Below are 72,089 nucleotides of genomic sequence, written 5' to 3' on the forward strand. Positions count from 1 at the left end.
ATAAAAAATGTATATATCGATCTTTAAAGTTTCAAACCATGAAAATCTCGATTACAAAGTCTTTAGATCCACATCATACTTATTGATATAATTACATATATTCATATACCTATCTAAATTCATGCACCTCATACATATACACATACAAAATATACATATACATACATACATGCAAGAGCTACCTACGTACTACCATATATACATACATACTTACTTACTTACTTAAATATAAAAAACAATCCTTTAAAGATAAAAAATGTATATATCGATCTTTAAAGTTTCAAACCATGAAAATCTTGATTACAAAGTCTTTTGATCCACATCATACTTATTGATATAATTACATATATTCATATACCTATCTAAATTCATGCATACATACATACTTTCTTACTTACTTAAATATAAAAAACAATCCTTTAAAGATAAAAAATGTATATATCGATCTTTAAAGTTCCAAATCATGAAAATCTCGATTACAAAGTCTTTAGATCCACATCATACTTATTGATATAATTACATATATTCATATACCTATCTAAATTCATGCACCTCATACATATACACATACAAAATATACATATACATACATACATGCAAGAGCTACCTACATACTAACATATATACATACATACATACATACTTTCTTACCTACTTAAATATAAAAAACAATCCTTTAAAGATAAAAAATGTATATATCGATCTTTAAAGTTTCAAACCATGAAAATGTATATATCGATCTTTAAAGTTCCAAACCATGAAAATCTCGATTACAAAGTCTTTTGATCCACATCATACTTATTGATATAATTACATATATTCATATACCTATCTAAATTCATTCACCTCGTACATATACACATACAAAATACACATATACATACATACATGCAAGAGCTACCTACATACTAACATATATACATATATACATACATACATACTTTCATATACCTATCTAAATTCATGCACCTCGTACATATACACATACAAGATATACATATACATACATACATACATGCAAGAGCTATCTACATACTAATATATATACATACATACATACATACATACTTTCTTACTTACTTAAATATAAAAAACAATCCTTTAAAGATAAAAAATGTATATATCGATCTTTAAAGTTCCAAACCATGAAAATCTCGATTACAAAGTCTTTAGATCCACATCATACTTATTGATATAATTACATATATTCATATACCTATCTAAATTCATGCACCTCATACATATACACATACAAAATATACATATACATACATACATGCAAGAGTTACCTACATACTAACATATATACATACATACTTACTTACTTACTTAAATATAAAAAACAATCCTTTAAAGATAAAAAATGTATATATCGATCTTTAAAGTTTCAAACCATGAAAATCTTGATTACAAAGTCTTTTGATCCACATCATACTTATTGATATAATTACATATATTCATATACCTATCTAAATTCATGCATACATACATACTTTCTTACTTACTTAAATATAAAAAACAATCCTTTAAAGATAAAAAATGTATATATCGATCTTTAAAGTTCCAAATCATGAAAATCTCGATTACAAAGTCTTTAGATCCACATCATACTTATTGATATAATTATATATATTCATATACCTATCTAAATTCATGCACCTCATACATATACACATACAAAATATACATATACATACATACATGCAAGAGCTACCTACATACTAATATATATACATACATACATACATACATACATACATACATACTTTCTTACTTACTTAAATATAAAAAATAATCCTTTAAAGATCAAAATTGTATATATCGATCTTTAAACTTCTAAACCATGAAAATCTCGATTACAAAGTCTTTTGATCCACAAATTATAGCATTCTTCTACGTGTCATCCTGACCTAATGAGAAATCTCCCAGACATGCTTTGGCTACCTCCATGTCATTCTCTATCCCCATATAGTGCCTTTTTAACTCTTGGCATGCACGTCCCAAGCCTTCACATCCCGCAAAAACGTCGAAGACACCATCTCCTTCACTTGAGAAGGTCTCCACTAGCCACCTACAATGAAATACAATCATAAACGCGCATCTAAGTATTTTGAAAAAGTAGCTATGAAAATGAACAGAATGAAAATTGTCTCACCTAAAGAACATAGAAGATCTTTCTGCACCACCTCGAATGTAGCGCTCCAAGACCATCGTGCGTTGGAATGGATGCTTTTATTCTTCTCAAAAATGAAATTTCGTTGAGCGTTGAATAACTTCTTTGAAACATTTTGCCCAGCCTCACAATCAATAATAGGGACATGGCAATTTACTCGATAGAACATACTAAGCGCCAATGTATCCACCTACCATAACGAGAAAACATTATGTTTGGATATCCATACCACATAACATGTATACATAAAGGGAAATATTTGAGAGATTATGACTTACCCGTTCTCCATTCTCATACAAATAACTTGATTCCACATGAACAGACATTGTTCGATGCATGACCAATCCAACTTTCTTTCCCATGGAATATATTTTAGGAAGTTGATCCATTAGACTCAAACACACAAACCAACCCTCATCAGCCCACAAACAAACCAACAAAACTGAGTGTGGCACGTATCAATGATGAAGAAACTTGATTCCATGAGGGACACCCATCTGTATCTACATCAACAACCTGTAAACGTGTAGGAAAGTCAGCCCATACGAGGCGAGCCACTGTATCTGAGGGAGCACCTCTATGAGATAGAGCCTTGGGAATCTTCATCAAGAATTCTTACACACTACATAAAAGATTTTTGATGTTTGGTTTTGGTAAGTATAACTTGGAAAACTAATTATATGGTGAAATTATTCTTTTTACCTATCTGAGCCCTCCGAAAGAGTGTGGACGTCTACCAGCAATATGTGTAAAGAACATCTCTCACCTGCAAGTAAACAAGACAAAAAATGAGATGCATTTCGAAAGCACACACTTCTCAAAATAAATTTGCGATGGAAAGTACTCTTACTAGTCATGTCCATGATGTCACGTTTTCCTGACACCTCCCCCTCTTGAAGATGCTCTGGAGGGTCTCTCTCTTGATCTTCATTTGTGGGGTCTCCCTCTTGAACATCATGCATAATGTCAAGACGTCTCTTTGTTCACCTCTCACATTGCACTTGAGACGATGTAGATGTATGCTCTTGGTGTGATTGTGGCACTCGTGACAGTGGTGTGGATGGTTTTGGGGCCACGCACGAGGATCCAACTACTAGAGACTGAGTCAAGTTTGTTGGCTGCGGGGAAGGTATTCTAGAGTCTTCTTGAGTTGGGGGCTCTCTTTCAAGCTCAGGTTGGCAATTCTTAAATTCTTCAAGAAATAGATCAAGATAATTTAGTAAAAAAGTAGAAATCCCCAGACCTTTTTGTATATGTATATGTATGTAGATGTATATGTATCTATGCATATGTATATGTACATGTATATGTATGTGTATATGCATATGTATATGTATATGTATGTAGGTATGTATCTATGTATATGTATGTGTATGTAGGCATATGTATCTATGTATATGTATATGTATGTAGGTATGTATATATCAAAACTTAACAACGTTTCTTTAAAATCTGATATGCCAAACCTTAAATGTAACATGAACTATGCATGTACGTATGTATGTATGTATGTACAAATTTGTAAAAAAATTGGAGAGCATCTCCTTTGCATTTTCTAAAAAATCCCAAAATAAACTTCAAAACTTAACAATGTTTCTTTAAAATCTAACATGCCAAATCTTAAATGTAACATGAACTTTGTATGTATGTAGGAATTTAGTATATAATTTAGTGTACGTATGTAGGTATATATTTATGTATGCATATGTATATGTACATATATGTTTACATATGTATTTGTATATGTATATATCTGTATGTATATGTATCTAATATGTATATGTATATGGATAGTTTATATATATTTATATATATGTATAGGTATGTATTTGTATAGGTAGGAAGGTTTACATATATACATATACATATACATTTATATGCATATAATTCAGTAGAAAGCAAAAAAGCACCTTTTTCTAGGAGCTCAGCACATGATTTAGAGGATAGTCCAAACACCAAGGACATCTCTTATATTCCCAATCAGAAACCCCTCTGTCAACCCATTCCTTCGGGTACATTGTTTTTGAGGAATTTGGATCTACCCATTCTTTGATTGCTTATGTCTCTTCGTCCATTAGACCTTGGCCAATGAGTAGCTGCATCCACCTACATATCCAAAATAAAATAAATAGCACTAAAATATTTTTTTTAATGCGTATATGTATTTTTTGCAAAAATAGAATGACATTAGAAGATATATACCTGTAGACAACCCTCTTTGCGGCATTCTCCACCTCAGGTTGCTTTTGGCCTTCCTTCACTTTTCCAATCTTTGCCCACACCTCATGGAAGGCCCATGGTATGTGTTTCGATCGCTCCTCTTGCACCCATTGTATAAATGGTGGGATGTAGATAACATCATTATATACCAAAATAGAGTCCACCTCCCCTATTAGCTCTTCCCAATACAACTCTTTCTTTATATGCAGCAACATCTTTTTGTTATCCCCAAACATCTCCGAAATTACCTTGTCCTTTGCCCTCCCGGTCATAAGCATTTGAAGCAATTCCGTCTTCCTATTTCAGCATCATACCAAAGCCATAAGAGATTAGATGTTAAGGTTAGTTTATGTTAAGGGAGGTTTATTGACATGTGACATACCTTTGAGTGTTGAAATCCGAGATATGGTGACTGTGTAGAGCTTTTCTTTGGTCAGAGCAACCAATCCCTTCTTAGACCAATCATAGTTATATACAAGTTGAAAGAATGCATCACCATTGGTGGATGGGTTTGCAATTATGAGCATCTTGTATGCTCTATCTCAAAATGTTTGCTCTACACTACGTCTGGCTTTCTTACATTTTGTCTCATATTCTTACAACCCCATGGCATGTCTATCAATGCATGATATAGCTTGCTTCACCGCATTTTCAAACGATGTCTACGTATAACGAAAAGGACTCATTATCACTCACACGATTAAAAAACATTGATAATCCATTTATTAATAAAAGATGAGAAATGCAAACACTACCTTCCACACAAGCTGTGCCAAGATTGTAGCTGGAGCATTGTACCATTGCTCTCCACTTCGTCGCTCCAAACTAAGCTCCATTAAAGCCCACCTCCTTACGTCTTCACCAAGGTAGTCCAATATGGATGATTTGTCTGCCATTCCAAATCGTTGAAACATGAAGATCTCGTGACAATGTGGGTGTAACACTAGTGCGCACCAATCTGTGTTGTAAAGAGTCACAATGAGCCAAGAACTTAATAATGACTTCACAATGTGGGTGTAACACTAGTGCGCACCAATTTGTGTTGTAAAGAGTCACAATGAGCCAAGAACTTAACAATGACTTCACAATGTCCGTAATTAAGTAGAGAGAGATCACTTACTCATTTTGAGATCGCAAAGCCAATAGCAATTCTCCTTCTTGCTTCTTGTCCATAATAAAAAATTGACATTTGACCCGAACATGGCGTGAGGGACTATGAGACCAAGCTAGAGAAAACAAAATAAAGATATTACAATATATTACTTTTAATGTTGCATAAAATCACTCTATGGCATTCAAAAGAACATACCTTCGCGCACTCGAGATATCCATGCCTTCACACGATGATTGCCATCCCAAACAAGAAACTTCTTACCACTGAGATCCTCCCACTTAGTTCCTCTGATTTCATTCTCAAATCTATCATGTTGTACCACCCAGTTTGGTCCCCATTCTTGCAAGTCTATTTGTGTGACCGCAAAATACATAGAGCTTCTAGGACGTGTAAGTGAAACTAAAAAAGGAGGAGATGCTTCGACATAACCATGGCAGTTCAAAAGAATCACGAAACACCTCAAGTTGGCTAGAAACTGTACGGATGGCTTCATTTGGAATCAGCCTGCATAAAGGGACCAATGGGGTAGAGGAATTGCGTTGCACAAAAAACTTAGTGAATACATCACCAAGCAATCCCAATTCAATAGATTTTCCAAGAAGCCTTCTATGGGTCTTCCCTTGACCAGTACTAGATTCAGGAATCTCCGTGTGAGTTGGAGGAGGTGAGCTCATTTCGTTCTCTAACACAAGCGCTTCTTCCTCACATGACCAAGAGAATTATGCGCTTCTGTTTCCTCTCTAACATGAGATACATGTGAGGACACAGGTGTCCGTGATTGAGCTTCCTTGCTAAGAGTCAAACAAACACGCCCAGATCTAAGTGAGTATCCCCTATTGTCTGTAAGACACACACACCAAGCCCAAGTAAACATATCTAAAACATTAAAATACAATCTCAGTAGAATCTTGGCTATTCACATCATATAACTTTCTTAGTCTTTGCCTGTTGTTTTCCTGCTTTTCTTGGAGCCATCTCCCTATCTTTTGCCCTGAATATGAGTAGCAAAAAGTTTGAGCTGAATGACAGATAGAGATGATCAACCTCACACATAAACCCTACTTCATGTCTATAGGAAAACATCAACCTCACACACAAACCTTACTACATGTTTAAGAAAACATTCAGGATGGTGAAAACTCTAGAGGCTAGCACACAACTTCACCCTTCGTCAACTAATGGGCCCCACTGTGCTGGATCCACCATGCCCAAACCAGCCCCAATGGAGCTTAGATTTAAGAGGGTGCTCAACGCAAGTTGAAAAAGGCACGACACTTATAATGCATGGTTATGATTATTGGATATATCAGACACTAATGCTGAATAAAAAAACAATACCTATCTCTGTACATGTGCCACAGCAACAAACTTAAAATCATAATAGAACTAAGCATTGTGCAATATACCCCTTTCAATATTTTGTTTGCAGTGCAAGACTATGCCCGAATAAGGTCGAAACATGTTTTACATACATTGACAGGAGGTAAAGCTTCAATGTTAAAACAAAAGCCACACACAAATAAAGCTTCTTGAAATGGGAGAGCCGTCGGAAAAGTGAAAAGATTTAATGGTTCTTCATAAAATCCTCTAGGCACCGCCTTCCGCCTCCAACTCCGCCGCCACGAGCAGTCTCTCAAAGTGCCACCTCAATGCCTTTCTGCCCCCGTTGCTCCAGCCTCTCCAGGCCTGGAGAGGCTGGAGCAATGGGGGCAAGGCATGCTCTACACGAGGCCATCTTTAGTGCAAACCACTGATTGCAAGGCCATCTTCTCCAACGCAGCCATCTTCTCCACCGCAGCCACCTCCTGCTGTGGATATAAACTTGTGTATGCCAGGGATCAGGGGTGCAGCATGTCGTCTTTCCGATTGGGGTGGGTGGCCGTGGTGATGGTGGTGATGAGCCTCCTTTTGCCATCTCCAACTGCTCCACCATTGACTGGAGAGCTTATGAAGAATTGCACCCAATTCACATCCCCAAGATGCAAGGGCCAATGTGAGGTGGAATGTCTCTGATGGTGTGCCCCTCAATCTCACCTTCCGAGTGGTGGACGGGGATCTGAGCGCCCGCCATCTTCTCCACCGCCGAAGCCTCCAGCGCCACCACCGCCTTTCATTGTTGTAGCTCTAGCCTATCCACTCCCCCGGCAGAGCCGCCACCGCCTTTCATGGCCAAAACCACGCCTTCATTGCCGTAGCTCCAGCCTATCCACTCCCTTGGCTCTACCGCCGTTGGGGGACTGGAGAGGCTGGAGCTAGGGCGCAAGGCATGCTTCTTCTCCACATTGACCATCTTCTTCTCCACCGGCTCCGCCTCTACCGCATCCACCGGCTCCGCCTCCACTGGCTCCGCCTCCATTGGCACCGCCTATCAAATTGTCAAAAAGAGAAATCATCTGAGCGCCGAAGCCTCCAGCGCCGCCACCGCCTTTCAAATGGCCAACACCACGCCTCCATTGCCACACCTCCATTGCCGTAGCTCCAGCCTCTCCAGTCCCCTGGCTCTGCCGGGGGACTGGAGAGGTTGGAGCTACGGCAATGGAGGCGTCTTCTCCAGCGGGGCCATCTTCTCCACCGGCTCCGCCTCTACCTCGTCCACCTCCTCCACTGGCTCCGCATCCACCTCCTCAAACGGCTCCTCCTCCACCTCCTCCACCGACTCCGCCTCCACCTCCTCAAATGGCTCCTCCTCCACCTCCTCCACCTCCTCAAACGGCTCCTCCTCCACCTCCTCCACTGGCTCTGCCTCCACCTCCTCCACGGGGCGCACATGCTTCTTCTCCTTCGACTCCGTGTCTATCGACACCCGGGACACCTCCAACACAGCCGCCGCCACCCGTGACACCTCCAACGTAGCCGCCGTCGGCTCTAACAAAAAAGAAGAGCAGAGAGAAAAGAAATGAAAAAGAACTTACCTCCTTTCCTGCATGCGTTCGCCTGCTTGTTTGCTGAGTTGAGAGTAACCACATCCTAAATACCTCTTTTCCTTCATGTACCCTTAAATATGTACCATATATGTGTGTGTGGCCTAAAATATACATAGCCTAAAGATAGATACATATATACACACACGTATATATGTCTAAAAATATATTAAGCTGTATTTTATTGCACACACACACACACACATAATTTCAATAACATAAATAATAAAAAAGTTTTAAAAAAGTATGCCACACATATTGAACCATTGAAAATCAATTTCAATAACTTAAATAATAGAAACATTTTTAAAAAATATGCCACATATTGAACCATTGAAAAATGTGTGGTTGTGTGTGTGTGTGTGAGAGAGAGAGAGAGAGAGAGAGAATATGTGATTTACAAAAAAGAGAAAACTCATGCTCTTTTAAAACTTTTTTAAACATTTAGGCTCAAAAGAGAGAGAGAATATAGTTTAGCCTATGTATATATGTACATATATATATATTGATGTTAATAAATGTGTGTGGTGTGTGTGTGAGAGGCCTAATAGATATATAGTCTAATATATCTATATATCCTAAAATAGATAAAAGGCTAGTCTCTTTGTAAATACACACACACACACACACTAAAATACATATATCCTAATAGATTCTTAGCCTAAAATATATACAATATAATATATAAATATAGACATGTGTGTGTGTGTATTTACAAAGAGACAAGCCTTTTATAAAAATAATACTTAGAACCAATAAATGCATATATTTGTGTATTTTTTTATATATTTGTAGATACATATATATTTGTTTATTTTTTATAATAAAAAATTTATCGTGACCATTCTCAATCGTGATTGCTCCACCTTGTTTTATCATTTCAACCGCCTACATTCTCAATCGTGATTACTCCACCTTGTTTTATCATTTTAACCGCCTTCATTCTCAATCGTGATTGCTCCACCTTGTTTTATCATTTCAACCGCCTTCATTCTCAATCGTGATGCTCCACCTGCTCCTTCGTTTTTATATTTTCATTTCACATTTTCGTCTCTCCTGTCCTTTCTGCATCTTCGTATTGCCTTCCCTATGGAGCACACTATCACCTTTGAGTGGGAGCTTGATGGCTGTAGCAAAAAATCTCAAACTTTAATACTTCTCCACCAAACCACGCTTGTCACAGATATCTACAAGGGTTTTTGCCTTCTTCACACGCCCTTTCTGGAGTGAAAGCTACTAGGACCGATGGAAGCCTACAGGAAATCATCGCTCATTATGATATGGAGGGCAATAAAAACTACCTCGTAGTAGATATTACTCGAAGTAAAACATATATGCTACAATGTAGTCCTCTTTGTGCTGCTAATAGTCTTGATTCTAGTGCTAATGACATTACCCTAGATGTCTGACATTTGGAGACTTCAGTGGATAAAGAATTAGGGACACAAAACACCCATGTTCATATCCCGAGAGCTCCTCCTCTGAGAGTGACTTGAATGGCTCAGCAACTGTTTTGCAACCAGGTGAAGGCATAAGCAATCCAAAAGGTTCAAAGCACAAGATCTCTGAAGATGAATGTATTGCTTCAGAGAGTATACTTTCAGTTCGTAAGAAGGAGCAACCTTCTCTTCTACGTTCATTGTTGGAAAAAGTTACTTGAGTCATCCAAGTCTAGGAGGTGCCAAGACATTATGATGGTGATTCCATCCTAGAGTTTCCACCAACATATGGCAAAATAGGAAATATGGATGGAATGGAGCAAAAATATGATGGTCACCTATGGACACGTCCAGTAACATCAAACATGTCTGTAAGTTGTACCGTGCGTATTAGCTATTGTGTTGGTACTTTGGAGTGCCATAGGCTCAGCTGTCCTTTTTACTTGAACAATAAAAGGTATAGCAACACCTTCTTTCATGGACATCTAACAAAAAAGATTACAGTTGGACTTCTGACAGAGGATGAGAAAACTAAAATAGTTTGTCACTTTTGTCGCAAAACTGCACACTGTGTGTGTGTAGATGTATTGTGTATTACGTAATGCCTCGTGACACAACTATTACAAGAATGATGCTCCACACTAGGCTGCATGAACATCCAGTTCAGCCAGGAACTTCAAGGTCAATGTTGGAGCACGTGAAAATGTTTGTTTCTCAAGTGTTGATGAAAGCCCAGAGAAGTGCAGGTCCTCGAAAAATACAGATGGGTTTGTGAAGGATATGCTGTTTTCCTCCATGATGAATCAAAATGATGAGCTACCTATACAAGTATTGGGGATCATGAGCTCTGTAATTTTTTGGAGGAGTCGAGTCCTCTTGTGGAAAACCAGAGGTGAGTATTCATTCTGTAACTTAATTATATTTGGAAGTATTTTTCTACATTCAGTCCTCTCTTTATTGAAATTATGTTTTTTAGGTTTAGACGCATTGTATCCCAGGAGAAAAGAAAATTGATGCCAGCAGGAGAGGGCTTTGATAGCATCCTGCATCTCACTATTCATTTATACAAGGTAGCCGTTTCCCAGACAAAGGTGGCCCTGACGATGACAAATGTTATGTCTTTAAGATGTCTTTGCGAGGACCAGTTGCGAGGACCAGCAGGTGTGGACTTGGTGAATCGCATGCGGTGTGATAGTGGAGGTGACTTGTCGAAGTCCTGGGTTTTGTTTGATCACACTCATCGAGTTTTTGGTTGGTCAACAATGGCTTGTCATGTTTACGACCCAAGGTGAGACTACGTACTTCAATTTTTTCCTTTCTTTCATTTACCTTGAATGATAGCTGATTGAAAAAAATTCTCTCCAAAATCTTATAGTATTCAAGAGCTGTTGACAATTGCCACATGCGAAATGAAGGAGGAGGATACAAAAAGCCAAGTACTATTTTGGGAAATGCTGAATAGCACAATGGAGCAATGCGGTTATGCACCCGCACACACTTCTATGGGTTTATGGGTGGCTGATGAAGCAAGGTCCAATTGGTGTGCAGTTAGGACCGTTTTCAATGGGGGTCCGCACAACATTATGGAGGACAGGGAGCGAACGTGCTTATTCCATTGGAAACAAAGTTTGATGAAGCATGCTAAACAATGCGTGAAGGCAGAAAGTCGACAACACCATATTGACTTGTGTGAAGAATGGAGATTGGCAACCAATAAGGAGTCAGCTTTCTTAAAAAGTAAAGAGATTCGTGAGTGGTGGAGAAATGGACATGTTCATGAGGGAAAACTATCAGTGTGATGGATACGTGGATGAGTTGGTGGGAAGTACGAATAGCACATTGGGGCAACCTCATGTCAAGGGTGAGAAATTTTATGGAGAAATGATATGTTGTATGGATGTATTTGCATTGGAGTCAATTTTGTGAATTCATGTATGAAACCTCTTATGTGCAGGTGGTCTTAAGCTCGGTGGATTTAGCACAAACCCCTTGAACAAACTTATCTGAAAGTGTACATGGGAGTTGGCTTGCTGGTGAAGGATACAAGGAAAAGGTTAGCTTGTATGATGCGTGCATTTCAGATATGGCAAACGCTTTACTACAAAGTGCAAAGCAATATGCATATCAGATGGGGAAGCACAAAGGTGAGGGACCAAGCTTGAGCAAGTGGCTGGACAGGGTGGCAGCAAGGTCAAGACTGACACCACCACAAGTGGCTCACATGGTCCATGAAACAGTAGCTAATACTCCTATGTATGAGGAATCAAGGCCTCTACATGGAGATAAGGAGACTATTCAACGGAAGAGGGTGAGGACAATGGAAGTAGACCAATGCTCACATCATCCAGGTTATGTCATGCAGAGTAGACATCATCAAAACCGGGGAACAACAAGAAGAGTAAGTTTTGGAGATAGATCTAGAACAAACAATGCAGCAAGTCACGCTTCAAGAGGAGGACCAAAAAGTCCAATGACTGGAGGAAACAAAGATGTCGGACACGAAGAGCCTAAACAACATTATGGCACAATGAGCAGAGGACAAATGCATGTAAAGGAAGAGACCGTTGGACGCACAATGTGGGCCATTAGATGAACCCCATTGAACTCAAAAGTCAAATGTTTGGGAGGTATTGATGGAAGACTTAAGTGCAACTCATACATACAGCCTGGAAGCTCTATTGGAGTTGTTGCCCCTAGCTTCTACTCAGAGTGACGACATCCTGGTCCGGGAGGGCCAAAAGCTCAAATGATGTGGTTCTGTCCTTCAGATGTTTTACACACATGGCATGTAGATCCAAACATAATATACAAGCCATCATACCTAGATATGTGGAAAGTGGATGTTGGGACCAACATAACCAGCCAAGAGGTAGAGAAATTAGTAAAGGCAGGGTTCAAGTTAGATGTTACTCATGAAGAACCTTTTGTGTTGGGGGTGGGAGAAACGTCCACACAAGCAGCGGGCAACAAAGAAAGTGACAAGAGGCCACATGATGCTACACAGAATACAAAGAGATCAACCAAGTGGAGGCATTGGATTTCCAAAGAAGTAGAAAAGAGGATTGGTAGTGCCGAGGCCATGACAACGACAGTCCTTAATGAGAGTGCAATGCAGCCGTCCCCCTACTCTATTTTTCATTTGGCATGTGAGAGTGGAGAGGACTATTTTATACACATCAAGGTACAACCTTGGTGTACATGTCCTGATTTCATGCAAAGAGAATCTAGAGGAAAGTCTTACGTTGCATGTAAGCATATCTATTTTGTCTTCTTGCGAGTTTTGGGATTGCATAAGAACGAGGATATGGTAATGCATCAACCGACACTATCACCAGAGGAAGTGGACAATATACTATCACGTCCTTGAAGCAAGGATGTTTGTGCCTATACTTAAGCTTTAATCAAGCCTATTTGTGCCTATACTTAAGCTTTAATCAAGCCTCTCATGTTTGTGCCTACTTAAGCTTGTAAGGAAATGTGAAGTCAATCTTTTTGTAAGAATATTTGAACCAATATTATTTTTGTCTTGCTTTGGGATGGAGTATACTGTCACGTACTCTAAAGTCTTATTGTAGGTAGCTTGCGACGCTATGGTAAAGGAGTTGTACCAACTATATATCTTCTTGTAAGGAAATGTGAACTCAATCTTTTTGTAAAAGAAAATATGAGCCGGGTATACTTGTTTTTACTTATGTTGAAATAAACATTGGAAGAAAGGTATATAAGATAGGTATGTTTGTGCCTATATTTAAGTTTCTTGGACATAAAATGTGTGTTTATATGTAGGAAGGTAGGTATGTAGGTATGTATGTAGGTATGTATGTATGCATGCATGTATATGTTTGGGAGTATGCATGCATGCATGTATGTATTGTACAAATGTATATATATATATATGTATGTATGTATTCTACAAATGTATATATATATGTAGGAAGGTAGGTAAGGTGTGTTTGAGAATATACATGTATATATGTATGTATGTATGTGAAGGTAGGTAGGTAGGTAGATAGGTAGGTAGGTGTGTTTGAGAATATACATGTATATATGTATGTATGTATGTGAATGTATTTATTTCTCTTTCATAAATACTTACTATATAAAAGCTCACCAAAATGTATCATTTTTCTAACAAGCTCGCATAAAACTATCTTATCTCCAAAAAGCTCGCCAAATAAAGCTCGCAAAAAAATCAAACCCCATAATGCATAATGCATACGCATTAGGCACACACTTAATGCCAAAACCATAACACATTAGTCACAATGCATAATGCATATGCATTAGGCATAGTGTATACCGCCATAATCATCTCATACACATCGGCATAGCGCACAACACCTAAACCATAATGCACATGCATTAGGAATAACGCAACAAACATAGCCCATAACGCATATGCATTATGCATTAGGCCATAATGCGTACGCATAATGCATAACATATTACACATATGCACAACACATTAGGTGTAGTTTGTGCCATTGAATTAACTAAGAAGGTGAAGGTTTAAGGCTCAATAGCTTCCATTACTTGCTTGCCTTGCCATTCTTTCCTTCCAAATGTATGTTTTAGCATTCTTTACTTTTATGTGTGCTGCCTCATAGCTTGCAAATGTGTTTCTACATTGTGTGTGTGTGTGTGTGTAGCATGCATGCTTGCCTTGATTCTTGAGTATATGGACACTTTAGTTTTGCTTGTGTATATTAAGGAGAACGTTGTGTGTGTGTGTGTGTGTGTGTAGCATGCATGCTTGCCTTGATTCTTGAGTATATGGACACTTTAGTTTTGCTTGTGTATATTAAGGAGAACGTGTGTGGCTTAAAGAGGACCATTAAGCTCTTTTTGCTAAACAATAACATTGTGGCTTATGCACTTTCTTGTTGTCGTAGCTAAGTTAGCTTCTCTCTTGCTCTCCCTTTCTTTCTTTAAGTATTATACAATTAGGAGATAGCCCTTGGGCCTTTGGTTGTCGTCTATTGTTGCGGGAATCCTTCCCTTAATACTCGTTTGTCATATACTGCTAGAGCAGGGTGTGGCGTACTACCCCTATCTCTACACGACTCTCCATTTTACACTCTCTAACAAGTAGAAATTTGAAGCAACAAAGTTTTGTGATATGCAACGAAAGTCCAACATTTTCCAAAAAGTTGTTGGGCTAAAACAATCTGTTTGATAAACAAGTCTATCTTAATAATTGAGAATGCTCTTACATTTGATAATACATTCCTGTTTAGGTTTTTCAATAAGCAAAATGTGTTCATCTTATCATTCAATTACGCTAAATATAATGTGTTAATTAATCAAGAATTGACAAGAAAGTACTACACCATCCTAACACCAAGGATAACGCTATAAATAATTTTATAAAAGCTTTAAGAAAAGACCCTTTCTTTTAACACAATGGAATTATTGGCTTCCCTCTACGAAACTAGGGAAGGATTAACAAATGCTCCAGATTGAAAGCAAGTAAAGGCTTCACAATCCTCCATAATAAAACATCATTTACATCTTTTTCTTAATTTGTAGGTCAATTTGGAGATATTATTGACCATGTGTTTAAAGATACAAATTCACACCTCCTCTTCTCCAAATTAAGTAGTCCCTTTCAAAAGGCCATTTTGACTAAGGTCAAAAATTGGATTATTATTATTATGGTGAGTCATGGTATTCTAGGGCATGCCAATGATCATGTACACACATTTGGAGGGCACATGAAATGTGTGGGTGAAAAATAGCTTCTAAAATTACAGTCTTATTTTTCAATGAAAATAATTTAATTACGTTGTTATCATAACACTGTTATTTTGTTGAGTTGACTCTTATCAATCTAATCATTGTAATCCTATACATAAATATAATTAGTTCATCTTAACATGGTCTTAAAAACCTTGAATTGGTTCTTATATTTGATAGATAGGTGAAGCTATTTAGCCCAAAACATGGTTAGTTGAGGAACTCTTGACGGTACCTAAATACACAGAGGTGTAGCAAAAGAGATGCATACAATGGAGTGTGAACAAGAATATTCCTCATATCACGTAGCATCTTCCCACCAAAGGAATTTAAGCAATTTAAGCAAGATACCCTAAATGTCACACTAGAAAGACAAAGCCAACACAAAGCTAATTCTGAGAACATAACCCTCTAGTGTAATTTGTTAAATTAAATATGATTTACCTCATTATCTCTATAATCAAGGATTAAGCTATTCTTTAATGTCAAACTAGGATTTTCTTCCTACCCAATGTATTAGCCATTGCTACTTTATTTATTCAAAAGGGTTGCCAATCCTTGGTGAGTGAAATACATGAAAATACTCGGAGGTGGATGAATAGCAAGCAGCAAGACTGAGAGCCTGAAGCCAACGGATGCATCCACACTTAATAAAGGTAGGTCATTCCATACCTTCAGTTTAATTGCTTGAGGCAGTCAACAAAGTTTGTGCTGTTAAAGGGAACGCCTCCTATCCCTACACAGATTGATTGGCCCAAACCCACCGCCGTTGTTTGGAAAACCTACAACACCAGAACTTAGTAGCATGTACACATTTCCCCACAGTGATTCATCAAGACTAAATTTGCAAAGAAGCCTGAAAAATACTTACAGCTTCAGAAGTTAAAGTTCCCGATCGAGACACGATTCTAATTCTTCCAGGTTTGTAATCCACCAGGTTTGATAATGCTAGGGTAGTTTGAACCTATCAAACGAGGCTTCGACTGCTTGTTTATAGCAACTTTAGCAATGACACTCGCAAAAAAGCAAACAAAAATTCTGAATGTGCTGCCTACTGTGCATGCACAACTAATTTCTACTTGTCAACACACAAAATACACACCATATCTTGTTGAGGAATCCCTTTCGTGATACAAACAACCAAATACAACCATGAGAATACAAATCATTATCACCATGAGAATGCATTTGACATAACTTTCATGAAGGCTAAGGTAGATCCATGGACTCACCGGCACATACAACCAAGCATGTGCTAATACTAATACCAGCAAGCCATAAGTTGAGGTTAAATTTTTCACCGAAGCAAATATAACCATGAGAATACAAATCATTATCACTATGAGAATGCATTTGACACAACTCTCATGAGGCTAAAATAGATCCATGGAGGCACCAGCACATACAACCAAGCATGTGCTAATACTAATACCAGCAAGCCATAAGTTGAGGTTAAATTTTTCGCCGCCAAGCACTGCACCGGTTCACTTAGCCTTAACGGCAGCCAGGCTCTGCACTGCACCGGTTCACTTAGCCTTAATGGCAGCCAGGCTCTGCACTGCACCGGTTCACTTAGCCTTAACGGCAGCCACACTCTGCACTGCACTTGTGATGAAGCACTACTCATGTCATGTGCATCACAGATGCCATGGACATTCTCCTCTCTAGATCCAGAAGAGGCAGCCAGATAAAGAGTAGAACCAGGATGATAAAGCACAGAGCGCTGATGGCAGTGTAAACTAGAGCAGGACTTGGAGCAAGGATTTGAGAAGGACCAAAAGGATGCTCACAGAACCAGGCGACTGAAACGCATCATAAGATGGTAAAAGCATCAGTCGGCTCTGCAGGCGCTAGAGTGTGTGGACTGGAGTCCAGTCGGGCAGCAGCATGCGCATCATGAGCCAGGAGTAGATCTGGTCGGATTTGCTAAAAGGAGCATTAAAAGAATTCTGAACTGGCCGACCAGCAATCGGCTAGCTCCTACATTGTCCAAGACCCATATAAAAAGGCTCAAGTGCTCATCATTTATCTCATTCAATCCTCTAGGGATTGGGTCAGTAGGAGTCCTAGTTTGGGACTGACTTTTGGTGTGTTATCACCTTTTTAGGAAGGCACCCAAGGGCTGCAGACATGTACCCTTTTTGTACCATAGAATATATTGAATTTTCCAGCACCTCTCTCTCTCTCTCTCTCTCTCTACTCTCTCTCTACCTATGTTTTTGCATCAGATGATTCTCAAGAGTGTTTAGGGCTGAAAGAAGACTACCCAGAGCTTCCGCGTGTTACATTGGTATCAGAGCTTCAGGCTCAGCAAAGCTAAACACTGATTCAGTCCCAGATGATGGTGTACAGGTCCAAGGTACACGAAAGTACATGGATTCGAAGCCCAAGGCGGGAACACAGATTGGGAAGAACTCCCAGGAGGTTTGTTGGTGGTGTTCCATAGTGCCAGATGGGGATGGCAGTTCCATGAGCCAGATAGGTTCTCAGGTAACGGTCCCAAGGGAGGTTGATCCTCCAAGGGTGATGTGAGAGTGCCAGACTCAGTTCCAGGAATGAAGACCAAGACGGTGTTCAGAGTCAGGGCAGGAATGGATTGTGGACTAGAGGAAGACCAGATGCATAGATCTTCATCAGAGACCGAGTGGTTTGGAGAACAAGCTGGGTTTTTCAGAGAAAACGGTTGCCAAGGATGGATGATGACAGAGGGACTTCGGGACAGGATTGGGATGACGACAGTCATCCATGAGTAGGTTGGATTCCCGTCATCAAGTTTAGCAGAGGGGGATGTCATGTGCATCACAGATGCCATGGACATTCTCCTCTCTAGATCCAGAAGAGGCAGCCAGATAAAGAGTAGAACCAGGATGATAAAGCACAGAGCACTGATGGCAGTGTAAACTAGAGCAGGACTTGGAGCAAGGATTTGAGAAGGACCAAAAGGATGCTCACAGAACCAGGCGGCTGAAACGCATCATAAGATGGTAAAAGCATCAGTCGGCTGTTGTGCAGGCGCTAGAGTGTGTGGACTGGAGTCCAGTCGGGCAGCAGCATGCGCATCATGAGCCAGGAGTAGATCTGGTCGGATTTGCTAAAAGGAGCATTAAAAGAATTCTAAACTGGCTGACCAGCAGTCGGCCAGCTCCTACATTGTCCAAGACCCATATAAAAAGGCTCAAGTGCTCATCATTTATCTCATTCAATCCTCTGGGGATTGGGTCAGTAGGAGTCCTAGTTTGGGACTGATTTTTGGTGTGTTATCACCTTTTTAAGAAGGCAGCCAAGGGATGCAGACATGTACCCTTTTTGTACCATAGAATATACTAAATTTTCCAGCACCTCTCTCTCTCTCTCTCTACTCTCTCTCTACCTGCATTTTTGCATCAGATGATTCTCAAGAGTGTTTAGGGCTGAAAGAAGACTACCCAGAGCTTCCGCGTGTTACATTGGTATCAGAGCTTCAGGCTCAGCAAAGCTAAACACTGATTCAGTCCCAGATGATGGTGTACAGGTCCAAGGTACACGAAAGTACACGGATTCGAAGCCCAAGGCGGGAACACAGATCGAGAAGAACTCCCAGGAGGTTTGTTGGTGGTGTTCCACAGTGCCAGATGGGGATGGCAGTTCCATGAGCCAGATAGGTTCTCAGGTAACGGTTCCAAGGGAGGTTGATCCTCCAAGAGTGATGTGAGAGTGCCAGACTCAGTTCCAGGAATGAAGACCAAGACGGTGTTCAGAGTCAGGGCAGGAATGGATTGTGGACTAGAGGAAGACCAGATGCATAGATCTTCATCAGAGACCGAGTGGTTTGGAGAACAAGCTGGGTTTTTCAGAGAAAACGGTTGCCAAGGATGGATGATGACAGAGGGACTTCGGGACAGGATTGGGATGACGACAGTCATCCATGAGCAGGTTGGATTCCTGTCATCAAGTTTAGCAGAGGGGGATGTCATGTGCATCACAGATGCCATGGACATTCTCCTCTCTAGATCCAGAAGAGGCAGCCAGATAAAGAGTAGAACCAGGATGATAAAGCACAGAGCACTGATGGCAGTGTAAACTAGAGCAGGACTTGGAGCAAGGATTTGAGAAGGACCAAAAGGATGCTCACAGAACCAGGCGGCTGAAACGCATCATAAGATGGTAAAAGCATCAGTCGGCTGCTGCAGGCGCTAGAGTGTGTGGACTGGAGTCCAGTCGGGCAGCAGCATGCGCATCATGAGCCAGGAGTAGATCTGGTCGGATTTGCTAAAAGGAGCATTAAAAGAATTCTGAACTGGCCGACTAGCAGTCGGCCAGCTCCTACGTTGTCCAAGACCCATATAAAAAGGCTCAAGTGCTCATCATTTATCTCATTCAATCCTCTAGGGATTGGGTCAGCAGGAGTCCTAGTTTGGGACTGATTTTTGGTGTGTTATCACCTTTTTAAGAAGGCAGCCAAGGGCTGCAGACATGTACCCTTTTTGTACCATAGAATATATTGAATTTTCCAGCACCTCTCTCTCTCTCTCTACTCTCTCTCTACTTGCGTTTTTGCATCAGATGATTCTCAAGAGTGTTTAGGGCTGAAAGAAGACTACCCAGAGCTTCCGCGTGTTACAACTCACTAGCAATGAATGCTGAGGGCATAGCACAGAAGCGTAACTCTGGTAGCGTGTCTTTCTAATGTGACCCGAAAGCTTTTGTGAGAAGGAATATTCCATAGAAACTGCAGCTTTGGAGTCCTATGGTATGGAAAAACAGCTCTCTTTATTGCTATAATTTCTGGTCGTTTTGCCGAGAACCCTAATTTCAGCCCTCCTTTCTCATTTACTTTTTCTTTGACAATAATTGAGCTTACAGTTCTGCTTTGAATTTTACCCTGTAATTCCTTCATTGTTCAATGCACTCACCAATAAGTTGTGAATATGTTCATTTAAATTCATTAGCACTTATGAGAATACAAAGTTTACAGGAGTTGAAGTGACGAGCTCACTCGTTGCGGGCCGCACGACAACCCCCTTCTATTGCACCCATCTCCTCGCCACCCCTTAGCCCCCCTTGTCGCGTCGCCTCCTGCTCGCCACCCCTCTGCACCTGGCCATCGCGGTGCGCCTGGCTGCATGCTGATTCTCAGCTGCACGCTTTTCCTCTCCTCGCGTCTGCCTCCCCCCTTCGTGTCGGATTGCCCCAGTTGCCGGGAGTGTGTTAGTGTGTGTGTGTGTTTGGTGAGTGTGTGTAGGGTTTCTGTGTTTTTGTGTGAGTAGGTTTTAGGAGTTGAGCTTTAGTGTGTTTGTTTGTCTCCGTGGGTTTAGGAGTGGAGGGTTAGTGTGGAGGGTTAGTGTGGAGGGTTTAGGAGTGGAGTGACTGAGTGGGTTCTCTTGGGTCTAGGCCTTCGGGCGTGTGTAGGTGTTTGTGTGTGTGTGTGTGTCTCCGGCAAGTTTCCTCCTGCCTTCTTCCACCCCCGCCAGCAAGCACGGATGGCAGACCCACCTCCTTCACAGAGAGACTCCACAGAAGCCCCCTCGACCGTCCCCGCCGAGGACGCCCTCCAACTGTCTCTCTCCCCAGAGGAGAAAGTGAGCCTCATAGCAGAGATTGACATGTTGCAGGACACATCTGTGGTCTGCAAGGTCATTGGTAGCCGCCCTGGCAGAGAGGAGATTCGAGACGTTCTCCAGTTCGCTTGCTCGCAGATTCAGGCAAGATAGTAGATGTCTAGACATTGGGACGGGGTTACTACAAGATAGAGCTTGAAACCCCCCAGATGGTGACCAGAGTACTATATCAAAGTCCCCTCACGCTTTGCGCAGCTTGGGTGCACTTTAGGCCCTGGCGCCATGGATTCGACCCAGTCACACCGATACTCTCGAAGAGGAGACCGGCTTTCCAGTGAGAGTCAGTTTCCTCGGCCGTCGACGACGAGAGTATCTTCACCTTCCTCTGCAACTTGGCCGGGCATTCAACGCCATCCTCAAGTCTCCCCGCACGGCAGCCTCGGTGGTAGCGAAGGCTGCAGGCCTTCCTTCGGTACGGGTCATCATTCCAGATCACAGTATAAATTTGGTAACCACCTTGGAACCAAACGACTAAAAAGTTACAAATTATAATCTAATTTAGATTGATGATTACCATTTGGTAACTTTGCACTAGTAAAAAATTACCAAATGATAACTCACCTTTTAAAAAAAATTACCATTAGGGTTTTTCTATAAGCCTATATGATGCATGCTTAACAAGGCTCAAATTGATAACTTGAGGTTCACCAAGTAGAAATCACTATAATATCTTGCTATTTTTTCCAAGTTCTCTCAGTTCTCTCAATAACTGCTGATAGAAATAGCTTTAATTTTTTGAAACTCATACAACATCTAGCATGTATGAAAGAAATGAAGAGATCTTTGGAAACTTTAAGATCTAGAAAATTACCAAATTGTAACTCAAAATTTGGTATATGTTACCAATGGTAATTTTATGAAAATCTCAAATTTATACTATGTTCCAGATCCACACGACCTACCGAAGGAGATCATGCTCCCCACCCTCAGTGGGAGTTCGCTCTTGCAGCGGGTGGACCGTGGAGTCCAACCATTGCTTCATCTATCACGGGATGGGACATCTTGCTTGCTTGAGGGCCGGCGTCGTACTACCCATCCGCCGCAGTCACAGGGGGATCACAGGGGGTTGACACGACAGCTCCGCCTGGGCCCTCAGTGGGGATGAGTCACTCAGTGGGAGTTCGCAGGGAGTTGACACGACTGGCCATCGCCTCATCCCTGGAGTCACAGGGGGCCCTCAGTGGGGATCACAGGGGGTTGACACGACAGCTCCGCCTGGGCCCTCACCGCCTGGGACCTCATCAGCAACAGGTACTACTTCGACGGCAGGTACTTTGGCGCAGGCTACCGAGCAAGGTTGGCAACCTGCGCCGGAGCATGGCGGACAAGTACAGGTACGACAGGCAGCAGCTCTGAGGCCTGCCGCTCCAGCTCAGCAGTAGGTTCCCACTAGAAACAGATTTGATGTCCTTCACGAGGGCCCGTGACCTAGCCGTGAGGCTATGTCCAAGCACCCGCCGGCTTCCCAGCCCTCTATGGTTGGGGGACAGGAGGGCCAGCCAGCCCCTTAGCCTCCCCCCACCTCACAGCCACCCCCCGCTCCCGCCTCGCCCACCCCATCTTCTCATCTCCCCCCCCTTCCTCCCTCCCCCAGCCGCATGTCCCCAGCCCCCCAGGCTAATTCTCCCCCGCCCCCGCCCCCACCCCCCCATTCCCGCTGGCGCTTCTTCTCCGATGTGAGGCAGTTGCTTTTTCCTTGAGTCACTCCTCCAGGGATGAGGCGATGGCCAGTCGCCCCTCACTGGTTGTCAGCACCTCCCCGTTGTCGGCAGCTCCCCCAACGACACCGAGCTTTGATTTCTTTTTTGCGAGGGGAGCATTTTGATTATGGATTCACGCGGTATTTTGGCGACTTTAAGTCTGAGCTTCCAGCGGTCCACGTCCTCTTTCTTGCACAGCGAGGGGGGGCGATGCTATGGACTCAGCAGTCGCTTTCTCCTTCCGGCTCTGTGGCTCTACTTCTCAGGATTGGACCTCTGAGGCGGCTTTTGCCTTGGTGCGAGAGCAATCGCTAGAGTTTTCCCAACACTTGGGCCACAGGGATGTCTCAGAGGTGCTTGATGCTTTTTGGGCTCTCGCCAAATTCTCGATTGTGAGCGATGCTCAAGGATCGAGAGAGTGCCATATTGTTGTACACTTATTTACGGCGGCTCATCGGCCCCCTTGCTATGTACATCTCCATGAGGATTATCTTGACTAGACGGCTGCATTGACGAGTGCGTGCAGTGCCTGGTTTATGCTCAGGCGGGCTATGTATGATCGGCTTGCTTCGATATGAGGTCGCCCAGATGCAAATTATTCCCCGTCAAAGCCCTCGTCTAAGCTTGCCAGGATAGTTGCTGTTGTAGTATCAGTCTTCTCTCCATAGAGTCATGAGGATTGCCTCATGGAATGTGCAAAGGATGGGAGGCCCCAATTTCATGCGCTTTTGGGGCCGCTTGAGGCGGGAGCTTCAGAGATGTTTAGTTGGTGGGGATATTGACATTTTGATGCTTCAGGAGCTCACTTATGCAAGAGTCGTATCCAACATTGTGGACAGATTATGTGCAGTCACCACACTCCTGACGAAATGCCATTGTGGATAGAGGAGTTAGAATCCCAGGGAGGGCTCAATGGATCATTGTGCACGTAGGAGATGTCAGGCTTGGCGTCCTAAATCTGTATGTACCTAATCAAGCGAGTGGTCGTGCTGAGTTCTGGACGCGGCTCACTAAGGAGTTGCCAGCTGTCGAGCATTGGTGCATTGGGGGTGATTTTAACATGATAGACGACCCAGAAGACAGAGTTGGTGGCAGCCACGTCACAGTTCATGGGACAGAGCTTGCTGCTTGGGAGAGGCTATGTATGACACTGAGGATTGTGGATGAATGGTAGTAGGAGGCATTTGGCCGTGGGCGTGGCAATCTAGCCTTCTCGCGATCTGATAGACTGGTTGGAGGCACCAACATTTCTAGGATTCGCAAGTTCTATGTTGGAGATTGGCTAGGGCCCGTGGCGGCTCGATTAGCATTTTGGCAGGCACTATGCTTTCTGATCATGCGCCTATCATACTTCATGTGGAGAAGGGCAAACGGAGATCATCCCAGCCTATTCGGATTCTAGAGTCTCGTAGTGGACCCTGACATGGCAGGAAGAATGGAGGTCTGAGCAAGCCTTCAGTGGATAGAGGGAGAGTATGCTGGCACGGCTGCTGAGCGGTTGAGTACCCTGAGTACGACCTTCAGTGATGAGGCACGGGAGCGACTTGCCCGGCTCCATGAGGCAAAGCGAGGTTTGCGACAGAGCATTGCCTCGTTGCAGCGAAGAGCGCCACTCGGAGCGCCCTTGGATAGAGACATGGTAATGCCAGGCCCCCCAGGAGCTCAGTTCTATAGAGGAGAGTCGGCATGACTCCCACTTTCACAAACAGGCATCCCACTGGCGGGGGCAAAGTTATTGGCGACTTCTTTTCCATTACTAGCCTGAGAAAATCCAAGTTGTGTGCACACTTTTTTGCTCTCTGGATTATGCAAAAGTTTTAATCAATATGCAGGTTTCACATCTGGTTTTTTTTTTTAAAGTCACTTTTATAAAAAAAATGCGCCAAAACTTTGGCCATGCCCAAACTTCACACATTTTTTTAAATTTTTTTTAAAAATGTATCATGATTTCTTTTCAACAGCAACATGAGTTTTCTAGATTTCTCTCTCTCTCTCTCCACGCGGCTACATGAAAAATTCAGATCCTCTTTCTCTCCACGCAGCCAGTAGAGTACGTCAGGTCATATGTCTACTTGGAAAATACTTTCACAGGACCGCGTTTCTCCCTGAAGGAGGCAGCAGCACCAGCTAGATTAGCTCGAGGGCATGCAGCCTTGGGGGCACTTGAGAGGCAATGTGCACACATATAGTTTCAGGAGCCACGCACCAAATTGTGGCTATTTGATACGCTTGTCACAGCGACCCTCTTGTATGGAGCTCCAATTTGAGGACCCAGTATACATCACAGATCTCAGAGAGGGACAGATGAGGGATGGGGAGGCAAATGGAAAGACCACTGATTATGATGATTGCCCGCATGATTCGGAGCAAATCATCAGTACCACATAAGATTGTTCGGGCTGAGCTAGGTGCCCCACTAGTAGTAACCGAGGCCTATTCTAGACAGTTACCTTTTTACAGCGCCTATGGGAGCTCCCTCAGCAGCAGAGGTACTCCCGATTGGCATTGACCTCATCCATACAGTTGGCAGTTGGCAGAGGATGGAGATACTCATTGTTGGTACGCTCATATGAGATCATGGTTTGACCTACATGGTTTGTGGATAGAGACACTACCACCCTTTCAGTACAGTCTGGATTGTCCATTTTTGGATCTCTCTTGCTCAAAGCGAAACCGCGTGATCAGGATAGATATAATCAGAGTGGACATAGAGAGGACATGGACTAGCCCCCTTGAGCCCTTGGGCACGAAAATGGCTCATTATTACAAGAGCCATTTTCTACACCTCTCACCGAATGATTTTATCACCTGCCCGGCATACATGGATGTACACCTATCACATGGGATACGTTGTGCCATTGGACAGATCCGGACCTCATCACACTAGCTACGGATTGAGACAAGGCGATATTTGCATCAGATTGTGGACGACCGCATTTGTCAGCTATGCTACCAGGAGGTAGAGATAGAGGAACACTACATTTGCCGATGTACAGTCTATTATGAGATCCGAGGGAGATATCACTGCCTCTTCCAAGAGGGTTTTGGGCCGTTATGCAGGGTCATGGAGTTTGAGGATGAGAGATGCCTGGGATTGTTTCTACTTGAGCTCAGGAGACATAGAGAGACCCTCTTGGCGGACAGGAGGCCGAGCCATGATGTACCTAGATAGAGGACACTGACAGATTTCTTCGGCACCAGCACCAACAACCCAGTCCCCCACACACCTCCTGATACCTCCTCCACTAGGCCATTAGGGCATTGACCACGCTCCTAGGGAGTCACCCCACTGATAGAGTAGTTATCTTATGTCGTGCTCATCGGCCACGCCCACCAGGATCCCGACCACGGCATCCTCACCATCGCCAGATCAGAGCCATTATTGCTCGGCATCGGAGGCACCTACCTCGCTTCCTTCTACGACCTCTCCATTCTAGACAACCCCATGGCATAGATAATTGATCTAAGGAGAGGGCAACACTTCAATTGATCAGCATACATGGATCTACCTGATATACATTTTTCAGTATTTTCCAGTATTTTCTACTCAGTATCATCTCGGAGTCTTACAGTTCTGTTCTTATAACTATAGGACAATCAATTTATTGTACTTTTTAGTCTCATTTAGTTGTTCTCTTTGATGAGACACCAACTTCAGATGTACTCTCAGTTTTGGTCTCGTAGGCCACTATGGCCTCTAAGAGACATTAATATATCATTTCATTTCATTTTTCACTATGGCCTCTCGTAGACGTTAATATATCTTTCTTTCTTTCTTTCTTTCTCTCTCTCTCTCTCTCTCTCTCTCTCTCTCTCTCTCTCTTTACACAGGCAAGGCCATTCTGCCCATGTGCATTCTATAGGTGCTACTCTCTCTCTCTTTACTCACGCAAGGCCATTCTGCCCATGTGCATGCGCATTCTATAGGTGCTACTCTCTCTCTCTAGAAAGTAGCGCATAGTCTTTCTTTCTCTTCTTCTACACACAGACACTCTCTACGTGAAGGCTACAACCCACTCTGTCTCTAGAGAGTGCAAGCCACACATGGAGTATATCTCTCTCTACTGCCCAACCTGCACTCTCTCTAGAAAGTGCAGTAATTTTTTCTGAGCAAGTTGTTATTTTTCTCTCTCTACAATTGAGCACTTTTATATGGTTAAAATTACACACCATCCAGTGACACCCCCAAGCGTCCATAGGCAAGCGCCCGCAACATTAAAACCAAGGTGTCCCATACCAGGCTACGCACTAGCTCTCAAGCTAGTGGGTCTCATGTGTCGAATGAGGCCTCCGGCCTCTTATAAAGTCATTGGCTGCACTGGTCGCTTTCACACAAGCGCCCGCCCCCGGACATCCGGACACCCAATCCGACCCAGCCCTAACGCTAGACCTACCGGACGTAACATACCGCCTCTACTTCAGCAGCCCTCGACAGCCACAACCTCAGCAAATCCCGCTCCTACTCCATCCGCCCCAGCAACAACCAGTGCAGTTTTCCATCCTGTCGCCAGTTTGCATGCCCCCAGAGTGCACTTTGTGGATAAGCAGGAGGACACATCAGCACCATCCAGTTTGCTTCGCGCCTACGGCCTAGCCCAAGCCATCAGTTTATGGTGTTATTTGACACCGGCAGTTCGGAGGACTTGATTTCTCCATAGTTAGCCAACGAGTTGCACTGTTCTTTGACTCTAGTGCACGTAGATGTTCATCGATTCACACCCAGCATCTGCACACAAATCACGCAGAAAGCTGAAAAAATCCAATTCCAGATTCAACAAGTCTCATTTAAGAAAGATTTTCTAGTTGCCCCCCTTGATTGGATGCTACATTGGGCAATCCGTGGATGGAGTTTCACACACCGGTCCTAGATACCAAGATGGCGACTTTCTTCCTTACCGAAGGAGTCCTCACCCCCACATCCATCACCTGTGATTGGCGACTCCCAGGTATTCCCCTTATCTCACACCTTCAGGCTCGTAGAGCACTGAATAAAGGCGCTCAGTGTGCCTTGTTATACGTTCGCGTCAACCCGCAGTCAACCGCATCTATTCACAGCATTTCATCGGTTGGAGCAGCTCTGGAGACGCTAGCAGCAGAGCAAGATATGGAACCCAAGATGAAGGCCTTAGTGGACAAGTACTGGCATCTCATGTTGAAGGATGACCTTCCTCTGAAGCTTCCACCTTCAAGACTGGAGGATCATCACATCCACTTGATTCTTGGCGCAGAACCTCCTGTCAGTTCCCCTATCGCTTAACCAAAGCTTTGGAGGGCGAACTGGAGTCTCAAATAGCAGACTTACTTCGGGCTAGATTTATCCGTCCGTCGTCATCTCCTTTTGCAGCACCCGTTCTCTTCATCATGAAGAAGGACAAGTCCACTAGCTTATGTGTGGACTATCTGGCATTAAATAAGCTTACCATTAAGAACCGGTTTCCCATGCCCCGCATAGAGTATATCTGGGAGAGACTAGATGGTGCCAAGTATTTTACAAAGATTGATTTGAGGAGCAGCTACCATCAGGTCCGGATTTTTGAAGCAAATATTCCAAAGAAGGGTTTCCAGACTTAGTGTGGCCATTTCGAGTTCGTGGTCAGGACTCACAGGCACACCAGGGACTTTTAATAAGACGATGCATCAAGCTTTTGCTGTCCTCATTGGCAAATGTGTTTTTATCTTCCTCGATGACATCCAAGTGTTTGTTGGATGTAGAGAGGGTCTTCCAAATCTTGGAAGAGAACCAATTCTATGCCGACGCCAAGAAGAGCGTGTTTGGAGTCCAAGAGATATCATATCTCAGTTTTATCATCAGCAGCAGCGATGGCATTCGGTTGGATCCCGACGACAAGATCCAGGCCATCCAAGCTTGGGAAGTTCCTCAAAACGCTCAGCAAATCAGATCTTTTGTGGGTCAAACCCTACAACCGACATACGGCAATTTTTTCAAATACAGCAGCTTCCCTTACAGATATACTTAAAGGCTATAAGACTAAGAAGCAGAAAGTCTCAGTCCCAGGAGAAGCATTGGAGGCGTTTCATGCTCTCAAGCGGTTGGCGTCCGAGGCACCAGTTCTCAAAATTGCTTTGTGGGGAATGCGCCCTTCGAGGTCATCTCACGGATGCCAGCAATATTGCCATTGGAGCCGTACTTCAGCAAGATGGTAGACCAGTGGCGTATTACAGCAAGAAATTGAATAGTGCTCAGTGCAACTATTCAGTTTATGACAAGGAACTTTTTGCAGTTATCTCCACCCTGAAACATTGGAAACATTTCTCATATGGGCAAGAATTTGTGGTCAAGACTGACCACCAAGCTTTGAAGTGGTTGCAAACGATGCCCAGCACCAATTGGAGCGATCGACAAGCTCGATGGAGCCAAATCTTCCAGCAGTTTGGCGGCATGATCGAGTACCTTCCCGAGAAGCACAATCCCATGGCGGATGCTCTTAGTCGCAAGTCCGGCCAAGTCGAGCTGGTTCAGTATGTGTTGGAGATTCAAGGACCATAGTTGGAGGGCATGCAGGATGAGTACCATGACTCTTCCGAGTTTGGGACTCAGTACAGATTAGCATGGGCTCGTGAGCCCGGCCATTACAACATCCAGGATGCTTGGCTACTCAAAGGGTCACCTTTGCATCACTGCAACACGTAGAGCAACACTTCTCCATGCACATGACTCTCATTAGGGGACACCATGGCATCAATGGTACATCGGAGAAGCGTGAACAGTCCTCCTTTTGGCCCCACATGATGAGGAATGTCTACGAGTATGTGCAGCAATGTCAGACATGTCAGAAAGTAAAAAGTTCTCATCAGAAAGCACCAGGGCTTCTTCAACCATTGCCCATCCGTTTCAGGACATCTTGATGGACTTTGTTGGACTCCTTTCGGCATCCCATCCTACCCAGAACACAATGTGCTTCACTATAGTGGACCGCTTCAACAAGTTCGTGATGTTAATTCCATGAAAGCATACTTGTACAGTGGAGGATGTTGCTCGCTTATTCATCCAGTTTTGCTTTCCCGTTTTGCCGGCTTACCAAAGACCATCACTTCAGATCGGGACGCCAAGTTCACTCGCAATTCTAGAAGGCACTTTTTGCGAACTTTGGCACCCAATTACAGTTTTCGAGCGCCTTCCATCCGCAAACCGATGGGCAGATAGATTTATAATCAATTAGTTTTCGATGTCTTGAAGGCTTGCTGTAATTATCAGTAGAATCGGTGGGAGCACCATTTGCCCTTAGTTCAAGCTATCCTCAATGATACTTATTCCTCAAGCTTCCTCCTTCATGGACGATGCACGTCGTCTCCCATGTCTCTTGGTTAAAGGCGTACATTGGACAACCTCTTCAAGATATTCCCGATGAGCAGCAACCTGAAATTGTAGATGAAGCAGAGGTCATTGAACCAGAGTAGATCTTACTCCACAAATGGAAAGCATGGTTCGGGGAAGCGGGAGAGGCAGTTCCCCACCAAATTCCGGAACTGTGATACGCATGAGGCGGTTTGGTTGGACTGGGATCTCTTCCTGAAGTACCCACAGTTATTGGCGGACTACTTGGACACCATGCGGTTACCGCCAATTTAAGCAAGAGGGAATGTCATGTGCACCACCTCTCGGTGCACGATGACACGCTCACACAGGCGCCCAAGCGCACCCGTAGTCACCGACAGTGCCTACATAAGCATTTTTTAAAAGATGTCGTATGCCGTTCTGGAGTCTCCGAGCGAGCTACGCTACATGAGCAATTAGACACAAGTTTTGGATCTCAATTCTGAGTCCGGACAAGCATAGTAGAGCATGATTAAAAGTTAGCTTTTATCCCTAGGGTTAAGCGGGCAAAATAATAATTAAAAAAAAACACCACTCTGTACAACTTGAGGGAATCGGTCAAATTTAATGACAAAATATAAAAGGAAAGCCTTAGCCCACGTTTTAATCATGCGCATCAAATCAAGCAGAAGAAAGAAGAAATGCGCACGTGTATTCTCAGCCACATGTGTGGATTTCTTCACGCAGAAGAGCCCCCCGTGCTCGCGCGTTCCTCATCAGCCCTTCGTGCGCACTCGCACGCGAACCTGCGAGCCACACGCTTGCGTGCGTTTTCAGCCCCCCCTCTTCGTGTACTCTCGTGTGTGTTTTCAGCAGTTTTCAAGGTGCGTGTTCAGCACCAACAGGGTAACACAAGCAAGTAATTCGGCTTGTCAGAGTAGAGCCCTACTGGGCAAGCTCATTGTGCGAGGATTACTCCCAGGCGTTGGGCCCTGGAAGGAGCTCTTGCTACAGAGGATTCGATCCAGGACTCCTGTTGCAATCTATTGAGAGCTTGGAAGTAGCTTAGTCCAGCCCTGGTTCAGATTTCCCCCTCATGTACAAAGGAGCGTCTTCGCTAGCCCTTGGTTTGGAATTCGCAGACTCAGACTCATCGAGGGCATATGGTGGGCTTATGGCCCCACGTCTCTTGGGGGGGGGGGGCGCCAGCAGCAGCTGGCCCAGGGAGGAGCTTTGGAGACTGACTTGAGTTTCCGAGTCTCCCACAAGAGGTTCAGACAGAGAGCACTGCGCGATTGAGAGGCAGCCAGAGCTGATTATCGGTGGTGACATTGAGGAGGCCATTCTTGAGGATTGGAGACAGTCGATAGAGGTCGGGGCTCCACCCTGGATGGGAGCCTTTACACGACATGAGCTCCTCATCCACAGGTGCGAGGAGGACCGGACTTGCCACTTCTTTGATGCTGGTCGTGAGGGCACGTTGGAGCAGGCCCAGACAAAGTCCCCCATTGTGGCTGAGTGCACCTTCTAGAGGCTCAGAGTGGTGGGAGTGCGCGACAGAGTATGGCAGATTGACCCGGCCCCGAGTGAGGTTGCAGGAGAGCCATCATGGAACCTATGGACTTGGGAGCGGTGCCCCCTTGCTCAACTGCAGTGGGACCCTGGTGAGTGGCAGTGGAGGGACCCCTTTGCCGCCCCTGACAGCCCACTGGCCCAGGGATTCCGTTCTTCCAGTATTCAGCTAGACTCGGGCGCCACATGCAGACGGCGTGGTTTGAACTTTGGGGGCACTCTGGCGACTGCAAAGCATTGACGGCATCAGGGGCTTACCCCAGAGAGTTCTTGACTGATTTCTAGTGATGGCTATGGAGCAGCTCACAGCCCCACCGGATTTCTCTGGCTTGTGGCACACAAGAGGGACAGCACTAGGAACATGGCTGGCATTCAATAGACAGCCAGCAGAGTGTATGGGAGGGGTGTGGACATCATAGTGAGACCCAAAGTTATTATCTCTGGGATTGCCCGAGGACTCACCAGATTTCGTTGAGGATTCTCCGCTTGACGGCAACCTCAGATGAGTGTCAGATCTACACTTGGGGATCAGTAGCTTGGTTGTTGACACAGTCAGGCCCTACCATGGGATACGAGACTGAGGCGACCAGTCATGCCATTATTGCACAGAGGGGTACAACCAACCAGGGCCCAGTGCCAGACTACGCCGCGGCTCAGCCCTGGAGCGAAGAGCGACGCTTCCGTTGGAAGATGATTCGGAGTATGGTTGTTTGGTTTGTCTAGCAAGCCAGATTCTTCCGGATCTTTGAGGAGGACAGGCTCATACCACCGACGGAGACCATCATGGACTTTTGGGCAGAGCTTATCCATACCCTGCGGGGTCAGTTTGACAAAGTTCTGACAGCATCCGTGGCGGAGGTCGGAGGCCTTTCTTGACCTTTGGAGAGAGGGCCCTTTCTTTGATCAGGCATAGGGTTCAGTGCACTAGCACTACTGGCCACCCCCCCCCAAAAAATTGTATGATTCAGTTTTGAGTGAGGATGGGTGAGTTCATTTAAGGGGCGCATTTCCCCCCTATTGTATCTGTGGCTCCCAAGCAGGTCCTCAACACTAAAGGGCACGGGACACTGGGGAAGCCAAAGATTTGGGATCGAGGGTGGGAAAGTGGGGGGACGCTGGCGGCTTCAATCTGGGCCGTCGGATGCAGTGAACTCGGGTAGCAACTGGTGAACTCGGGTTTCGGCTGAGCTGGCGCCCCAAATCGAAATTTAAAATAAACTCAATAGCCACGTTGGCTTGACGTGGAGGGCAGGCTTCTCCAGCGTGGCTTGCAAAAGGGCAGAATTTCAAATTTGTATGATGACGTCGTAGAGCATGTGTTGCATGTGTTCTGTAAAATCACCACGGCTATGGAAAGCTCTTCTCAGGAATCACTCAGATTGATTCCAGATTTAAACCAGGTACACACACACACAAAAACTCACACTTGCCAATCAACAGGCTCTCTCTCTCTCTCTCTCTCTCTCTCTCTCTCTCTATGTGAAGAGCCCCTTACTTAGGTTGATTTTGGATTTAAACCATGCACACACACACTGGATTTAAACCACGCATGCGTGCGCGCATGCACGCACACACACACACACAATTTTGCCACTTGAAATCAGCTTTTCTCTCTCTCTCTTTGAAGAGGTTTTTGCATTGAAGCTAAATGGATGCTCAATGAATATTGAAAACATGGGTCAATCAAGCCATCTAAAACAGAGACCACCTCATCTTTGCGAGAACAGATAAGAAAGAAGCGCTCATGGAGGGAAAAATGCATACATTGATTGCAACACTGTGTCTTGAGCAAAGCCTTGTAGGGGATACTTCTAGCCGTAGCGCTTCATTCATCATCCAATGTTTGATTACTTCTAGGACTAGCAGACCCCCCATAGCTTGTCATTGGCTTTGTGGACATTCGTAGAGCGGAGGGTGACATTACCTTTGAAGTGGCATTAGTTATAGAAAGGTTTGCCCTTCCTAGTGCCCTACATTGTTTTCATAGCCATAATAAAATTAGCAAACGATGCAAAAACTTGTTTTAAGAACATGTCCTACCTCTCTCTGCCTATCTAACTTGGACTTCAGTAGCAGGTTGATTGGAATCCAACGAGTGACACAAGTGACTTCGCGGTGCCATGGCAGGCTAATTGGAATGCATCAAATGAGGCTGATTGGAATGCATCCAATGACACAAATCAGTTCATATTGGATGAGTATTTAGATAATACAACAAGTAGTGACACTACATCAAGTGACGACGCAGATGTATGTGACCTCTTCCAAGATGATAATGAGGGTGTTTTTCCAAGTTCATGGAGTACACCTAGGCTTGATTCATGGGGGGCATTGGATCCATTTACATATACATCAAGCTTTTTTTTCTCTTTCGATGAGAAGAGCTTCTCCTTAATGGAGAAAGATCTTAGAGGAGCTCTCACAGTGACGCTTCCAACATTAAAAGCACACAATGCAAGAGACTTGTTGGATTTGAAGAGGTGGAAAAGAATAAGAGAAGAGCTTTGTTTCAGCCCGCTTCACCTTTGCCTATGTTCGAAATCAACAGGATTGAAAATAGCATACATTGAAGATTGGGAGCGTATTGTCATGGCAGCCCATCGTCCTCTTGAGCATGGTGTTCATCATGGTGTGAATGCCACTATCAATGCAATCAAGGCAGAATGGTGCACCGACAAGAGGAGGCATGGAATTTCTCTTGACTATGTGAAAGATAGGATTATCGCTTGCGGCTGCCTGCTTACTGAGGTCGGGGAACAGACCCCTACGAGCAAAAAGACCATAGCTCCAGCATCAACAATTGTCACAACTAAGTCTCAAGTCAATCAAGAGTTGACCAACATCATGATCAAGCACCAAACAAAGCTAGTATTACTTCGATCCACAAAGAAGCATGGACCATCCAAGTGGGTGCAAGAGTACATGTGCCATAGGGCAGGAAGTATTGCTCGGAGAGGTGCTAACAAGAGAAGATTGCGGAGGTCCAAGAGGTGTGGGTGTCCCTTTAAGGTGGTCTTGCAGCACTCTCATGACACAGAGAAGGTGACCATGCTAGTTCATGATGTTCACGAGGGACATATACCAGGCTCACGTGTTGACCTCTATTACTTGCTCGTGCACCCACGTGTGATTGCTTGTTGCATGGATGACTTGTTCGACGTAGGGACATGTCGTCATGTGGCAAAAATGTCTACATCAAAAGAAAGATTTCACATACAGAATGCCTTGCCATTAGATCGTGTAATCTTTCGCTTCTTCATGATACCAAAAGAGGTGCAAATGATGTCATATCAAATGCGCACACAAGGTACTTTGCTTTGCTTTACCAACAATTCTCCTTGTAACTTTTGGTTGTTTTATACTTCTAATCTGCCTCTCTATCCTTGTAGGAAGATGTACAAACAATGATTGGGCTGCGATGTTTGGAGAGGCTCTTCGTTTGCAAGAACAGAACAAGGTTCTTTATGTTCAACCTTACAGCCAACGTTCTTTATGTTTGAAGCTCTTTCCCCTATTCTTGCCTCTTTATTCATCATGATTTCTTTGTAGGTTCTTTATGTTCAACCTTATAACCCACAAGCCTCTGATGAAAGTAAACGACCCTTTGTCCTCATCATTCAAGATGAGTGGATGCTACAAATTGCTCTTCGTTTCTCACGACACAACACTTGGGCAGTAGATAGCACATTCAAGACAAATGTCTTTGGTTTGCCCCTGTATGCTGCAGTTTTGCCCAACCAAAATGGCATGGGTATTCCAATATGGCTCATGCTATGCACTAATGACATCGGCACTAACCAAGAAAGTGTAGCCTTGGAGTTGACCTTCAAGATGATCTTCACAAGGTTGCATGGAGTTCGTCCGACGGCTATTATCATCGACAAAAACCAGCAAGAGTTGGAAGCCATTATGAAGATTGTTGATGTAGACCCCTATTGCTGGACACAAGATGAAGAAGGGAGACGACACCAAATTGCATGCCATGTCTTGCTATGCTGGTTTCATGTTAAGAAGGCATGGGTAGAGAACCTCCTACCGCAAGTAAGTCACCTTTTAAAAGCTAGATCCATTCTATTGTGCATATCATTATCAGGTGGTATGTATATTCATTTTATTTTGGCTGTGTAGGTTCCAAAAGAGAAGCGAGATGATGTGTATAGTTCCTTGTCAAATCTAATGCAAATGGCAAGTGAAGAGGCATTTGAAGAGAGATACCAAGAGCTCTTGCAGAGATATTCAGCGTATATCAATGTTCAACGATACATCTCGAATGGATGGTGTGCCACCACATGCATGTGGCGGAGAAGGTGGCCAAAGTTTGGGCGTCTATTTTCACATGGAAATGTGGATACAACAAACTTGGTCGAGAGGCTCTGGCAATACATCAAGTACACTCTTCTTGATGCAAAGATAAATAGATCAATTCTAGTTCTGTTACATGCTATTGCAGGGGATTCTCTAACGGGCACTTACATCGGCGGAACGCTACTTGAGTTCTTTAAGAACAAACAAGAAATAGGTAATGACCTCTTTTTTTCTCTTGTGGCTTGTCCCCCCTTTGTTGCTTGACACTCATGAAGAAAAGGTGTCGTGATACTAACCAGCTTGGCTGGAAATCTAATGCCTTGGCTGGGAAGAGGCAGGGCCTTTAAATAGGGCAATTTTCTGCACCCTTCTGCTTATCAGCCTGGCCAGCCTGCTGTATGACCTGTTACCAACCTTCAAGCTGCTCAACTGCTGCAGACTAGTTAAAATGCGTCCAAAGTACCATCCCTTTCATCTGCAACCTCTGGAGCTCCATCAAGGCATCAATGATGCTTCTCCAACAAAATTTCGTCTTCTTGATACTGACTGGACTACACACATCTGTTGATACCAATGTTGATGCACCCAATGTTACTGAGCTTGACTGATATCCTTTGCTCTTGACTGTCCGAAGAAGATCCCTTGCTTTCAGCCACGGGGGTGGAGCTCAGGAGTTCACTGTGTTCTATCCCTCCTTGCGAGGTGAGCTTTGTAGCCTTATGGCGTTTTCTCATTAACTAATAGAAGGATCTTTTTCCCGGAAAAAAAAAAAAGATCCCTTGCTTTGAGCTGACCTTAGCTCCGAACTGCCTTGGGATGAACTGTATTCCAGGCGGCCCATGGCTCTAGCATGTCTTAGGACGAACCCTAGCTTTGATGTGCCTTAGGGCGAACCTGATGCTTTGATATTTTGATACTAATGTCTTGTGCAACATGGCCTTGCTCTACAATTTCACACGCAGAAGCCTTGATACTCATTTCTCATGCAACATAGCTTCCTCTGCTCTGATACAATGTCACATGTGGAAGCATTATACATACATAGCTGGATTGTGCATACTGTGGTGTGTAAAAACCAGACAACATTGGGTCCCAATACCCGCTGAAGGGCCCCCACCTTTCATTGTATTTGCTTTATTATGAAGCTGAAATATCCTTGACCTGAGATAACTTCCTCCCTGCCGAGCTGAAAATAAGCATGTATACCTAGACTAGTCACTAAAAAATAGGATGCTCCAAAGTTCAAACAGGTCCTTAGCGGAACAATGCCTGCTGAGCAGGGCTTTGCAATACCCTGTTTTGTCAGATCTGAGACAAATGCCATCTACCTTAAAGAAGAGCCCTGATGTCTTGGATGATGCCATGCTAGATGTTGCTGCTATTGCTCTCTGGACCTGTCTCCAAGCTAAGAATCAGATGCCTTGGTTGAGAAGAGGTGTGGCCTTTAAATAGGTAAATTTTCTGCCCCTTCTGCTGGTCCGCCTGGTTTCCCTGCTGTACGACCTGCCCGACTGCTCCAGACCTGTCCAAACACCTCCAAATCTGTCCCAGATGGGCTGCCCAGCTGTGATTGCCTGTGGCCCATTTACCTGTGTCTGGTGCATGGCACTTGCCTAATAAGCATCCTAAACATTCTACATAATAAGCATCCTAAACATTCTACATGCATCAACTCCAAGTGGGCTAACAACTGTGCGCGGTTACTGCATGTACTTAGCCTGGCCTACCCTGATGGCAAGTGGCGACTTGTCCCTGGACTGGAGATCACAAAATGCACAGTTCACATCACTAACCAAAACATGCAATTTCTGGAACTGTCATGTCACCATGCCACCCAAGTGCGGGGTGCACGTGACACCATGTCCCTGTATACGGGCCCAGGTGGCCAAAAGAGTATAAACGATGTCACTCCATATACTGCAAATACACTGAGTGTCATAAACAAATACCCTTAAAGGCCTCTGAGCATCTAGTCTTCCGGATATGCAACGACGTGATACTAGCAATAATCTCCGGTGGTGTCAATACTCAGAGGAGGTGGTGTGTATCGTAACTAGGGGGGTATCCTCAAGCAAACATCTCTGAGCTTTGCCCCTATGGACGCAAAGAAGAGATGGAGAGAAGAGAGAGAAATAACTGTATTTTCAGTATGTTCATATCGTACAAAAAGTTACATAGTCCTTGGCAATCCTAGGCATGCCCATGAAAAGGTGGAAAACCTATCTTACCTAATCTACTCTGTGACCTAGCACCCAAAGGTGTTAGATGTCTAACAATGAGCCAAGCACCACCTTTTATAGGCCCTTTAAGGACAAGTGAACTGGCCGACCTGCTGTCAGTCAGTTCCATGGACCTGGAAAAATACCTTGATGATGATCCCATCATGTCAATGTTCCATCTGCTGGCCGACAGAGACCTGGTCCACCACAATACCTTCCATGCCTATGACAGCTAATGAAGCTCTAGAATCAAGTCTTTTATCTGCTGCTGCAAATCAAGGATAAGCATAGGGATTAGCATGTCCATGTGCATGCACACGACGTTCCCTTCTGCTAAACTTGCTGATGGGATTCCAACTTTTGACCTAACTAGAGAAGTTATTTGGTCCCAAGAGCAGAAGTCAGTTTATTTGCAACAGGTGGGATCAAGAGCGGGAGGCCTGGTTCTCGTTGGGAGAGGGCGGATGGAAGAGGGAGTTTTGATAATCAGCTATGAAACTTTTATGCTTGGCGTATGAGTGTTGTGGCTTTCCCTGCATATTATGTCGCATGGTCACTGTATTGATCTGTCACATCAACTCATTTCATGACTGACATGTCAAGAGGTAGTAGTTCCAACTGTTCAGTTGTTATGCTATTGTAGGGGATGGTCAGATCCGTCAATGTCTAGGGTCATGAGAAACCTCATCATTGCTGGTGCGTAAGCCGCCTTTCTACCAGCCAGGCACAATTCTCAATCAAGCTTTATAGTTTGAATGCAATGAACATGTTAATCTTTTTGTCACCCAAATTATGAACACTTTCAATACTATAAAAAGATTAAGATCATTTTACTAATAGCTTGATATTAGAAGGCAAAAAAGTGATCATATACTTTTATGGCTGCATCGGTAGAGCAAGATCTCTCTCTCTCTCTCTCTCTCTCATCATATACTTTTATGGCTGCATCGGTAGAGCAAGATCTCTCTCTATATCTCTCTCTCTCTCTCTCTCTCTCTCTCTCTCTCTCTCTATGTGCACCAGGACTAGCTTGAGAGTTTACACGTCCCACACAATCTACAAACAGAGACCATATCCAAAACGTGGAAGCACTTTGGCTCCTTACAATGCATGTTGGAGTGTCATTATACTCGATCTTCTCGCTACTTGGGCCAAGATATGGGGCTTATCTAGAGCAGCGGAGAATCTGATTCAAATTCAACATGAAGAGCTTCCAGTACAAGAGCATCAACAAGAACCATCATGTTGCGGAACTAAACTAAACACCAAATAGCAAAGTTGAAAAAGGAACCAACGGAAGCATATTTGTTGATAGACAATTTACATCGGAACCAAAACAAATTATATTGAGAAGCTAAAAAATATCATGTATTTCATGTGAATTGGCTGATACAAAACATCCTTAGATGCCAAATATGTTTATAAAGATGTTCATAAGAAGTGTGTTGCCCACGACAAGCCAAAAACACCGCTTCAAAATCGCATAGCTGGTGCCAAAAATAGAGGTTGCTGCTCCAAAACGCATCTACATGCTGCTCCGATGTCACTGCTATGTCACTGCTGCTCAAGAAAGTAAACATGTCATAAGAAGTGCGCTGCCCACAAAATAAGACATGCTGCTCGGATGTCACTGCTGCTCAAGACAGTAGACGTGTCACAGTTCTTCCAAAACACTCATGCACCATGTGTGAAGCTCCATCCTAAGCGTGCATACATCTTCATGTTGAAACCACTGATCTGTGAGCTGAAAAAAAGCAAAGCTGTAAGCGTAAATGAGCTTGCATGTTCTTCTTGAAGCAGCAAAGACGTAACACGAAGCAAGCACTTACCCAATTCTTGTCTACATTGTTTTGCAATATACCGGCAATGAGGTATCTCATAAACGCCATCACATAGAAGCCACAATCTGTGCTATTGTCCTGTTGCGGTACCTGCCCCAAATGATGCACATGTAACACCAACATTCAGCATGTAGAACATTCATAACAAATTCAACTCGCTGCTACCAACAAATCAACGTCACCTTCACCTTAACGATTTTTAGTTTCAGCTCTGTCTCGGGGTTGAACAAAGCACCTTGAAGGGTTGAATCAGCCACATGCGGTGCCAAGCATTTTAGAGCACTGTAATCAATCCAAACCAGAACCATGTCATGTGTCATGCATTGTATGAGTATACATGAACAAAACCAACATGGAAGAGAATTTCAATTTACATGAACAAACTATCCAAGCACTCCTCTGGATTTATTAGTCCCAATGAATCCATGTATAACAAATAGCTTTTGTTCCCTTTTAAAAGGGGCACCTCCTCGTTCTTGTTAACATACAGGGTAAAGAGGGACCAATGATTCCTATTGCACACAATAGCCAGCCATTAAAAGCGCACAAATTTGAGTGCCAAGTGGTATGTAAAAAAGCATAGCCAAAATTCTTTACCAATGAAGTGACCACACACACCTGCATACAACGGGAAAGAAACATAATTGAATGGCTGACATATCCATTTTCTCGAAGAAGCGGGTGAGGAAATTCTCCACGCACTTACGTGACATAGAATACCACAAAGAATCAGCCCAAAACACCTTCTCAAGAATGTCCAATGGCAACTTGTTCTCCATCAACCTGTGCATGCAAGGAGGGAATGAAAGTGCATCCATGTAAGTGCACTAAAATGTTTAAAGTGATACACTTACATCCCAAACAAGGTCATGGTCCTAGTGGATGCCTCATTAACAAACATTTCCCTCAAAAAGCTATCATCTACGCGCACAAAGGTTTTGGATCTCATGGAAACAAAGTCAATGTCAGCCCCGGAAGCTAACCTGCAAGGCAAAAGCCAAACAAAAAAAAATGCAGCAAACCACACAAGCTGAGACTATCATGACAATACATGGTTTTGATAAACTGTCAATCGTGTAGAGCCTCTTACCTAGATCTCGCAACATTGCCCCTTGTTGCTACCAACCTCCCCTCCCCTTTCTCTGTAACAATAACCTGCATGTTGGAGATCTCGAATATAAATTCCATATTGTTGTATGCTTCAGAAAAAGTCGGCGATGATACAATAATCGGTGTTTCTTCATTGCTACTTTGCTTTGCACGAGAAGTCCTAATAGGCAACTTTTTCCTTGAAACCTCAAACACCTACACAATGGCAAGAAAACAATGCATTCACCCATTGAGTCCCTTTAGGACATAACAAACTCCAGGGTTGAATTAGCTGCACTTACCTGGCCCATGCAAGTAAAGAGAAGAGTGAACTAACAATGTAGGCAGCAACATGAAAAGCTTTAACAACTCGGCATAAAGGATATTGGAATCTCTTACGTTCTTTTGAGTGTTGTCCTTCTTTCTTGTATTCACGCATGGCCCAACACCCTCATGGGCTCCGGAATCCTGCAACAAACAAGAACAGGGCCCATGCAAGTAAAGAGAAGAGTGAACCAACAATGTAGAAGAACATGAAAAGCTTTAACAACTCGGCATAAAGGATATTAGAATCTCTTACGTTCTTTTGAGTGTTGTCCTTCTTTCTTGTATTCACGCATGGCCTAACACTCTCATGGGTTCCGGAATCCTGCAACAAACAAGAAGATGGCCATGGCCCAAACGATCTCAAAGTGTGAGGTGTATGGAGCCATGTTAGGCAGCGGCAAGGACTTGAACAAACTAGTGGGAAACCAAGATGATGTGACTCAGAGCAAGGAGATGAATGAAAAATATTAGAAAGCTTACGTTCTTCTTAGTGTTCTTCTTTTTTATATCCACACATGGCCCAACACCCTCACCGGTTCCAGAATCCTGCAGCAAGTAATAGCCATGCATAGTTGTATGCAATCTTTGCACCACAAACATGACTCGAAATGAGGGCATAAGTGAAGGAGATTAGAAATCTTACCTTATTTTGAGTGTTACTCTTCTTTCTTGTATTCGTGCATGGCCCAACCTCATGGGTTCCGGAATCAAAATCCTGCAGCAAACAAGAAGCATGGGCCAAATGATCTCAAAGTGTGGGCATGTAGTGAGTGAACTTGTGAACTTGGCAACAGCAAAGAAACTTGACAAGCTATGAGTGAACTTTGCATGCAGCAAGAAAACATGCATCAAGTTAATAAACTTGGTAAGCTGTGATGACTGAACTTTGCATGCAACAACTAGACAACACTAAGATTGAATGTAAGCAAACTTGGCAGCAAACTAAGAAGAATGTAAGCTTACGTTCTTCTTAGTATTCTTCTTTTTTATATCCACACATGGCCCAACACCCTCACCGGTTCCAGAATCCTGCAGCAAGTAATAGCCATGCATAGTTGTATGCAATCTTTGCACCACAAACATGACTCGAAACGAGGGGATAAGTGAAGGAGATTAGAAATCTTACCTTATTTTGAGTGTTACTCTTCTTTCTTGTATTCGTGCATGGCCCAACCTCATGGGTTTCGGAATCAAAATCCTGCGGCAAACAAGAAGCATGGGCCAAATGATCTCAAAGGCCACGCATGTAGTGAGTGAACTTGTGAACTTGGCAACAGCAAAGAAACTTGACAAGCTATGAGTGAACTTTGCATGCAACAAGAAAACATGCATCAAGTTAATAAACTTGGTAAGCTGTGACTAAACTTTGCATGCAACAACTACACAACACTAAGATTGAATGTAAGCAAACTTGGCAGCAAACTAAGAAGAATGTAAGCTTACGTTAATCTTAGTGTTGTTCTTTTTTGTATCCATGCATAGCCCAACACCCTCCATGCAATAGCCATGCATAGTTGTATGCAATCTTTGCACCACAAACATGACTCGGAACGAGGGCATAAGTGAAGGAGATTGAAAAGCTTACGTTATTTTGAGTGTTGTTCTTCTTTCTTGTATTCGCGCATGGCTTAACCTCATGGGTTCCAGAATTAGAATCCTGCAACAAACAAGAAGCATGTCCAAATGATCTCAAGCTGTAGGGCATGTAGTGAGTTGTATGTGAACTTGACATCAGCAAAGAAACTTGGCATGATGTGAATGAACTTGGCATGATGTGAATGAACTTGGCAAGGTGTGAGTCGTGGACAATGGCTAGTAGACACATTGCCAACTGTTCACCGACCCTTACATGCAACTATGAAGCCATGTTAGATTAGAAGACTTACGTTCTTCTTAGTGTTGTTCTCAAACTAAAGGGCATGTAGTGATTTGTATGTGAACTTGGCAGTACCAAAGAAACTTGGCATGATGTGAATGAACTAGCAAGGAAGGGATAAGTGTGAGGACACTAAGGAAGACGATAATGTTGTGAGCTAGTAGAAACATTGCACGTGCATTGATTGCATGCAAACTGTTCACCAACCGTTGCATGCAACCATGGAGCCATGTTAATGAAGTAGATAGAGAACTTAGCAAGATTAGAAGGCTTACATTCTTAGTGGTGGTGTTCTTTTCTGTATCCACACGTGACCCAACACCCTCATGTGTTCCAGAATCCTGCAGCATGCCCAAATGATCTCAAACTATAGGGCATGTGAGTTGTATGTGAACTTGGCAGCAGCAAAGAAACTTGGCATGATGTGAATAAACTTGGCATGATGTGAATGAAATTAGCAAGGTGTGAGCTAGTAGACACATTACACGTGCATTGATTGCATGCAAACTATTCACCAACCCTTGCATGCAACTATGGAGCCATGTTAGTGATGTAGAGAGAGAACTTAGCAAACTTTGAAAGCTTACATTGTTTTTAGTGTTGTCCTCCTTTTTTGTATCCACACATGGCCCAACACTCTCATGGGTTTCAGAATCCTGCAACAAATAATATCCATGCATAGTTACAAACAATCTTTGCACTCGTGAATTCGCATACTTACTTATGCCAAGAAGCCCACATGAGCATCGCTAGGCACTTTCAACATCACAAACATGACTCAAAACGAGGGGATGAGTGAAGGATATTGGAAAGCTTACGTTCTTTTGAGTGTTGTCCTTCTTTCTTGTATTCGCGCATGGTCCAACACTCTCATGGGTTCCAGAATCCTGCAACAAACAAAAGGTGTGAGGTGTATGTCAACTTGGGCAATGACTAGTAGACACATTGCATGTGCATTCATTGCAATTTGCTTACCAACCCTTGCATGCAACTATGGAGTCATGTTAGTGCTGCAGGGAGAGAACTTGGCAAGCTGTGAGTGAACTTTGCATTGAACAAGAAAACATGCATCTAGTTAATAAACTTAGCAAGCTGTGAGTGAACTCTGCATGCAACAAGTAAACCTGCATCAGGTTAATAAACTTGGCATGCTGCGAGTAGACCATGGAAATTAGGCAATGGAAAGGACTTGAACATATTGTAGGGGAAGACCGTGAGAGAATGGCTAGGCACTTTCAAGGCAGCCATGTTAGTGAAATAGAGATATGAATCAGAACGAGGGGATGAATGAAAAATATGACAAAGCTTACGTTCTTCTTAGTGTTGTGCTTCTTTGTTGTATCCGCACACGGCCCAACACCCTCATGGGTTCCAAAATCCTGCAATAAATAATAGCCATCCATAGTTGTAAGCCCAACAACCTCATGGGTTATGAAATCCTGCAAATACAGCCATGCCAAGTGATCTCAAAAATGTAAGAAGTGAAGTTGACATGTGGTGAATAAACTTGGCCTGCAGCAAGGAAACCATGCGTGTTGTATGTGAACTTGGGAAATAGCCATAGACTTCGACCGTGTATATGACCAAGAATACATATAAATTGTAATCTAATTCAAGAACAATTAATTCAAGAGTAAACACATTGCACATCATGACTTCATCTGCTACCAAGGGGGCAACTGGCATGGAAGCTCAGAGTGTAGGAGCAACTTGGGTTGTTCTTGACATATAAGTTTGACTCAACCCCCCCCACCCCACCCCGCCCCCCCCTCCCCCCCCCCACACACACACACACACTCGCTCGCACGCATACATGCAACTCAAACATACTTTGTTTCACAGTGGATTTTGTCCAGCTTGCCCAATTTATGGATACACTTTATTTGGCTTTCATTCTACCCCTTGCCCTACTGCCAGCTGAAGAAAGAAGAAGGCAAATTAACGAAAGCAGCCCAACAACTCAGTTCAGCCTTTTGAAATGGATAAGCCCACAAGAGAACATTGCACAACATGTCAAATTAACACATCAAATGAGCTCTAATATTTGCAAGAAAGTCATGACTTGTGAATTGAAGAAATGATAAATTGTAGTTACACAAATCATTCTCAGTATAAGAAAGCGTAAATTCTTCATAAGATAAAAACACATGTTCAAGAAGCATGATTCATAAGATGGAAAACAAGTTAACGAGCTTCAGGTGGCACTCTTTTAAGGTTGCTACACTTTCCACTAGATACAATCCTGAATACAAAGCTACGTTACATTCTGACTTAAGGAGTAGAGCTTATAGATCGTGCATTGCACAACTGTTGGGTAGGCTAAATCTCTAAAACCCATTCTTGGGCAGATTGGCAAGGTAAAAGACGGCTCAAAAACTTGAAGCAGAAATTGTGTGAGCAACGGCACACCACTGATCCACATTCAAGCGAGAACTCGCACGATATTTGAGCACATTGCACCTTTCCTTTCTGCTCCAACTGTTCGATACTTATGCCTTTCATAAACAAAGAGTCTTATGTGTGTGTTTGCCTTGTAAGATCGTCCCAGCTACTCCACTATCATACATTCTTACATTTTGTTGACAACAAAAGAACCTAAAAAAATCAGGGCATTAACTTCTCTTAAGTACATCTAGGAGACTCAAAAAGGGGAAACCAACTCCTTGGTGATAGCTCTCCACCCCCAGGCCCATCCATAACTAACCATAAGGCCTAACGCAAGCATTTAATAAATGCATCCTTGAGAGTAGAGCGAGAAGGGCACACATGATGGGTATCCTTTAGTTGAAAACACATCTTCATGAGATGAAAACACTTCAAAATTAAACCTTTTAGCTTCTAGATGCAGCAAAGCTTACCTCTTTGGAGATATTCTCATCTATCCGAGCCTGGATTTTGGCAACTCGAGCCTCTGCTGTTGACATGTACTTGTCCATCTTATCTTTCACCCAGCTTGCTATGAAGTCCTCTTTTGATTTGTTCTTGAACTGACTACAAAGGTTATCCCATGCGCGCTCAGCCTGCATGTATTGAGAATGCTCATACTTTTGTCGATTGATCTGAAACTTTCTTTCTTTATCTTGCGATCTTTCGTATGCCTGTCTCTTCCACCTCTGAGCATACGGGTGTGGGAAAGCACGAGCTACTAAGTTGCTCTTCGGAGGACGACCAAGTGGCAGCTTGGGAATATCAACATCTAACCCATGAGCAAGCTTTAAGTGCCCAATCATACTCTTTCTCTTTTCTATGAAAGATTTAGCAAGGGGGCAAGTGTCACTTGCACGACATTGGCGCCCAACCCTCCCATCTGGCAATCGTACAATGGCATATGGCAAAATCTGATCTGTCCCCTCAGCCATCCCTTCCCCTTTAACATTAGATGGGCCCGCGTTTTCCTGCATTGAGGTTGTAGGCTTCATGAGCATGGTTTCCAACCTTTTTTTGGGCCTCTTATTGAGGCTATGTGGGGGCAAGATTTCCCCTGATGCAGCATCCAAGTTTTGTGGGGAGGGCGATTGCGGTGATGCTTGCTTTTCCTTTAGTCGAGGACTTCTTCGTTTGTCAAGTTGTGTAGACTCTAGAAACTCCATTGCTTGACCTTCGTTGCCACCTGTTTTGCTTCCTATGGCAGCCTTCTTCCTCCTATGCACTCGGCTTGCACTTGGTGCCATGCTTCTATAAAATTGTGTTGCAGGCTTGATGAAGAACCATACACCTTAGAAGGCGTTGCTGGGTGCTTGTTGCAATACCAACAAGCAGGAAAAACCTTTACAGCTTGATGGCTAGCTTGATGAAGAGCCTTTGATTCTAGCTTAGAAGATCACCCATGCAAAAGCACAGCGTCGTCGCGGAGCCAAGCCTGCAATCGCAGCAAATCGTGTAGAGAAAAACGCAGAGAGAAGCCTGGGCAAAATCAAATCTTTGAGATCTTTCTGGTATACGGGTACCCCTGCATGCACGGCTTTCCCCCGTGGCGTCCTGCCACGTCAGTCCAGCGTGGCTACTTTAAAAGCTTTTTTTTTGCCAACTCAGCCGAAGCCCGAGTTCACCCGCTATCCCTGGAGTTCACTACATCCGACGGCCCAGATTGAAGCCGCCAGCGTCCCCCCACTTGCCCACCCTCGATCCCAAATCTTTGGCTTCCCCAGTGTCCCGTGCCCTTTAGTGTTGAGGCAAGCAGGTGTTGTAGCCTTCGGGCGTTCTTTTTAACTAATAGAAGGATCTTTCATAGGGGAAAAAAAAATCATTAGCACTTGTTTAGTAGATAAAAAAATAAACACATACTGATCAAATACATTAATAATAGTAAAGAAAAATTATCAGCACGAGTACTGATTACCATAAGCACACACCAAACAAGGTGCTTTTGTTTTTTAGCGTGATATTCCAGCTCACTCAAACTAACTAAGGTGAGTTTTCCTTTTTTCGACGTAACTTATCATCACTGTGTTCTTTTCCTGACATTTGTATTTAACCACACCTGAGTAGCCCCTTTGCAAAATCCTACGATTCACACAAGTGCTTATTTCACTACCCATCTGATGCAACATAGTATGACAAGCCTTATGCGAACACTAGAGAAGGTGTGCATGAAGCTAGTAAGTTGGAGGTAGAAACTAAAAGAGCCAAGTATGCAACTATCTTACTTTGATAAAAGCATCTACATCCTCTTCAGCAGATCTGCCAATTTCACCTATCAACAAACCAAAGGTACTATTTTATTATCATTTATTGTATTTTATTATCATTCAATAAATGATAATAAAATAGCTGTGGTGTACTCACAGACTTAAAAAAAAGGGGTTGCCAATCCTTGCTAAGTGAAATACATGAAAATACTCGGAGGTGGATAAATAGCAAGCAGCAAGACTAAGAGCGTGAAGCCAACGGATGCATCCACACTTAAAGGTAGGTCATACCATACCTTCGGTTTAATTGCTTGAGGCAGTCAACAAAGTTTGTGCCGTTAAAAGGATCGCCTCCTATCTCTACACAGGTTGATTGGCCCAAACCCACCGACGTTGTTTGGCCCAACCTCTGCAACATGTACACATTTTCCCACAGTGATTCATCAAGACTAAATTTGCAAAGGAGCCTGAAAAATACTTCCACTTCAGAAGTTAAAGTTCCCGATTGAGACACATTCCAATTCTTCCAGGTTTGTAATCCACCAGGTTTGATAATGCCAGGACAGTTTGAACCTATCAATCGAGGCATGCTTGGTTGTATGTGCTGGTGCTTCCATGGATCTACCTTAGCGCCTTCACGAGAGTTGTGTCAAATGCATTCTCATGGTGATAATGATTTGTATTCTCATGGTTGTATTTGGTTGTTTGTATCACTGAAGGAATTCCTCAACAAGATAATGATGTGTATTTTGTGTGTTGACAAGTAGAAATTAGTTGTGCATGCACAGCACAGCACAGCAGGCAACAGATTCAGAAATTTTGTTTACTATTTCGCGAGTGTCGTTGCAGGTCCGTGTTAAAGCTGCTATAAACATGCTATTACTAATACCAGCAAGTCATAAGTTGAGGTTAAAGTTTTCACCAAGCTTGACCGTAGCCACGCACTGCACCGGTTCACTTAGCCTTAACGGCAGCCAGGCTCTGCACCAAGCTCCAGGCACTGCACCGGTTCACTTAGCTTTGGAATCCTACGGTATGGATTGCAAAGCTTACATTACAGACCCCAAACACACACACGCGCACACACACATACACAACAAAAACATGCATGCACGCACGCCAATTTACTTTTTCTCTGCACCTCACCATAGCGCTGCGCCTGGCTGCATGCTGATTCTCAGCCGTGCGCTTTTTCTCCTCGTGCCTGCCTCCCCCTTCGTGTCGGGCTGCCCCACCAGTCGGGAGTGTGTGTGTGTGTTTGGGTGGGTGTGAGTGTGTGTGTGTAGGGTTTCTGTGTTTTTGTGTGAGTAGGTTTTAGGAGTTGAGCTTTAGTGTGTTTGTTTGTCTCGGTAGGTTTAGAAGTGTGAGTGTGTTAGCATTTGCTTCTACAACGGACTCAAACACGGGGACATAGACAGCGCCATACCTTGCAGAAGCACCGAGCAACAAGACGTAGCAGCAGCAACAAGGGCGTCGAGGTCACAGTAAGCACAACTTACACTGGGAATGTAGTAGTTATTGTGTGTGTGAGTGTGTGTGTGTGTTTTCATTTTTGGGCCGGAAGATCCAAATTTATAGGCATGCCACATAATAATCTTAATTATTCTTAAAGACAGATTGTACATTATTTGATATGATATAATACAAAAATTTAGTTTTTCCAAAAAAATCTTAATTATTAAATTGCAAGCTGCTGCTGACGTGTCATTCCCAAAACAAAATTACGTGGCAAAAAGCAGTGAAGTCTTGTTTTTCGAATCCATGCGCATTTTTCTCCCTTCCTTTCACATTTTTCTCCCTTCTTTTTCTGCTTTGTCAAATCTCTCTCTCCCTGTCCCATTCACATCCCTCTCTTTTCTGATAGGGCAGGCACCACCACCACCACCACCAATCAAACCTACTCTGATAAAGAACAACTAGCTACAGAGGTTGAGGAGCAAAAACAAAAGCTTGAAGAGACAAAACCAACTCTAGAAGATGATTCAACATCTATGGCCCTGGCAGAAAATGCGTAGAATTTGTACCCTAGATCTGTTTACAACCAAGGAAATCCAAAGCTTCCAAAAGGTTCTCAAAACAGAGCTGGAATATTCTTCAACATAAAGTGGCTTTAGCAAACCACCTCATTCGGGAAATGCAAGATATTCTATTACAGATTAAGGATAAGGTGATCAGCGTCCAAGAGCAATATCAACGCACAGCTAATAAGCGTCGTCGTCACATTGAATTTCAAGAAGGAGACTTGGTATTATTATATATTGCCCCTCATCGATACAAGACAGTGAAATCAGTTTTCCCAAAGCTTCGCCCAAGATATTATGGACCCTTTCGTATGATTAAGAAGAACTCATTTCTCAGTTATAAGTTGGAGTTACCACCTTCTTGGGTAGAATTCATCCAACTTTTCACATTTCTTGGCTCAAGAAGTTTGTGGTGGATGATGATTTTCCAGTTTTAGATCATTTGGATTATGTTCCAGAAATCGAAGATGAACACATACTCTTAATTCCAAAGATAATTCTTGATGTCAGACAGAAAGAAACACGACATAAACTCACTACATAATTTTTGGTTAAATGGAGAGATCTTGATGATTCCGACTCTACTTGGCAGACTTATAGGAATATCCAAAACTTCTTCAGGAATTCTTTCAAAGACAACCATCTCTTCTTAGCCGGAGTCTTATTTTAAGTAGGAGAGAATGTCACGATTGTGACTAACTCTCTCTTAAACTCTCCTTAATTACTCCTTAATCTCTTATTAACTGAAAGGACACCTATGAAGGCTCACACCCTTACACATGGGTCACTATCAAAGGACATGTCTATTCATTAAAAGACACACCCCTAAGTCCAAAGGACATAACCGTTGACTCAAGAGCCACACCCCTTCCCAGGGATGTGTCTCTTCACTTGTACCCTTTCGGCCTCTATTTAAGAAAGGCCCCTGTCATCTCAATGCAAACAACTCAATCTTTCTTGCAGCATTTGTCTTATGTTTATTAATTAAGTCTTAATCATGTTAATAAAGCTATAAAAGCTTTACGACGCGATTGCCATCAAATCAGCCCACGACCTGCTCTCCTCCAATCGGCCACCAGCACAACAAAAGTAGTTAGTCGACCAGCAGTAGTTAGTCGGCCAGCAGTAGGACAGCAGAGTCCAATCGGCCATCATTAGGAGCAACCGACAGCCTCCCACACCAAAAAAATATGGAGAGTGGGAAAATATGAGAACACCTAAATCGGGCGGGCACACCCACAATAGAGGCCCTGATGTAAATATACAGACAGGAGATGATTGCTAACATAGTCATCCTCAAGATCATATAACTAACAACTCCATTATGCATAGTATGGACTAGATACTACGACATCCCTACTAACGTCATCAGTTCCCAATAGTGGGTGTAGAACTCCGTATCAAGATATTCTCTCACACGCACTCCACACACACACACACACATAAGAGCATATATTCACACACAGACCTTCGTACTGAGTTCCTATCAAACCTCCGAAGATGCAGGGTAGAATCAACCATAATGAAGCCTAGCACTAAAGGAAAGTACTGAAGAGAAAGAATTAGTACAACAAATAAGTAGTCGATAGGGCAAATGCACCGCTAAAGATAGAAAGAATTAGCACAATATCAACAACTGGCCGCAACTCGGACGAAAACTTCACAATGTGAAATCTACATGTCCGCCGCTGCTATTATATACCTAGATGAATCCGGGATCATGCCCAAATTCACCTTTTAGGAACGTGCATGTTATATACTCATGGTAGTCATCCACAAGATCATATAACTATCAACTCCATTATGCATAGTATGGACTAGATACTATGACAACCACACTAACGTTATTAGTGCCCAATGGTTGGTGTAGAACTCTGTATCAAGATATGCTCACACACACACACACACACACACACACACACATAAGAGCATATATTCACACAAAGGCCTTCGTACTGAGTTTCTGTCAAACCTCCGGAGATGCAGGGCAGACTCAGCCATAATGAAGCCTAGCACTAAGGAAAGTAGTAAATAGAAAGAATTAGTACAACAAATAAGTGCAGACTCCATACAATCCTTCTCCTCTCCAGAGAAATGAGTAGTCTTATACGGAAGTGTAGCAGTAGGTCCAGACAAAGAATGAGGAGAAGCAGTAGCAAGCTGCGTCTGCACTTGCTGTAACAGGTTGTCAACATTGGCAAGCTGAGAGTCATCGAGTTCTCAATGCTTTTCAAAGAGGCAACCCTAGTGGTTAAACCCTGTACTGCCGCTTCACACGAAGCAATACGAAAGTTCGTCTCAGCATCCGTATTCTCTAAAGTGACAAAACACTGCTTATAATTTTGAAAGCTAAACATCAACCAAGAATAAAGGGCGCGAGTGAATGGAATAGGGGTATTACCCGAAACTTTAGGCTCTGCTGGGAACTTTGTTCGGGACGATCCATGTCAAAAAGTTATTGAAAAAGGACTTTTTGCTCTCTTTTCAATCGCGAAAGATGAAGAAAATGTCAAAGTGCGTAGCGGAAAGCAAGGAACGAGACAATGGCACAGAGAGAAGAGAAAAACAATCTGCATAACAATGAAGATGAAGTGTACATGTCTGCCCCTAGCATGGGGTGGTCCCCCGTAAGTGAGGGCGTGATGACATACTCCCGTGAGGGAGGACTCGGCCCGTGAGGGCTCTCATGAGTGAATGAGGGGAGAGAATCACCGGGCCATATATAGCAGCCTACATACATGGCCGACCCCCTCAAGACCAACCGACCAGTATAAAATGGGAAAATAAGGGAGATCAAATGGGTGGCCAACCCATAACCAAGGGCCAAAGCATGAAGGAAAAATAGGTGCTGCCCAGGAACAAACTGGGCGCCCCTGACACGACAAAATGGGCATTCACCCAGGAGATAAATAATGCTAACACCCCCTCTCAAATCCTGGGTGTGGAACAAGTCTCCAAGGAGCTGGAAGAAAACCCAAACTGCCTAACTGAGATGTCGATCATCTCCCGCATAACGCCAAGAAGCTGCCTCAACTTTGCCTCAGTCGATGCCCTACTCGAAGACATTGCACTCTAAGCAAAATCCACAAGTGAACCTCCAATTGTCCACATCTCCAACCCAAATATGTCACACATGAACACACAAAGTGGCCCCCTAAGAAATTGATTGCTCTCCTCATCCGTTAAGAGATGAATATTAGGAGAGGTTCATCCTTTGAATATGTAAATAAACATGCTTTCTACTCAAATAAAGGTAGAGGCAGAGGCATGTCATCATCTAGAGGGCCATTTTGGAAATAGAATTCATGAGCAGTAATAACAACAGGAATTAAATGTATGTACAAATATGTAGAAGATGCCACTCTAGAGGAAGGGGGAGCCAGAGGGACCAAGGTGGTTGGCAAAGAAACCAAAATACAAATATCATAGAGTGCTATTACTATGGCAACCTAGGGCAAAATATGGTAAAGGACTACTATAAAAAGTAGAATGATACCAAAAGTGGAAAGTTTCCACAAGGCAACTTTGCATCATCAAGAAAATAGGGTGATGACAGAAGTGAACAGTTGTTTGTGATGCAATATATACTCGATTTCATAACAAGAGATGTGTGGTGATCTAGAGATGTTTGGTATATGGAGTCAAGTACCTCTAACAAGATGATCGGTCATCATGGTGAATGGTTTAGAGACGTAAAAAATAAAAAAACCAGATTTATAGAAACACGTGATGCTACTAGGCATATTGGTGAAGTGTCATTGTCTATGTAAGATGGCAAAATGAAGTACTTGGTAGATGTACTTCATGTTCCAAATATTACAAAGAATCTAGTTTCTACTGGATAGATGGTTGACCAGGGTTTATAAGTAAGATTCAATCCTCAAAGTTGTTTTATGAAAGACTTCAAAAAGCAGTGTCGCTTCGCTAAGAGTAACCAACATGGCAGGATGTTTACTTTGGATATTAACATACCTGTGGTAAAGGCAGCCATGTTTGCGCATGCGGTAGCTGTCCATATAAATATTGACATATGACATAAGTGCACTGATTATGTGAATATACAACAAATAAAGTCTATGCAGGCCTAAAATATTACTATAGGTTTATCGAAGTTTAAGGTTTATAGTATGCATAAAGTATGTGAATTGGTGTAAGTAGGCCAAACATGATTTCTCGCATGAAAATCATATGTGTAAGGCCATGAGATGTTATACATTTGGATGTATAGGGACCAACCAAGACTGCAACAATTGTAAGTTATAGATATTATATTACATTCATTAATAATTACACTAGAAAAGTGTGGGTTTATTTTATGAAGGAGAAAAGTGAGGTACTTGGGCCCCACTACACAGGTATTCATGGTATAACACCTGAACAAAAAACAAGATGTGTCTCACTTGAAAGTGTTTGAATGTATTACATATGTGCATATTCCTAATGAAGTGAAAACAAACTTGCACCCTCCAAATACGCTGCAGGGCTGAGAAGCCATGCCAAATTAGGTCCAAACCTCAAGCGAAAACGTAGCCTCAATAGTCGCCCTTCTGCACGCAAACAGTAGCACCAAAAACGCAGATCTTCTCCTTCTCCATCCTCCAGTAGAAAACGCCAGGATCAGCTCCAAAAAACCGCCAAAACTTGGAGCTCTGATACCATGTCAAAGTGCACAACAGAAAGCAAGGAGCGAGAACAACATAGAGAGAAGAGAGAAAAACAATCTGCATAACAATGAAGCTGTAGTGTACATGTCTGCCCTTAGCGTGGGGTGGTCCCCATAAGTGAGTGCATGATGACATACTCCCGTGAGGGAGGACTCGGCCTGTGAGGACTCTCGTGAGAGTGACTGAGGGGAGAGAATCATCGGGCCATATATAGCAACCTACATACATGGCCAACCCCCTCAAGACAAACCGACCAGCATAAAATGGGAAAATAAGGGAGATCAAATGGGTGACCAACCCACAACCAAGGACTGAAGCATGAGGGAAAAATAGGTGCTGCCCGAGAACAAACTGGGATCCCCTGACACGACAAAATGGGGATACACCCAGGAGATGAATAATGCTAGCAGAAAAAGGGCACATGGTGTCAGCACACGCGTGAGAGATGGTATATAACTTTGCTATATACACAAGAGAAATCCCGGATACAATGATGAGAAAGGGGCCATTTTATATGGCCCCAAGAAGCGAGTCGGCCTGCTGAAAAGCAGCCGACAGCCCCCACCAGAAATGCTCACGACCTGCTCTCCTCCAGCCGGCCAGCATACAGGGGACAGCCTGGGGGCAGTGGGGGCAGCAGAGTCTAGTCGGCCAGCATCTAGAACAGCCGACATGCACAGGACATCCTCCCACACCAAGGAAAAATAGGGAAAAAATATGGAAAGTGGGGAAAAATGAGAAAACACCTAAATCGGGCACGCACACCCACAACAAAGGCCCTGGTGTAAATATACAGATAGGAGATGTCACGTGCATCTCGTACTTGGATGCCACGTAGACATATCTGTACAGAAGGTGCGGGACCTGGGATGAAAAACTGGTCCCATGTGAGCCCAGTCCGAGAGGACGAGTCAGCCAGGGTTCCATCACACTCATCCGAGGTCAGGTTTGCATTGTCCTGCACATGAGTCCAAGGTCAGGTGTGCATTGTCTTGACCATGAAACAATGCCAGTCCACGTTGTGAGTCTCCCTCTGGAATAATGTCAGTGAGTCTATGTATCTGGTAAGATACTGGTTGCCGGATCACTGTGGAGACAGTAGGGTTTGCATTTAGGAAAAGGGGCCTGTCAAATCCCCATGGATCTCCTCGTGATCGACCTCGGTTCGAGACTCGAAACCTGCAAACAAACGAACAAACAAACAACAAGGGGGTGCAGGCTTGACTCACCTCCCAACCATGACAGCCATGGGCAAGCCCATAGTCTTAGCTGTCCCCACCGAGCCACGAGCTGAGCTAACTAGGATGACGTACCGACCAATCTCCTCCTCGTGACATCCCATACCGCCACGAAGCTGCCCTCACAGGCCTCGAGATTGCTGCCGGCCTCGGCTGCATAAAGCAGGTGCACGTCTGCACTAGATCCAGGCTCCAAGACTATAGAGCTCTCACAAACTCGTGAGACTCTCTATATTCCAATAACTAACCTTGGCCACCCTTTTATAGGCTCTTGGCCGGTCATCAGGCATCCACACTTGGGCGCCTGCCCATCCATACTTGGGTGCCTGCCCGTTAGTATTTCCCTAACTCAGCTTGTCAATCAGCCTGCCTAGTTCCAAGCTTCCCCAAGCCTCGAAATTAGTCTTGCGTGTGTGTAGCACACGGTAGATACACACTGTGCACATGACATACTCCCCTTCCTCTAAGAGCTCACTCTTGAGCTCACTAAAAAGCCAGGGTAGTCTCTCTAAAGAGTAGTCAATGTCTCCCATGTAGCGTCCTCCTCAACACGATCCTTCCACTTGATCTTGTATTCCGTGATAAGTGTATTACGCAATCTTCTTTTACGAAATCCAAGAATCTTTTCAGGTTCGTGCGGAACAAATGTCATGTCCTCGACATCTATAATTTCTTGAGGAGTAACTAACTGATCTGCTCAACCCAGTACTTCCTTAAGTCTATTGACATGAAATACAGGATGAACTTTCACATGAGAAGGCAAATCCAATTCATATGCAACTGAACCAATCCATCGTGTAACACGAAACGGTCCACAGTATCTAGGGATAATTTCGGAGATCGACCTATCCGTAAAGTCTCGAAATCTTTCGGAACTCGCAAATACACCATCGTTCCTTCAGAGAACTCTCTGGGTGAACGATGTCTATTAGAATAAAACCTGTCTCGGTCTTGAGCACTTCTAATAGATTCCTTTGCAACTTGTAACATTTCCTGCATATCTTGCAAAAAATTACGTGTTGCATCATGCTGAAGTCCAAAGAATCCTACTGTAATAGGTGATCTAGGTTGAAAACCATACATAAGCATGAAAGGACTAAACCCTGTACTCGTATACTTAGTACTGTTATATGCAAATTCTAACATAGGAAGATAATCCACCCATGAACTTTGTCTTTTGGATACATATGCCCGAAGCATATCCTCCAAAATCTGATTCACTCTTTCAGTCTGGCCATCAGATTGAGGATGATCTGAGAAACTCAAATTCAAAGTTGTTTCCAACTTCTCAAAAACAAGTTTCCAAAAATCACTCGTAAACTTAGAGTCCCTATCACTGACTATGTCCTGCGGTAACCTGTACAGTCTAAACAATTGCTCGATAAATTGCCGTGCTAATTGCGTAGCTGTAATAGTCTTCCGGGTTGGTAAAAATCTAGCCATTTTTGTCAAGCGATCTACCACAACCCAAATAGAATCGTGGCCTTGATGTGTTCTTGGCAATCCGGTGTAGTAAAATCCATGGAAATACTTTTCCATTTATTACCTGGGATTTGCAAAGGATGCAACAACCCAGCCTGTCTAAAGCGTTCAGCTTTATTTGCCTGACAAATTTGACACTTGAGAACATAATCTTCTACATACCCTTTCATCTTCGGCCAATAAAAAGTGTGTTTCACTAATGATAACGTCCTGTGTACCACCCCAGGGTGTCGAGCAGAAGGGGCGTCATGACACTCCTTAAGAATCTTGGACCTAATGTCCGGCGGGATCTGTGGTACACAAATTTTGTCATTACAGAATAGCAAACCATTCTGAATCATCCACTGGCCTCCTGCAGCCTAAATAGTAGACTACTCAGTCATCGAGTCTTGGTCAATCAATGAGCTCCCCTCCTGGATCTTCTGCCAAAATGGACCAAATAACTATCGGTCCTACAAAGCCCTCTCAATGACTGAAGTAAATCAGTAGAAATCTCGGTGAATGACAAAGAATTCACCTCTCTAATCCGACTAAGCGCATCTGCAATACTATTCATGGACCCCTTTCGATTAACGGATCTCAAAATCAAAATCTTGCATTAACTCTGCCCAACGAGCTTTCTTGCCTCTCAAATCATCCGCATCACACACATACTTGATTGACTGATGATCAGTCCAATACCACAAACTTGGAGCCATATAAATAATGTCTCCAAACCTTGAGAGCATGAATCACAGCATAAAGCTCCTTCTCAAGGGTTGGCCAACGAGATTGAGTGTCGTCTAGATTTTTACTTTCAAAAGCAACTGGTCTACCATCTTGAAATAAAGCAGCCCTGATAGCATAGTTACTGGCATCAGTTTCAAGAACATAAGGCCAACTAGGATCAGGCAATGCTAAGATAGGTGCTTCCTTAACTTTATCTTTCAAAAGTCTGAAGGCCATATCCAAATCGTTATTCCAAGTGATAGGCTAATTTGACTTACGTCCACGACCTTTCAATAAGTCGATTACATCGGTTGTGTGAGCTGAGAATACTCCCGTATAGATTTTCGAAGAAAAACAACAAAACTGAGAAAAGAACGAAGTTGTTTCACTGTTCGTGGTATAGGCCAGTCCAGAACCTTCTAAACTCGGTCATAGTCAATGCTCAATCCATCTCTAGTGATCTTGTGTCCCAAGTAAATGATGTCGGTCATAAAGAACTCACATTTACTTAACTTAGCATATAGTCGATTCTGTCTTAAAATAGATAAGACAATCGTGAGGTGTCTGACATGATCCTCAAGAGTATGACTATATATCAAAATATCATCCAGGAACACCACCACAAATTTTTCCAAATGTTCACGAAAAAGATCGTTCATCATTTGCTAGAAAGTGGCTGGAGCTTTGGTTAACCCAAAAGGTAATACGAGAAACTCGTAATGGCCATACCTAGTCCGAAAGGCGGTTCTTTCGACATGCCTTTCATGAATACATATCTGGTGATAGCCAGTACGTAAATCTATCTTCGTGAAATATTTCGCTCCTGCTAACCGGTCAATCAGGTCATCTGATCTAGGGAGGAGAGGATAACGGTTCTTAATGGTCAGCTTGTTCAATCTCTTGTAATCTATACACATTCTCCAAGTATTGTCCTTCTTTCCATGTGATGGTAACCATAAGCATTCTCTCCATCAAATGGATAAGCTTTTGTGCACTGGTACGGGTTGAATCCCTAGCTCCGAAAGGGATGCAAATCCCATTGGATTGAGCTATACGTGGATCATGCTACTCTTACTACAAGTGAGAGAGTTTTCCGTCTCTCCATTGGCGCCGCTCTGCCGGGGAGAAGACTCAAATCCGGTTGAGAGTGTGTGGAAACCACCACTATTTCCTCTTTTGGTTGCAAAACCATTGAGTGATTAGGTTAAGTTCGGGTGTGCGATCCCGGTGTGAGTGGATAAGGTTAGGATAAGAAAAACCCATTGAGCGGTTGAGGTTTCTCCCGCATTGTTTTTTATGTTTTATTACTTTTATGCTTTTTCAAGTACCGTTCATTATGCTTACCTTCATTGTTTTTTGTCATTTCACGCTTTCATGCTTTTCGCTAACATGCTTTTTGCTAACATGTAAATAATAAAAGAAATAAAAGAAGCGCAGGCAAAAGAAGGCAGCGAGCTTCAGCTTCTCACTGGCCGGTGGAGTGGAGGCGACTGGCCGCTTAAAGCAAGAATGACTGGCCGAAAGAGACGGTGAAGGGCGGCCATGTGGAGAGTGGCCGGCGTGGAGACTGGCCAGTGGAGTGGAGGCTGCTGGCGAAAGTCTGGTGTGGAGGCAACTGGGTGCGAATTGGCTGGCTAGCAAGGAGCGAAGCAAGCGTTGACTGGCCGACGGTTGCACGACCTGCGGGAGAGGTGTGGAAGGCTGGCCGCAAGAAGAGCGGGGTGCTTGGAGCCAAGGCGAGAAGGCTGTGAGTGACGAAGCGGCAGCGAGAAGGAGAAAAAGGTGGCGAAGGTTGTGGTGAAGAAGAAGGGGCGTCGGTCAGCAACAACGGGTGCTGGAGATGGAGACTGGCTGAGGCACTGCCACAGGGTCACGTCCGTGGCCACACTCACGACAGCTAGTGGGTAGGCGCGCAACTCATGACGGCGACGGCAGGGCTCGACTGCACGAAGGTCTTCACCAAAACATCCAGGCACTCCAGGCTTTGGCAAGAACAGGCAGCGGTCGCCGTTGCCACGCTACCTCACTGTCCCTCTCCTGTGTGAACTCTTTGCTCCGGGGGAGAAGAGGGTGAGAAGAGATGGTGGCTGTAGCTGAGAGCAAGGAAGCGGTAGCTGCAGCTGTGAAGGCAAGCGAGGCGGTGGTAGACGCACGTGAAGGAAGCGAGAAGGCGGCGACATCAGAGGAGCCAGTTGTGAAGGGCATTGAAGGCGGCGGCATCTGAGGTGGCCGGCGGTGAAGAAGGCGAATCTGCTGAGAAAGCGAAGATAAGGTTAGTGTTTTTTCCTTATTTTTTTATTTTTTTAAAATTTATTTTTGTTAATTTCCTTGTTCTTTGTATTTTTTTGAAAGAAAGAAAATAAATAAATAAATAAAATATAAATTTAAAAAAAGAAAAAGAAAAGAAGAGAAGAAAGGAAAAGAAAAAAAATAATTAAAAAAATAAAAAAATAAAAAATTTATAAATTATGTGTTTTTTTAGGAGTCTATATTCTTTGCATATTCTGTAATTTTTTATTTTTTTATTTTTAAATTTTTTTTATAATTTTTTATATAATTAGTGTAACTTGCATTTTTTTTAAATTTCTGTAATTTTGTGCATAATTAGTATTTTTGTGTAATTAGTAAGAAATATTAAAAAAAAGAGAAAAGAAAAGAAAGAAAGAAAGAAAAAATAATAAAAAATAAAAAAATTATGTTTTATTTTGAGTCCATATTTTTATTTTGAGTCCATATTTTTTGCATAATTTATATTTTTTTAAATTTTCGTAATTTTTTGCATAATTAGTGTAACTTGTATTTTTTTAAAATTTTTGTAATTTTGTGCATAATTAGTATTTTTTTAGCGTAATTCATATTTTTGTGTAATTAGAAAAAAATAATTTAAAAAAATAAAAAATAAAAAAAATAAGATAGATAGTTACACACATATTTATTTTAGTTGCATTTAGTGGTTAGGTAGGTTTTAAAATATATATATATATATATATATATACATAAATATATATATATATTTAAAAATAAAAAAAACAAAAAAAACAAAAAAATAAAAAAAATCAAATTTTTTTTGACCTTATGCATTTGCAGTCGGGACGTCATATAGACACTGCCATAGGGCCTAGGGCACCTTCTAGAGTACCTACGCAGGAAAGTGGGACCCAATCGGTAGGAAATTTGGCAGATATTGCTGAAACCTTTTCCGAATCCCAATCTGATACCCTTTCCAGAACAACTAGCTCATTGTCCATGGACAATCTAGGGTCGTCAAATAGTCATCCCTTAGCCCCAAATAGGACACCCACAAGATCTTTTAATCCATTTGAAGCCGACACCATGGGGTTAACACTCAATGTGAGACTCCAATATGTCTACACGAATGCTCAAGGAGCTGAGATCTTTAGGGATCCACAACAACAGTATCTTGTTAAGATCGCAGACTTTTTCTCAGAACTTGATAGAGCACCTCTAGTCAATGACCAGGGTAACATGTACATGGGTGGAGATGGTGTTCGCTACGAAGTCACCTATCATCTAGAGAATGTAGACAAATTAGGGGAGCTCTCTAAAAGCGAGTTCTTAGACTTATCAAAGCTTTCCAGAGCAAGGGAGTCTAGAGATGATTGGCTCATTGAGCCGGACATGCCAGGACCAATGCCCAGTCCTCAAAGCCATCCATAGATGATTTACTTCTTGTAGATCTAAATTTGGAAAGGGATAGGAAAGGCAAGAGCAAAATGGATTTGGGGGCTGAGAACCAATGGGAGTTTATACGACAAATTCCAGTGACAAAGGTCTTACAGGATGATCAAGAGGTCTATAAGGACTCTTTAGAAGGATATTATGCCACAACTAGAGATTGCCAGAACTAGGTCTTCCTCTAGCACTTGTGGTGGTAGTCGAGAAGCTTGCAGGACACATGAACCGAATCGTTGATAAATGGGCCAATAAATACCGAACCTTAGATTGGAAGGAGATTCGGGAGCTCACGTGGAAAGGACAACCATTATTCATGGAAGTGTTCTCAATAAATACAACTAAACCAGGAGAGACAGCCTTTCTTGGAGAAACTGTTGCTCCTCCCCTACGAGAGTTCACTAGAGAGGGACCCTCAACATCAAAGTGGACCACTGCAAGTAGCCCAACTCTAGCACCAAGATATTATCCTACACCAAAAGTGCGACCACAGATCACACCACAACAACGTTTCTCACACTATGACAATCAGAGGGTAGGGGAGCCAACTCGGCCTCCCATAAATGCACCTCCTGAAATGCGGGTAACAAGATCTTTGGAGGGGGTTGGTGAGGCAGGTAATAGGGGACCCACACCAATTTGGGATGCATGTGGACCATCTTACCAAAGAGAGGAACAATTCCCACTGAGAGTGAGAGGCCGTAGGCCCTATGATGAGTATTCAAGACAAGTAAGACCATCAACTTAGAAACTGGTAAAGAAGTACGAAGGGTCGGGAGATCCATATGACCATGTAGCAGCATTTAGGCAAGCAGTTCGAGCTGAGCAAGTGACTAACAAGCATACTCAAATTGAAGGATTTGGGCTCACTCTTGAGGGAAAGGCCCTTGCTTGGTTTAGGCACTAGAGGCTTTAGACAAATCTTCTTTACGAGTTCTGGAAGAGAGATTAATTGCTGCTTTTTCCTTGATGGGGATTCAACATGACACGGTAGCAAATATCTACTCTTTCAAGCAAGGCGAGACTGAGAGTGTTAGAGATTGTGTAAATAGGATGAAGCAGTACATTAATTGTTGCCCAGAAGATGAGAAGCCCACCCAGAGTCGATTAATTTCTCTCTTCTTAAAAGGACTCAAAAATTCAACACTACACACACATCTCTATGCAAAGAAGCATACGAATTTCAATGAGTGTTGCCATGATGCTATGGATTTCACTGATAACTTCAAATTCCAGGATGGTACTGGCCCTGAGGTGAAACCTATAGATCAGTGGGGTGATGACCAAAGTTCAGGGTCTAGTGCACTAGTAAATCCAGACCAGATAGCTAACCTAGTACTAAGGAGATTGGGACAAACCTATCGCCCACCCATGCAGCCACAACAACAGCAGCAGCGAATGAGGAGTGTACTACCTACAGGTCCTCATCTTTGTGGAGCATGTGGCGGTAACCATAAAACCGAAGAATGTAATACCTTTTCTCCTCTAGTCACAAACCAACCCACAAAGAAGTGGTGCCAGGCCTGTGCTTGGAATTTACCCACACCACACAGGAATGTACTCGCATTGCAAGAATGAGACAGGAGCGTGAGCAGCAAAGGGGTGGAGTGACTCCACAAATGCATCAACAGTATACTAATTTTGAACGTAAGCCACCGATGGCACAAGAGCAAGCACGACCTGTTCTCGGTGCTCAACCTCCTGCTCCTGGGACTGCTCCGATGAGGGTTGTTGACTACGACAATTCAAATATGTGTAGAGACTTGGTAAACCTAGGCTATGTGGAGGAGGAATATGCATCATATTCATCCAAAGAAAATCTCTTTGAAAGTCTCGCATATCCAAGCCAAGCACTGGAGGCTCAACCAGGGAAACAAAATTCTTTGATGTTGCTAGGCGGCTACCAACCTAGGACTCCAGGCCCCTCAGGTCAATGGCAGCAAAGGAAATTAGAAGCCAAACTAATGGGCCCCTATTATGAGTGCGGAGAACCCCATTGGGCTCGTGATTGTCCACATCGCTCAAGGCAAGCAGCTCGATCCAATACAACAGTACCACAGTTTCCACCAATTGAAAGATATTGTCTAGGGTGTTGTGTAGAACACTTCCCAAAGGATTGTTTGCTGAAACCACATGAGGAAGGCACCTCTCAACCAAAGGTCTCACTCAACTTTGTAGGGGCAGTTCCATCGCCACCTTCATCAGAGAATGAGGATGTCGTGCCACTTAGTGTAAGATTCCTCCCCAGCCTCTCAAAATGTCCAGCATCTTCTCCTATAATCAATCCCTCTTCAGAAATATAAAAGACTTGTTTCTAACTGTTTTAACCTAGAGAGAGAAAATATTCTAGAGAGAGAATATTCAGATTTTTAATATTTTTGGATAGAAAATTATCTCATCTTATTAAAATAAGTTCCCCTAAAATAGAAATTCAAAGAGAACGTTCCAATGTGCAATTGGAATTAATTAGAAATGGGTATAAAGGACCTTAGCCTAAGGGTCTAGATTTTCAGAATTTTTTGGATTATGGTCCAATTAAGGTTCCTATGGGCCAATAGCATCAATCCATGTGTAGGGAGGAGATAAATCCAATTTGTAAAAGAAGATACCCAAAAATGAGTAAATGCTCACATAAGATGAAGAGTTGAAAATGTACAAGGTTTATTAGTAAAAAACTATGAGCAATATTAAAAATATGACATATGTAAGGAAGGGGAGTTCTTTAAAGGAGGTGCATATTTCACATAAGATGAAGAGTTGAAAATGTACAAGGTTTATTAGTAAAAAACTATGAGCAATATTAAAAATATGACATATGTATGGAAGGGGAGTTCTTTAAAGGAGGTGCATATTTCACATAAGATGAAGAGTTGAAAATGTACAAGGTTTATTAGTAAAAAACTATGAGCAATATTAAAAATATGACATATGTAAGGAAGGGGAATTCTTTAAAGGAGGTGCATATTTCACATAAGATGAAGAGTTGAAAATGTACAAGGTTTATTAGTAAAAAACTATGAGCAATATTAAAAATATGAGATATTTTGGGTATAATGATTTCATTTTGACACATATGTAAGGAAGGGGAGTTCTTTAAAGGAGGTGCATATTTCACATGCTTGAATGAGTTTTAAACTCATAAAAATTGAGATTTTTCACTCTCTCCTCATTCAAGTCTAGTTCCAAAAAGTTAGCTTAACTGACCTAAAAATGGTCAAAAATTGACCAAACTGATTTGGAAAATTCTAGAATCAGTTTGTTTGGTTAGGAGCTCAATTTTTCCTATAAATAGAAGCCCACCCCTTGTTGAAAAATATATAGTGTTTATGCATCGTTACTCTACTCCACCTAAGCCAAGAACTATGAATTCATTAATAATTCATTAGTTTTTGGCACTTCCCTCTTTCTTCAATCCCCATTGGTGGCTCCATCAACATACTAAACCAATTGATTGGTTGGGGGCCTCTACCGTGAACAAAGAATCAAGAAAATTGTAAGGTAAAAGGTGAATTTTGATTCTTTTCTATAAATTCTCAATGTTTCTCTCTTCTCAAGCCCTCTCAAGCTTGAGAAGCTTAATTGAAATGGTTTTTGAATGCTATTGAAGTTAATTGATTAATGATAGTTAAGAATTATATAAATTTTCATTTATGCTTAATTCAAATGGTTTTTATGTAATTTCTCTCTCTCACTCAAGAAATGGTCATACTCATGACCCATTCTCAATCCAAATGAAGCTTTTCATAAAGCTTTTCCTTAATCCAAGATTAATCTATGCTTGAGGCCAAATTAATGGCTTTTTTTTTCTATGCTTTTAGTTTATGTATATTGATGATTGAATCCATTATGGATTAACGATCCAATTAGAGTTCATTCTAATTATTTTCTTAATGATAAGCTTTATCCCTTAGAAAATTTGAGATTTATCAGTCATAGCAGCGGAGCTATGGCAAAATTTTTATAAAAATTATGCATAAAATAATTTCATTCAAAGCATGAAAAGAGGACTTCCTACCATATTCTAGGAATTATCATCCTAGATTAATTGAAAGATATTCATTGTAATTATAGAGAAATTGATTTTTGTATTATGCATAATTGATTTTCATGCATAGAAGTATGTATAAAGGATAATTCTTTTTATATTAAAAGTGTTACTTTTATCATTTTTAATTTTCATGCATAGAAGTATGCATAAAGGAATTTTTTTTTATATCAAAAGTGTTACTTTTATCATTTTTAATTTTCATGCATAGAAGTATGCATAAAGGAATTTTTTTTATATCAAAAGTGTTACTTTTATCATTTTTAATTTTCATGCATAGAAGTATGCATAAAGGAATTTTTTTTTATATCAAAAGTGTTACTTTTATCATTTTTAATTTTCATGCATAGAAGTATGCATAAAGGAAATTTTTTTTATATCAAAAGTGTTACTTCTATCATTTTTAATTTTCATGCATAGAAGTATGCATAAAGAAATTTTTTTTAATATCAAAAGTGTTACTTTTATCATTTTTAATTTTCATGCATAGAAGTATGCATAAAGAAATTTTTTTATATCAAAAGTGTTACTTTTATCATTTTTAATTTTCATGCATAGAAGTATGTGTAAAGGATAATTTTTTTATATCAAAAGTGTTACTTTTATCATTTTTATTTTTCATGCATAGAAGTATGCATAAAGGATAATTCTTTTATATCAAAAGTGTTACTTTTATCATTTTTAATTTTCATGCATAGAAGTATGCATAAAGGATATTTTTTATAGTAAAAGTGTTACTTTTATCACATTTGAAATTCTTGCATAGAGGTATGCATAAAAGATGATTATTATATTGTAAAAATGTTACTTTTGTTATAATTGGATTTCATGCATAGAGTTATGCATAAAAGATATTTTTATACTAAAAGTGTGATTTTCATCATAAATAGATTTTATGCATAAATTAGATGTATAAGAGAAATTCTTTTATTCTAAAAGTGTAATTCCTACTAAATTGAATTTATGCACAAAAAGATGCATAAAAAGATTGATTTTAATTCAAAAGTGTCTTTCTCATCTAAATTGAATTTATGCATAAGAAGATGCATAAAAGATTGATTTTAATTCAAAAGTGTCATTCTCATCTAAAATGAATTTATGCATAGGAAGATGCATAAAAGATTGAATTTTAATTCAAAGTGTCATTCTCATTTAAAATGAATTTATGCATAGGAAGATGCATAAAATATTGATTTTTATTTCGAAAGTGTTAGTATCCTTAAATGGAATTTATGCATAATTAGATGCGTAAAGAAATTTTATATCAAATATAAGAATTCTCTTATATTCTATAAATAGATATGGGAAGGGATAGGATGCGATAAGAGATGTATGAGATGTGATAAGACGTATATGAGAAGAGTTATGATGTGATAAGATGAGTTAAGATGTGATAAGATGCGTATGAAAAGTGATAGGATGTGAGAAGAGGTGTATGAGATGTGATAAGATGTGATAAGATGCGTATGGGAAGTGATAGGATGTGATAAGAGGTGTATGAGATGTGAAAAGATGTGTATGAGATGTGATAGAATGTGTTAAGATGAGTTAGGATGTGTTAAGATGTGTATGGGACGAGGTAGAGAGTGTATCTGATGGGATAAGATGTATATGGGATGTGTTAGGGTGAGAATGGATGTAGTATGGATGTATGGATGTAGATGTGTAGTATGGATGTATGTATGTATGTGGATGTATGGATGTAGATACGGATATATGTATGTATGTGGATGTGGACGTATGAATGAGGATGTGAAAATGAATGTATGTATGTAGATGTGGATGTATGGATGTGAATGTGAATGAAGATGTGGATATGGATGTATGGATGTAGATTCGGATGTAGATGTATGTATGTGAATGTGGATGTATGAAAGAAGATGCATAAAAGATTGATTTTAATTCAAAAGTGTCATTCTCATCTAAAATGAATTTATGCATAGGAAGATGCATAAAAGATTGAATTTTAATTCAAAGTGTCATTCTCATTTAAAATGAATTTATGCATAGGAAGATGCATAAAATATTGATTTTTATTTCGAAAGTGTTAGTATCCTTAAATGGAATTTATGCATAATTAGATGCGTAAAGAAATTTTATATCAAATATAAGAATTCCCTTATATTCTATAAATAGATATGGGAAGGGATAGGATGCGATAAGAGATGTATGAGATGTGATAAGACGTATATGAGAAGAGTTATGATGTGATAAGATGAGTTAAGATGTGATAAGATGCGTATGGAAAGTGATAGGATGTGAGAAGAGGTGTATGAGATGTGATAAGATGTGATAAGATGCGTATGGGAAGTGATAGGATGTGATAAGAGGTGTATGAGATGTGAAAAGATGTGTATGAGATGTGATAGAATGTGTTAAGATGAGTTAGGATGTGTTAAGATGTGTATGGGACGAGGTAGAGAGTGTATCTGATGGGATAAGATGTATATGGGATGTGTTAGGGTGAGAATGGATGTAGTATGGATGTATGGATGTAGATGTGCAGTATGGATGTATGTATGTATGTGGATGTATGGATGTAGATACGGATATATGTATGTATGTGGATGTGGATGTATGAATGAGGATGTGAAAATGAATGTATGTATGTAGATGTGGATGTATGGATGTGAATGTGAATGAAGATGTGGATGTGGATGTATGGATGTAGATTCGGATGTAGATGTATGTATGTGAATGTGGATGTATGAATGAGGATGTGAAAATAGATGTATGCATGTAGATGCGTATGTATGAATGTGAAATTGGATGTATGTATAATGTGGATGTATGAATGAGGATGTGAAAATAGATGTATGCATGTAGATGTGTATGTATGAATGTGAAATTGGATGTATGATGTGGACGTACGAACATGGATATGTATGTAGAATAATGAATATGAATGTGTATGTGAAATAATGTGTAGTCTATATGAGTGAATGGATGAGAATGAGTACACATTGAATGGAATAAGGAATAAGTAATGTGGTCTGAGAGTGGATAATGTGGAAAGACGAGAGTTCGTTATAGAAACTGTATTTTGTGAACTGTTTGTAAATGAATGTTTTATGTCAAGAATGCTGGGGAAGCATTTTGACCGTCTTGTGGATTAAGGTCAAGGAGACCTAACTGATAAAGTTGCAACTGCTGACGGAGAGTCAATGGAGGACGTCTCGCGTAGCAAGGTCGGCCGAGGTCTTGACCAGCCTCGGTTCGATTTAAATGGTGAGCTTCCAGTACAGTGGATTAGGGACCAAGGAAGCGGCCTATGAGTGAAGCGCTAGGTCACCTGCGAAGGATCCTAGAGGGTGCTGACCATACGGTGCTCGGGCTCTGGGTCGCCGAAGATACCCACACGTGCGTCGTGGAAGATATTGGAACAAGGAGTAAGAGTTGTTTTCTGAAACCAGGTATGGATCTGGTTGATTGACCTTGCTGGTCCTCAACGGATGAGTCCATGGCTCTTTTATATGGATCTGTGGGTTGATCTTGCTGATCTTCCATGGAGATTCCATTATATTATATGAATATATTGCCGGTTACTATGAGCTAGGAACTATGGAAAAGGCCCCTGAGAGAACAGGTGGTGAACGTTCTGGTTGCCAATGATGCCATAAGTACACCGATGAAAGAATGACTGGAAAAAGGATTCAACCAGAAACTTTGAGGATTGTCATCAGTGACATAATGGTTTTATTAAAGGATTATTTTAAAGCTAGTTGATGCTAAGAAAAAGGCAATTTCATATTGGGTGTGTAAGTGGTGTGACTAGTTTTATGTTTGTATGAACTTCCGGCTAGGGGGCCTTGGAACTCTTTTCCTTGGTACCCGGGACAAAACCTAACCAAATTCTTAATTGGATTCCATCACTACAGTGGTTGGGCGGTTGGCTAACCCATGGGACTGGATGGGGTTAGGCTGGACTGATGGATCCGTAAATCGAGATTTAATTTCTATTATTACGATAGATGAAGTAAATCCCAGATAGAAATTGTTCTATGGATAGGAATCAACGGCTGTGCCTCTTGATGGGGAAAAAAGCGTTGATCCCAATGATCCAAGTGCAAGTTTCTTCCTTGATTTGACCAAGTACCGTTAAAGGTGCAGTCAGATCAGTTTGATCAGTAATGATCTTGACTACGTTAGAGTAAAGAGTTATCCTGGTGGAATCGCTCATGCTTTCCGGGTAAAGGAAGTTTCTTCGGTTTCGGTTTTGGACAAACCGACGGATTAGTCTCTTGTCTGGATATCCGTGGGCGAGGCCCCGAGTGTGAGACCCCTACCCGCGCACGATGTGCTACTTCCGCTGCTAGTACCCGAATCCGTTGTGCGGTGGAGTCTGGGATCTTACACTTAGAGTCATGACTAGATCACAGACACGAAATGCCGAAATGCAGACTGATGAGACACCTCGAACTAGGGATGCAAAGGCAAATCTAGTGGACAAGACCCTACATTCCAATAGAAGAAGGACCACTAGGAGGAAAAAGAACCGCAGCAACAAGCAAACTAAAAGTGCATCCACTAGTTCTCAAGAAGTCTCTAAACAAAACATGAGGGATCAAACTTTTACATCCCAAGAAGTGCATGAGGAGCATCAACCTCAACCTAGGCCTAGTGCTAAACAAGATGAGGCTAGTACGACCGAGGATAGTTCTGGGGGTTCTGTTTTTGTGGATAAGGTGAACGAGACTCTAGATGCCATCATTGATGCTCATAGAAGTCGCATTGCAGCTTTATCTGAGCTACCCAAGAAGCTTCAAGAATACCCAAACCCTCATGAGGAGAAGATCAATCTTGATGTACATCAGCAATTCATTAGGGAAGCTCAATCAATACTTGAGGGACCACCTCCACCTATCCCTCGGGGCCCAACCTCTCTTAAGCCAACATTAGAAACCATACCAGAAGTGTCGTCAAGTCGGGAAATAAAAAGTGAGCTCATCTCACAATCTCATAGCGAGAAGTCTGCACCAATTGCCACCCCATTGAAAGAAGCTATTCTGCCACCACCTAGCCTTGCCTTCCCATGCAATGATGAAGTTATTGATGCTAACGAGGACATGGCAAATGAGATGTGGGCAGCAGTTCATGAGAAAGTTAATGAGAATATGTCCTCTAGTATTTCACCTCCATTCTCTGAGGTAGATTTTACCAGGGGCACGGAAAACAACTTTAGACGCCCAAGCATCCAGGAGGAAGTTCAAACAATTGTTTCTCCTAGAAGTAAGCATACAATGAAAACCTTACCATCATATTTGGGAGAATATGAGAACTGTTCTCAAACCTTGAGGATACTCTCCATGCATAAAAGGTTGACAAAGGAGATGGATATGGGTATCGTGCAGGCTATTTTGTCGGCACGAGTGGCTTGTACCTTACCTTTGCTTGATTTGATAAAGCTTCGACCTGAGTTGTGGAATGATATTGCCACATGTTTGTGAGAGCAGATATTGCTACAAAAGGGTTACCATCATTGTACTATATACCCTGAGACAAAGCATGTTATGCCAGTTCCTATCAACAAAGTAGGAAAATTTTGTGAGGACGATCAGGGAAATGCTACCCTCCCATTAGAAGTGCGAAAAGTAGCTTCAACTGCAATACTTGATAGTGGTGCAGGAGTGGGCATTGTGACAAGGTCCATTTGGAAAAAGTGGGGCAAACCAACTATTAGGAGTACCAGGATGTGCTTGCAGCTAGCAGATGGAAGCTTAGAACATCCCCTTGGGCTGCTTGAGAACATATTGGTCACCACATGTGGGATTGAATATGAGCACACCTTTGCAGTAGTGGATTTTGGAAAACATCCAAACTATGAAGTGATATTGGGTAGACCATTCATGCGACAATTTCAAATGATTCAAGATTGGGGATACAATTATTTGTACCTCCGACATGATTCTGTCATCACAAGGGTCAACCTAAAGAATCACTCATATCGTGATGTAACAAGGTCTCCAATAGATGAGTTTGATTCTGCTTCATCTGAGGGCTCAAGAGTTACATTGTCAGATGGGCGAGAAGATCTGTGGATGTGTGGAGCCTCATGTAGGGATTTCAACACTAAGAGACTTAAGGGTAATCGAAGTGTATCAGATGAGGCATACATTCCACAACCCTTCCCTGAGCATTTAATTGATCCACTAGAATGGAGTCATGTCCTTGCAACATTATCGACATGTGCTTTACCTAAGCCAAT

The 72,089-nt window shown here is 42.4% G+C and overlaps 2 protein-coding genes across 5 annotated transcripts; one reads left to right on the forward strand and one right to left on the reverse strand.

Moving 5' to 3' along the window:
- Nucleotides 1-30,886: 30,886 nt before the first annotated feature.
- LOC147616131 (uncharacterized) lies at nucleotides 30,887-36,343 on the forward strand. Its single transcript, XM_086778760.1, has 5 exons — nucleotides 30,887-33,148; nucleotides 33,825-35,055; nucleotides 35,138-35,205; nucleotides 35,298-35,789; nucleotides 35,877-36,343. Exons 1-5 carry the CDS (start codon nucleotides 33,098-33,100, stop codon nucleotides 36,315-36,317), a joined length of 2,283 nt encoding a protein of 760 aa, XP_086634886.1. The 5' UTR covers nucleotides 30,887-33,097; the 3' UTR covers nucleotides 36,318-36,343.
- Nucleotides 36,344-39,809: 3,466 nt separating this feature from the next.
- Nucleotides 39,810-44,817, reverse strand: LOC147616132 (uncharacterized). 4 transcript variants are annotated; one of them, XM_086778089.1, is made up of 18 exons: nucleotides 44,716-44,817; nucleotides 44,224-44,292; nucleotides 43,993-44,061; nucleotides 43,681-43,746; nucleotides 43,115-43,186; nucleotides 42,656-42,727; nucleotides 42,493-42,558; nucleotides 42,173-42,244; nucleotides 42,010-42,075; nucleotides 41,783-41,851; nucleotides 41,602-41,670; nucleotides 41,204-41,418; nucleotides 40,968-41,096; nucleotides 40,732-40,896; nucleotides 40,488-40,625; nucleotides 40,302-40,395; nucleotides 40,102-40,203; nucleotides 39,810-40,016 (listed from the first exon to the last, which is right to left on the reverse strand). In XM_086778089.1, the coding sequence occupies exons 1-18, from the start codon at nucleotides 44,806-44,808 to the stop codon at nucleotides 39,927-39,929; spliced, it is 1,716 nt and encodes a 571-aa protein (XP_086634215.1). In that variant the 5' UTR covers nucleotides 44,809-44,817; the 3' UTR covers nucleotides 39,810-39,926. The 4 variants fall into 4 exon arrangements, 3 of the variants coding, with proteins under 3 accessions (XP_086634215.1, XP_086634216.1, XP_086634217.1); XR_015262599.1 differs by having other exon boundaries at nucleotides 39,883-40,016; nucleotides 40,349-40,395; XM_086778090.1 differs by lacking the exon at nucleotides 41,602-41,670.
- Between the last annotated feature and the right edge of the window lie 27,272 nt (nucleotides 44,818-72,089).

This window comes from Cibotium barometz, chromosome 39 (assembly GCF_041138505.1).
Source record: "Cibotium barometz isolate CiBa-2024 chromosome 39, ASM4113850v1, whole genome shotgun sequence".
Taxonomy (NCBI): domain Eukaryota; kingdom Viridiplantae; phylum Streptophyta; class Polypodiopsida; order Cyatheales; family Cibotiaceae; genus Cibotium; species Cibotium barometz.

What these genes read in the sequence shown, in the direction of transcription:
- LOC147616132 (XM_086778089.1), bottom strand. Translation starts at nt 44,808, where the DNA reads ATGGATGGCTATTATTTATTGCAGGATTTTGGAACCCATGAGGGTGTT. An exon ending in AGAGTAACACTCAAAATAAG is followed by an intron (nt 42,559 to 42,655) that starts GTAAGATTTCTA and finishes TACTTGCTGCAG; the next exon opens with GATTCTGGAACCGGTGAGGG. An exon ending in TGAAACTAAAAATCGTTAAG is followed by an intron (nt 40,204 to 40,301) that starts GTGAAGGTGACG and finishes CATTTGGGGCAG; the next exon opens with GTACCGCAACAGGACAATAG.
- LOC147616131 (XM_086778760.1), top strand. Translation starts at nt 33,098, where the DNA reads ATGGAAAGCTCTTCTCAGGAATCACTCAGATTGATTCCAGATTTAAAC. An exon ending in ATATCAAATGCGCACACAAG is followed by an intron (nt 35,056 to 35,137) that starts GTACTTTGCTTT and finishes CTATCCTTGTAG; the next exon opens with GAAGATGTACAAACAATGAT. An exon ending in TAGAGAACCTCCTACCGCAA is followed by an intron (nt 35,790 to 35,876) that starts GTAAGTCACCTT and finishes TTGGCTGTGTAG; the next exon opens with GTTCCAAAAGAGAAGCGAGA.